The 62,359-nt window shown below is 40.7% G+C and overlaps 2 protein-coding genes across 2 annotated transcripts; both read right to left on the reverse strand.

Moving 5' to 3' along the window:
• Positions 1–17,628: 17,628 nt before the first annotated feature.
• On the reverse strand, positions 17,629–18,846 carry RBMXL2 (RBMX like 2; the record flags this gene model as incomplete). The annotated part of the gene is made up of 1 exon (XM_079787571.1): positions 17,629–18,846. The coding sequence occupies exon 1, from the start codon at positions 18,838–18,840 to the stop codon at positions 17,629–17,631; it is 1,212 nt and encodes a 403-aa protein (XP_079643697.1). The 5' UTR covers positions 18,841–18,846.
• Positions 18,847–22,699: 3,853 nt separating this feature from the next.
• Positions 22,700–52,075, reverse strand: NLRP14 (NLR family pyrin domain containing 14; the record flags this gene model as incomplete). The annotated part of the gene is given in 12 exon segments (XM_079787546.1): positions 22,700–22,835; positions 23,503–23,673; positions 30,062–30,232; positions 32,964–33,134; positions 34,584–34,754; positions 35,168–35,338; positions 39,346–39,513; positions 42,494–42,649; positions 45,882–45,884; positions 45,886–47,467; positions 50,700–50,771; positions 51,784–52,075. Coding segments are annotated over 12 exon segments (3,264 nt in total).
• Between the last annotated feature and the right edge of the window lie 10,284 nt (positions 52,076–62,359).

Below are 62,359 nucleotides of genomic sequence, written 5' to 3' on the forward strand. Positions count from 1 at the left end.
ATCTACCAACCACATTTCCATCCTTAAAAGCTATTCCAGATTCTACTTTAGCTGACCACACATAAATTTAAATTTGCAAAAAAACTTAATAAAAGGGAAGATGGTATAAAAACTGGCAGTAACTATTAAAAACAAACAAAATGTATACTACATAATTTTTAAATATCCTAGGTCCTAGGAGAAATGAAATCCTCACTAATTATTTTTGACAGAAGTGCTACAAAAACAAATTATAAAAATCTAAAATCCCAATGATTTCATTCCAAACTGCAATAAGTGATAGGCAGAAAACTAGAGAGTAGAAACATTCTGATTTTTCTCTTCTTGAAAAATGTGGGGGAGAGGCTCAAAAATAGTTTCAGTCTCAACACGGAAAATATTGCTCCTCCCTCATTTGTAAACAGTTAAGTGTAAATAATAATGTTATCAGCTCCTATTTCACCTCCTTATTTAGTTCTTTTTAATTCACTTTTTTTCCCCCACAGGCTGACATTCTAGACCAGAGGTAGCCAACCTTTCGGAACTCATGGACCACCAATGGCGCGCGGACCACCGGCTGGTGATCACTGCTCCAAAGGTTTCCTAGCTACACCAATATAGAATAATTGTGATGGCAATATCCCCATCTTATTTCTTGCTTCTTCAGCTTTCTCTATTTTAGTATTAAGAATGCTGTCAGCTGGTATCTTGGAAAACATTTATCATGTTATGTTTTTGGTTTACTAAGTGTTTGTATCCAAAATGGATACTGAATTTTAATTAATGCTTCATTGGAAATTATGGAGGCACCTGCGACCTCTTTTTCTTTTGGTCTATTGTAGAAAAATTATATTAATAGACTTTATAAAACTGCATTCTTATTTGTCATGGTGTATTTAAATGTTGTGTGGCTCAATTTACCATTATTGAGAATATGTTTTTATATACATTTACGGGTGAAAGGTGCTAACAATTTTCATATTTTTGTCAGGTTTTGGTAGCAAAGTTACACTGGCTTATAAAATGAACTTAGATATTGTCCATCTTTAAAAAGGTTCTCGAACTTAATTTGTTCCAGAAGGCTGTTCAAGAAGTGATTTGTTCAAAAATCAAATCATTTTTTTCCCATTAAAAGTAATGTAAATTGAATTAATCCATTCCAGACCCCCAAATGATTCCTTTTAAGCTTTCTTATATATAGTACATGTCTAATGTATTGTTTAATCTAGAAATAAAGAAGTATTTTCTTGCCAAGGCCGGTTTGGCTCAGTGGATAGAGCGTCAGCCTGTGGACTGAAAGGTCCCAGGTTCGATTCCGGTCAAGGGCATGTACCTTGGTTGCGGGCACATCCCCAGTGGGGAGTGTGCAGGAGGCAGCTGATCGATGCTTCTCTCTCATCGATGTTTCTAGCTTTCTATCCCTCTCCCTTCCTCTCTGTAAAAAATCAATAAAATATATTTTTTAAAAAAAAGAAGTATTTTCTTAAATTTATCGAACCACCTCCTACTAGTCTTAAACGAATCACTTTCAGCACTCGTCCCAGGGGTGTCTTTCAGTTCAGCATGCAGCATCCTTGCTTGTTCTCATATCACTGCCTCTGAAATGGCTGTCACTGGCTCACTGCTTTTTGTTTATCCAAATCAACAACAGTTGGAAAATATTACGCTCAGCGAAATAAGCCAGTCAGAGAAAGACAAGTATCACATGATCTCACTCATATGTAGAATTGAATGAATAAAATAAACTGATGAACAAAATAGATCCAGAGACATAGAAGCATGGAACAAACTGTAGAATCTCAGAGGGAAGGTGAGGGTAGGTGGGTGGGTGAGAAGAGATCAACCAAATAACGTGTATGCACATATGCATAACCCATGGACACAGACAATAGGGTGGGGAAGGCCTGGGATAGGGGGCAGGTACTGGGGGGAAACATATGTAATACTTTAAAACAGAAGAGGGCAATGGGGAAAAACAGGGGACATATGTAACACTTTCAACAATAAAGATTTTAAAATACATACATATATACTAGAGGCCCGGTGCACAAAATTCGTGCATGGGCACGGTCCCTAGGCCTGGCTGGCAATCGAAGTGAGAGCATCTAGCGTGGAAGGGCAGGTCCCAGCTGACCTCTGGGCCCTGGGCAGCACCTGTGCTCCCGGGCCCCCATGCACACCCCCTGGGCCTGAGTCACGGTGCCCGAGTCCCCACCCAAAGATGCAGTGAGTACAGCCAGACGCCGCGGGCCGGGGCACAGAGCGGGCCTCTGGGCCACTCAGTAGTGCTGCACAGAAGCCGAGTGGGCAGCACACTCTCTCCTGGCCAATGCCCGCCATGTTCAGCACTGCCTCCTGGTGGTCAGCACACGTCATAGTGAGTGGTTGAACTCCTGGTCGAATGACCACCCGAGGAGACAACTTACATATTAGGCTTTTATTACATAGGAGATATATATATATATATATATATGTATATATATATATATATATATATATATATATATATATATATATATACTAAATTTAAAAAACAAATCAACAACAATTTTTCTACCTCTTCAATTATTTGTGATCATTTTCTTTCACACCCTTGGCAACATTAGCACTCTTGATGGCCTTTTTATGTTTTACAATTGTGGTAAATGCTGAGTTTGTCAGCAACAAAAGCATTCTCTCCTTTGTTGCCTGAGAGATGCTTTTTGTCATGCTGAGGTATTAGCTTGAAAGGGTTGTCAGTTTGAAAACCGAAATTTGGTTCCACAACCAAGACATTTTTTCTGTGAACAACTTGGTCAAGAACTGAACTGTTTGGAAGGGAGATGTTTGAGAAACGACGTTTGACTATACTTTTTAATGATTTATATAGCATGGGAATTATTTCTTTAAAATATGAACAAAACAAGAGTGCTTTGAGAGCTCATTCTTTCATAGATTCTAAATTGCTTCCATGGTGCACAAAATTTGTGCACTTGGAGGGGGGAGTCCCTCAGCCCAGCCTGCAGCCTCTCACAGTCCGAGAGCCCTTGGGAGCAGGCCTAAGCTGGCAGTTGGACATCCTTAGCACTGCCGCGAAGGCAGGAGAGGCTCCCGCCATTGGCACTGTGCTTGCGAGCCATGAGCCAGGCTTCTGGCTGAGCAGTGATCCCCCTGTGGAAGCGCACTGACCACCAGGGGGCAGCTCCTGCATTGAGTGTCTTCCCCCTGGTGGTCAGTGTGCATCATAGTGACGGGTCATTTGCATATTAGCTCTTTATTATATAGGATTCTACGTATTCTGAATCTATTTCTGTACTTCACATTTTTCTATTAAGATGCCTATTTTACTGAGAGCAGGGAGGGAGAATCCAGGCAAAGCCTGGCCTTAACTAAGAAGCCCTTAGTTGAGGATACAGAGACAAGAGTCCAGAGCGGGGAACAAGGCCACTCCATATGCATGGCAGAGCAGCACAAGTGTGTGACACAGAGAAAAGAACTCTGGGCACCTGCAAAGGGTCCACCTGGAACAGTGGTCGGCAAACTCATTAGTCAACAGAGCCAAATATCAACAGTACAACAATTGAAATTTCTTCTGAGAGCCAAACTTTTTAAACTTAAACTATATAGGTAGGTACATTGTTATTAACTTAATTAGGGTACTCCTATGCTGGCCTTTGCTAAAAACTCAAGGGGCCAAAGAGCCGCATGTGGCTCGCGAGCCGCAGTTTGCTGACCACTAACCTGGAACATCCAGCCAAGTACTAATCAGTGCCTGTGTGTAAAGAAACTATCTGAGGCTGGGGAAGCACCACCTGTGAGGATGAGGAAGGAGCAGTACCTGCCCTCACGCCAGGCCAGGAATAGTGCCTGTGGATTAGCCCTCGACTGAGTACTACCCCACTGTTGTTCTTACTTTTGTAGTTATTGCTCTGGTTAGCCACCAGTTACACCCTAGGGAGCTGAGTTCTGGTTAGTTCATCCCTCCTGGGTATCATTTTGAGTTTATGAACATGGTTGTTTAGAAACATGTATAAAATCAGATGTTTCAAAAAAGCATATTCCTCCCCCAAAGTTAAAAAATCTAGCTTTGTTACTAATCCTTCCCAAAATAAATGAAGCACAGAGGAGTTAATCCAAATACATTAGTTACATGTAGAGTGTTTTCTCTACTGAAAATAGTGAAAATAAAGCAGTGTTATTACTGAGGCCATAAAACCCATTTGGTGAGAACTAATCTTCTTACTTTGCTATTTTTGTATCACCAAAATGTTCATAATATTTATGACTTCCTTATATCAGAGAAATGGCATTTCTTCAAAGCAATTTTTAAATTCACTGTTATGATGTATTTTTGGAGTTCTGCTGTTAAAAATATTTCACTGGACATAAAAGAGGAAATACATAATGGCTTTATCTAGACCCTACTTCACTTCAGCCTTTTATTTAGGTTCATTTCTGGTCTTCAATTACTCTTCTGTTCAGAAGCAAAAAGCTTGTTTTCCACTGCTAGTGTGAAGTATTCTCATTTTGTACTCTACATGTGGATAGGTTGCAATTTCTGCTTTGTGTTTTTCTCCTCCATGGGACTGAGAGATAAATAATCAAAGACAGAGACCATGACCTGTGACACACAGTAACATTCCCACCTTTCAGAAACAAGCCTGGCCAGGAGTAAGTGTTGAGTTCATCTGTACCAAATGAGTGACAGGAATGCTGAGGACACCACAGTGCATAGGACAGTGATAGGCAACCTTTTGAGCTTGGTGTGTCAAACTTCGCCAAAAAACTGAGCATAACTCGGGTAGTGTGTCACTTTGAGGAAAAAACTAACTCCAAGACTCTAGTCGCAAATGTTTCATCCTCAGGAGCAGCAAATGTTTCATCCTCGGCCTGCGGCGCGTGTCATCAGAAATGGCTACGCGTGTCAGTGCTGACACGCGTGTCATAGGTTCGCCATCACTGGCATAGGGGCTCCCTTTCACTGGCCCCGTGCCCTTCATTCCTGTCCAGTGGTTTGGACATTTCCTTGGAAACCACTGAGCATCTGAAAAGCGGAATTGCATTTTCAGGCTGTTTCAATGCCCAGAATTATTACTATTCCAAGTTAACCACCCTCCATAATTAAATATCATACAAATGGTTCTTTTCCCAAAGTCTCTAATTTCGGTGGGAACACCTATCATAATCCAACTATAGAAGATAGGCTCACCCAAACACAGAATGAGTTCTGGACAAAAAGGCCTATGACAAATTTCTAGACAAAAAGGAAAGCTAACACCATACACTGCTACCATCAATACCTCAATAATAAAAATAAAACACAGATGAAAACAAAAACATTGTAATGGAACAAATTCAAGACTGGAGAGAGAATCCTATTATGTATCTTGATGTAATTGCAAAAACAGAAGCAGACAGTATCATAATGTAATGGGGGAAATTAGGCCATCTATGAGTTTACAATGAGCTGCTGCCTCTGAGGTAGTAGGGGGATTTGGGTGAGGGCATGCTTGAGGTAAGGAATCGAATACCGAGAAGGATTTATCTCAAGTTACATCCAGATAACTGCCACCAAAAAGCAGTCAATATGAAGGCAGTGTGTGCCCCAAGATTCTGACAAAGCTGCACTTGACTCTGGATTTGATACAAAAATAACTATAGGGTTTTTAAAAACATACATTATCAATTCTAATTCAATATTCATTGTGAAATTTCTTAGTTCAAAATAGCTGTCATGATTGAGGGATGTTTCTAATTAGTAAAGACATTAATGATTAAAAGTAATTAAGAATAGAAAGTAGAAAGCAGAATGCCTCAGCAGCCAACCAAGATGTCTTTCTGTTCTGTCCTTGTTTTCCATGAAGGAAGTATGATGCGTGAGTTACAAAATGATAGATACTCTGGGTTAGACTAGGGATTGAATGGGGCCATCTTTGTTAAGTAATCTACATACTAATTTTTAATATATTTCTCATTAAATACGTTCTATCATTCTGAAATATGAATGCTTATTCAGAAGCAACAGCTTGTTTTCCACAGATTTTAAATGGTTATTATCCTATTTATATATTCTATGTATTCTGAATCATAGAATATGTAACATTCCCCATTTTAATTTTTCCTGAAACTTCAAGGTGAGAACTGAGCCCCTTGGATGGACATCAGAGACTTGGGCTCTTATGCTATGGCATGCTTGGCAAAGGTGACTTTTTTCAGGCAGTATAAGCTAGTAAATAAAGGCAACTTAATTGGATTAAAACATTATTCCATCAGATTTCTATTTCTGTAACCTTTGGCAAATTTCTTACCTACTCTAAGGCCTCACTTTCTTCATCTGTAATCCTATATAATAAAAGGGTAATATGCAAATCGACTGGACAGCAGAATGACTGGTCGTTATGACACTCACTGACCACCGGAGGCAGATGCTCAACGCAGGAGCTGCCTCCTGGTGGTCAGTGCGCTCCCACAGGGGAGCGCCACTCAGCCAGAAGCCGGTCTCCATGGCAGCACTAAGGATGTCCGACTGATGGCCTGGGAGAGGGTATAGGCCAGGTTGAGGGAACCCCCAACAAGTGCATGAATTTCATGCACCGGGCCTCTAATATGAGTATAAAAAAGGAATATACTACTTCATAGGGTCATTGTGAAACTAAATGAGGAAAATTAATTCAATGCCTGCTCACAGGAATCCCTTAAAAATATTAATTATTTCTGTTACTATCATTAGAACCATGAAGAAAACTTAAGAGAGCATATAGATCAAATTATCTTAACCTCTGCCAACCACTTATTTTTAATTTGAAGACTATTAGGCTAAACAAACTGTTTACATAATTTCTACCAATATTATATTTTCCCTAAGTATAATAAAACAATTTTAACTGTATTGTTTCTTTATAGCTATAAGTTCCAAATAAATAAAATGCAATTATAGTCTAATATATTACTTAACAAAGCCCCACAAACCCCTATTTTCATCCAATTTTTACTATCTTCTTAAAATTCATATTTCATGTTTCCTCCACATGATAAACATACATGAGGGGTAACCTTGATTTTGTTTTATTATGTGGCAAAGGTGACGGGATGTCCCCTCCATGATTATGAATATGCTACATAGATGCTATGTAAGACTAACATTCTGTTCATTGGTTATAAAAGAGTCTGCTCAAGCAGACTGGAGAGACTCTCTTGCAGGCTTTGAAAAAATAAGCTGCCATGAGATGAAAGCGCCTCTGAGAGGTCATATGGCAAGGAATTGGGGGGTGTAGTCCCTGCCTGAGAGCCAGAAAGGACCTCAGTGGCATAGTTCTCTAACCATATGAAAATGAATTCTTCCAAGAGAATAAATATATGTGTATATAAATATATGTGATAAATTAGTGAACGTATTTACCTAAATAGAAACAAAGTTTTTGTCTTTGTGTGATCAAATGAATCAATATAGAACTTCTGATACTTTTGCTGCTGGGCGTAGAAAAATCTTTTTAAAAAAATATATATTTTATTGATATTTCACAGAGAGGAAGGGAGGAGGATAGAGAGTTAGAAACATCAATCAGCTGCCTCCTGCACACCCCCAACTGGGGATGTGTCCGCAACCAAGGCACATGCCCTTGACCGGAATCGAACCGGAGACCCTTCAGTCCGCAGGCCGACGCTCTATCCACTGAGCCAAACCAGTCAGGGCTAGAAAAATCTTAACAAACTCAAAATTATATAAATAAACACACCTATGTCTTCTTCTAAGCTATTTGCAGTTTCTAATTTTTACATTTAAAAAGTCAGGCCACCATTTAACAAGATGAAAAGAGTTCTGCGAATAGATGGTGATGATGGTAGGACAATGGTGTGAATGTACTTAATGACACTAAACTGTACACTTAAAAATGGGTAACATGATAAATCTTAAAATTGTATTTACCACAATTTTTAAAAGTTTTTAAAAACCTTATCTAAAAATGGAATATATTTAGAAATGTAATGATAAGACTATATATTGTATATGTACATGTATATATATTAGATTCCTATAATAATAAAAGCTTAATATGCTAATTAGACCCGATGTCCTTCTGGACAATCTTCCGGAGGAAGCTGGGGCTGCGAGGGAAGCCCGGATCCCGGGTGCCTGCTGGCGGCCGGAGGGAAGCCCGGATCCCGGGTGCCGGAGGGAAATCAGTGGCCGGCAGCCGGAGGAAGGAAGGCCTACTCTTGCACGAGTCTCGTGCATCAGGTCTCTACTGTGTGTGTGTGTGTGTGTGTGTGTGTGTGTGTGTGTGTACTCGCAGCTGCGGTGGCTGCCTGGCCCTGGCAGCCCGGGCTTTGTCTGAAAGGTTGTCCAGAAGGACGTCCAGAAGGTCGTTCAGCTGTCCAGTCTAATTAGCATATTATGCTTTTATTATTATAGATATCCACATATAGATTTTTTTCTCAAAGTACTTAGCCAATTGAATCAACATTACTTATTAAATTATCCATCTTTTCCTACCAATTTGAATACTTGTACACACTTGGGTATACTTATAGTCTTTCTAAATATACACAATCCTCAGTATCTGATTATGTGGAGATTTCCACTTGCCTCTATTTCGTTTTCATCATATGCTGAAGAAATAGCACAAGCACCACCCAGTCTTAAAACTCTGGTCCTGGAGCTTAAGATCTAGGTGGCAGGTGAATGGAACCATGGAAACCACAATCCTTAAACTTTTGGTGCCATCTAGTGGACATTTTCAGGAGTTAACCGCCTCTGTTCCAAGACGAGATACTTTCCTCCATCCAGCTTCTTAACTCACTAGGGCAATTTTGAATGTAAAAAATGTAAGCCTTATCATGTATAGGATGGCCCTCTACCTCCAATCTTTCTCTGCAGTCCATATTTTAGATGCCAGGGATATAATAGTCAAGATCAGCTCAGATCACCACACCTATCTTCAGAAGTTCCAATTGTTTCCAATGGAATATAGTACAGGTAAACTTAACAGAGAGGGAAATAAAATCAACAAAGATGAGGACAATCCTAAAATTAACTACAAATATAAACACAAGACCTATCTGTATTAAAATGGGTAGCATACACACACTAAAAAGGAGCTTCCTTGTCTCAGGGAAAACCTTGAAATTCACATCCTCTGGAAAGCCATCCTCTAATCAGAATTCATTTGTTCTCTTAGCACACTGCCCATGCCTCTCTCATAGTACTTATCTCTCCCTGTTTTGCATTCTAGCCTGATGCAGAACAATCTGCCACCCACACTAGGTTTTGAATGCCTTGAGGATAAAGAAAGCATCTGGTTAATTTCAGGTTCAAATATCCTGGACACCTTTAAGAAGAGTGACTTTCTCGGTAAAGGTGACTCTGAAACTTTAAAGGGAGTAAGAACATTAATCTAGACCAGCGGTTCTCAACCTGTGGGTCGCGATCCCTTTGGGGGTCAAATAACCCTTTCACAGGGGTTGCCTAAGACCATCGGAAAACACAGATATTTACATTATGATTCATAACAGTAGCAAAATTACAGTTATGAAGTAACAACGAAAATAATTTTATGGTTGGGGGTCACCACAACATGAGGAACTGTATTGAAGGGTTGTGGCATTAGGAAGGTTGAGAACCACTGATCTAGACAATCCATACCTATTTCCCGGTTTCTAAATTTTACCTATTTTAATTTTTATTACTTTGACCCCAAACTGATTTTGTATTTCCTGCCTTTCTTATTTTATTGATTCACATGTTGTTGTTTCTCATTATTACTCTCCTGATAATCAATCTCAGGGTATGCCTCCTTAAATTAATATGTTGATGATTCATCTGTGTTCCTTCACCCTTTTCTATATAGCTTAAACTTCCAGCAAAAAACTATCTTGATGTCAAAAAAGAATAGCAATAAAAACCACAGCCTCTATTTACTGAGCTTACTATGTGCTATATGCTTTAATATATTGTCTCATTTAATTTTCAACAGCAATCAGTTCTTACAAATTCTTCACATCTTAATTCAATCATCACTTCCTTAAAAATGCATTCTATGATGTCCTAAACTACACCAAACCTTTTGATAGTATCTTACAGCTCACTATGCAACTCTTTCATGCTTGTAATAGCTAAAATTTCATATTTTCAATCAAAAGCTAGCTTCCCTTTTGAAAACTGATCCCTTTCAGGATTAACAATGCCTACTTTTGTGCATCATAGTGTCTCCAATGCTTAACTAAGAGATAAGAATTATCTTGTCCAAAACCAATCCCCAGTGGAATAAGTTCCAAAATTCAGTGGAAACTGGCTAAGGCCCTGTTTTTAAGGCCATCAATTGTGGCCAGCTGCACAGCCTGGACCACAGCTGCCCCTACAACTATGATGTCAGAATAGGGCTAGTGCATCCCCAATCATGAATGCTGATGCAATAAATCCTGCCATTAATTGCTGTCACTGGGCTTCAACGACAAGACTTCGATCCCAGCCACCACAACATCTTAAAAGATGTGTTAGTCACAGAAGCATCTCCACCAGCCCCATTTATATGCTACTGTCTCTGCTTTCTACAGTTCTTGACAGTTGGGCTGGCCAAAAACCGCCACCAAGGAGTCTCAGTGTCCCATTTTTGACAAGTCTGAAGTAAGACGGATTTCACTATCAATGCCTTAACCACTTCAAATCCCAATCATGAGCACTGAGTCACAAGAGGGTTCTGCCATGACACAGCACTATTATATCCTAATCCCCAATTATTCCAGGCTTTGGCTGGCACTTCCTGTATCAAAAGCCTGAGCTCAGATGTAGGAACTCTCTCCCAAAGCTGATGTTCAATCCCGCATCTCTGTGCATCCCCCTAGAATGCATCCGGGCAGCCACCAACTGCTACTGCTCTGTCTCTAAATGTGTCTTTAAAAACATGAATACAGCAGCCAAGTATATGTGCTACTTTGCTGTGTGCCTTGCTGGCATGGCGTTAGCACAGTGCTTGACATATTGTGGGTACTACATAAATATCTGTTCAACATTGGCTTTAAAATTAATAAACAGATGGACAAACCACCACACCAGATAAGCATCCTTGTCTCTATTTTATAAGTAAGGGAAACAAATAGAGTGATTAAGTAACCTGACCAAGACCACGCAGTTAGTGAATTGGTGCATTTAAGATTTGAATTCAGGTCTACCAGGTCCCATACAGCTCATTCCAGATCACTACACTCTACTGTAACTCAGGGACTTCCCTAGGTGTACCGGATCCTGGCTCAATTGTAAATAACAACAACAATAACAACAGTAATAGCCACACTTTTAAAAATCCAGGCACTTTACTAAGTACTTTATTTATGGGGTAAAGTGAAGTCTAAGCCAATTATGCCAGGGAGCAAATTCCAAACCCTACAAGATTTGAAGGACTCAAGGTCTTGATAACATCTTATCTACCTCACTTCAGACTGGTTAGAAAAGGGGCTCTGAGCCTGCTGGTGGAAATTTTGGGTCACTCTAGTTGTCAAGGAGAGAAGGCAGCAATAGCAGAATATAAATGAGGGCTGTAAAGAGTCAAATATATCTCCAAGATTTCAAGCTGGGTGACTATAGCTTGAATAAATGCAATAAAACTCTCAAGTCGAACTTTTCTGAAGACTTCCAGTACATAAGCAATTTTACTGGTAAGTGGGAAAGATAAATTCCAAAGGAAAGTCTGGGCTATTGCTGTGTGTAGCATGCTGTGGTACTATCATTTAATAAACCCCATTGCAGTCCAGGTACTGTGCTGCTTGCTTCATATGCATTATCTTATTGTAAACTTTCAAAAATTTTAAGAGATAACTGTCATCACCATTTGCACATGAAAAAAAATAATAAAGGTCAAATTTTTAAGAATATTGCCCAAGCCACATAAATAACAGAATAAGAATTCAAACACACGACTGAAAGATTACCTTTCCACTATAATAAGCAGCCTCCAAATATTAAGGGGAAGACTCAATAGTTTTCCCTAAAAATTTCTTAACAGATACTTGCATTTTTTATTCTCTTGGAGCATTTTAATAAATGATAGTGAAATACATTCAATAAGATCATCATTGCTCTGTAGTTCCACTAGAATTAGCTTCTTTTTTGCCCTTGATACTCATGTTCGATGTCAATCATAAAATATTTAGACTCAGAATCATTTTGAAAGAGTTCAATGTGCTACACTACAAGAAAAATGACCTTGAGAAGAAATGTCACCACAAACAGAACTTAGAAATTAGAAAAGAAATTCCCACTACCACTGGATTTCATGCGTGCACAGCAAAAGCAATAGTCAGATTCTGCTTGGCAAGTTCTTAAATATGCCCCAAAGAGGAAAACATAGCAACTGTCCCCCAAAAGGAAATTTCTGTGGAGGAAGAGGAGAATCACATCACCTTTAAGGTAAAGGCTAAAAAAGAGAGGCACATAGACCCCATGTAAACTAAAGGCTGAGAAATTAGGCTCCAGGTAAGGGGAATGCAGGCAGAAAGTCTTCCCGTATTACCTGGCCTGATGCAAAGGAAAAGGGGGAAACAGAGAGGGGGAAAGAAGTCTACCTCCAGCTCTCAAGAGAGCCCAGGACCCACAGTAGGATTCAGGTTACAATCAGAGATGGAAGATGCTCAGACCTCACCTGGTGGGAAAATATTCATTAATGCTGTCAGTTGCTCCATGGACAGTGTGGATGCTCCTGGAACCGTTTTGGACAGAAGGAATGTGAAGATGGGGTCTCAAGCATAAGCTGAGTAGGCAAGCTCAAGATAGAGAACATAAAGGTTTTGGTTATGAGATGTACATTTCTTAAATTATACTCAGTGGATAAATCCTGCAAAACACCTGACTTGTTTCCCACCCCTCTTGCTCATAGTTATGAAACCAATTATAAACAAGAGTTCTCAATTGACTAGATCTTTCATATTTTCCTATAAAGATAGTTTTAATACATTAATATTCAGTAAAAAAATATTGGGGCTTTTATATATGTATATGAGAAACAGCCTTTTATGCTATGATCTTTTGAACTCATCTAAGCTCTGGGCAAGTCTTTATTTCCAAATGTTTACACCTCAGTTAAAAAAATTAAGAATTTTACATCTACACAATGGAATACTATGCCGCTGTAAAAAGGAACTCCTACCATTTGCAACAGCATGGATGAAGCTGGAGAGCATTATGCTAAGCGAAATAAGCCAGTCAGAGAAAGATAAATATCACATGATCTCATGCATTTGTGGATTATAATGAACTACATAAACTGATGAACAAGAACAGATCCAGAGACAGAGAAGCATCGATTAGATGCTCAAACCTCAGAGGGTGGGGGTAATGGGGAGAGATCAACCAAAGGACTTGTATGCATGCATATAAGCCTAACCAATGGACACAGACACCAGGGGAGTGAGGGCATGAGTTTGTGTGTGTGTGTGGGGGGGGGGGGGGGGCGGTGAGGGGCCAATGGGGGAATGAGGACACACATGTAATACCTTAATCAATTAAGAAAAAAAATTAAGAGTTTTAATATTTAGATTACTCTCCAGAAATAACTATTCTGTTAATTGGAAAAAGTTTTTTGTCACTATTATGCTTCAAAAATAATGTCAAAGAGAAAAAGTACACTTTTCTAAGATTTGTTTTTCAGATTTGCAATTTCTACCCTTGAGGTTATGCTGAGCTAGCTATGAGGACTGTCTGGGATAGGAAGGTTCTCTTTACTGAGTCAAACAGAATATGGCATCACCCATATTGATAAAAGAATAAAGCTGGGAGAATCATTGTCAAGAACAGATTCGCAATTGAGACAATTTCTGAATAACATTTTTTGAGTAGCCATTATATGTTGGTGGTGGGTTAAGCTCTTTTTTACATATTAAAATTTGTGTTATTAAGTATTTTAAAATTATAGAGTAACAGCGAGATACCAATGTATATACCACAGAAATTTAAGGTGGTAATGTTGTCATTTTTGCTAAAAATCGTCCTTTTTAAAAAATTATTTTTATTGTTGAGCGTATAATAGATGTCCTCCATTTCCCCCCTTTGTGCCCCTCCACCTGGCTCTTAACCCACTCCAGGCCTTTGTCACACTATTTTCCGTGTCCATGGGTGATACATTTATGCATACAAGTTATGTGACTAACCCCTTCCCACCCACCCCCTTCCCTCTGAGATCTGAGTCTATTCCATGCTTCCCAAGTCTCTGGACTTATTTTGTCCATCAGTTTATTTTGTTCATTAGATTCCACATATAAGTGAGATCATGTAATATTTATCTTTGTCTGACTGGTTTATTCTGCTTAGCATAATCCATGCTGTCTCAAAATATGTTATCCTTCTTTTTTACAGCTGCATAGTATTCCATTGTGTAAATGTACTACAGCCTTTTTATCCATTCATCTGCCATCAATTAATCAACAAACAAGTGCTGGTGAGGATGTGGAGAAAAGGGAACCCTAGTACACTGCTGGTAGGAATGCAGACTGGTACAGCCACTGTGAAAATCAGTATGGAGATTTCTCAAAAAATTAAAATGGAACTGCCATTTGACCCAGTGATCCCACTTCTGGGAATATATCCTAAGAAACTAGAAACACCAATCAGAAAGAATATATGCACCCCTATGTTCATAACAGCATTATTTACAAAGGCTAAGATCTGGAAAAAGCACCTTTTAAGAAATAAAACATTATAGGATTCAGTTAAAACCGACTATTCATCCCATCTTTCTTTCCTTCTCAATGTAATATCCTGACTTTTTGTGTATCACTCCAATGATATCTGTTTTTTTATTAATTATACCTATGCAACTTTCCTTTTCCCCCCAAACAAATATTTTTTATACTTACCTGTGTTGATGCATGTGGGTGAAGTTGATTAACATTAGCTTCTACATTGAACTTCATTATAATAAACCTCAGTTGATCCTCTCCAGGTAGGCTGTTGCTACTTTTAAACATTCAAAGAATGCTGTAAGACCCACTCTTGTGTATAGCTCCTTGTGTACATGTGAAAATCTCTCTAGATCCTCTCCTTGAAGTGAAATTTCTGGATCATAGGGTATGCACCCTCCAACATTACTAGACATTGCCAAAATATTTTTTCTTGCTTTTTTTCTTAAATCATTTCTAAGCATTCTCTTAGAAGTTATTTCAATGCAAATAAATTCTTTCAATCTATGGTTTTATATTTCTCTTTAACAGTGTTTTATCATAAAAATACCTTAATAATGTGGAAAATCACACCAACATTTTTCTTCTAAGTTTGTGCTTTTTGTGTCTTAAAAAGGAATTCTCTACCCCAGTGTCACACATTTCTTCTTCATTTTCTTCTAAGTATTTAAAAAATTTCCTCTTCACATTTACATCTTCAAACCATCTAGGATACATTTTTGTGTATGCTGTAAGTTAGGAAATCTCATTTTATTTTTTTGCAAAGAAATAGGCATAAAAAATCCATCCTTTCTTTTAACACTATCTCTGTCATATATCATGTTTTAATATACAAGTGGGCCTGTTTCTAGGCTACTTTGGTTCACTGGTCAATCTTTGTTCATAACACATGCTTAAATTACCAAAACTGTAATAAGTCATAGGGTATGCATACTCCAACATTACTAAGCATTGCTAAAATTATTTTTCCATTTTTTTTAATTAAATTGATTTCTAAGCATTGTTTTGGAAGAATGAGTAAGTAGAGTGAGTCCTTTCTAATTGCTTTGGCTCTTCTTGATCCTTATTTCACCATCAAAGTTTTAGGATTACCTAAATCTCCTGTAAGTGGCATTTTTAAAAAACCTGTTTCTTAATAATTTGTCGATAGTGAAATTAAGCTATCGATTTTTTTTTTCATTTTTGTGCTTGGCCAAAATCTTTTATTTGGTTGGCCAAATCTTTTATTTAGTATTCCATCGTTGATCAATACAAATAAATGGTGTTACCAGGAAAGAGGGGAGGGGAGCTGTGTGGAAAAAAATCATGTAATTTCATTTGAAGTTGTATTGATTTTCCAATTTAATTTGGTGAGGCTGAGATAAAGTGTTAATGACCATTTCATGATATGACTCCATTTATTTAGTCTTCTGCTATGTCCTTTAATAAAGATTAATAATTTTTCCATAAAGGTCTTACCCATTTTTACTAGGTTAATTCCTGGATTTTTAAATTTTCTTTTTTAGCTATTCCTTACATTTGGTCTTCTGGGCCACTAACGCAGCTTTTCCTGAAATTCATCTACTTTAATATTTTGTAAAAAAAAAAAAAAATCATGTTTTTAAGAGTTGTGTATGTCAATGTGTTGCATTCAGATCTCTTTAAGTACTTTGTTGTTCAGGTGTAGGTCTGTTTCCTCCAGTACTTATTACGTTGAATATGATCCTAATATTTTAACCTAATCCTTTCTCGCTAGAGTCCCTTGACTGTACAATTACTTTCTCTCAGATAAATAGGGCAATTCCACAGGTGTTGAGTGGAAAAGGTGTTTCTTGCCCTGAGCTTGAGGTAAAAAAGGACACTGTGATATCCCTCCTGAGTCACCTTGGAGGAAGCTTCTCTAAACTTGGCTGCGTGGCGCCCCTTTCCCCACCTTAAGGTACGGTACATTCAACCCATCCCCTTGCCTTTATGGACAGGAAGACCCAAGTCTCTTACACCAGGTTGAGATCCTCAGATGTCCAATTGCCAAGCTCCCTCGGGGATTCTGAGATTCTGATGCTGCTCGCATGTAATTCCTCCACCCTTAGGGGAATAAACCCAGTTCTTTCCACAGGAGCCAGCGGCTGGCTCTAGAGCCAAAGGCAAGTAGCTTGGAGATAGGAATGGAAGCCATTAAGATCCCCAAATCCACCACTGGTATATTTTCTACCTGTTTCTTAATAATTTGGTGGTAGTGAAAATGCTATTAACTGAAGTTTTCTGGTTTTAGTTTTGCAGTTTTATGGTTGGTTGGCCAAATCTTTAATTTAGCATTCCATCCTTGCCCAACACATATGAATGGTATTTTGGGGGGCAAGGGGACAAGAGATTCTGTAGATGCCCAAAGAAAAGGCAAAGAGCAAAAAATGGCCAGCATTATCCACTTGCTTTTTTTGATTTATGAACAGAACTTGCTTTACATTAGCATCTGATTTAAGTGGTTTTTGTTGTTGCTGTTCGTTTGCTTTTCAATTCTGGGAACACTGAGATTCAGTTTCAAAGACCCCACCCCCCCTGAAATCTTAAAAGTGTGGCATACACCAATCCCTCCCACTCTCCCCCCCAAAAAAATCTAGTTGATTTGAATCGACAGCATGATCCATTTTTCCATTTTAAGTGGGTGGATATTTGTAAAATAAAAAATGGTATGCCTCATTTACCAGGAGAAAATGAGAAGGGAGCAAGCCTTTGGCTGAATTTCTACTTGAAAATATAAGACCAGTACGCAGATTCAAGTCATGCTTTAAAACTGAGCTTGTTGCAAGAAACGTTTAACAATTCCAAAACGAAATTAAACGACTTTTAACTTTTTCCTCTCAAAAGAACCAAACTTATGGGCGAGGAAGTTAACAGGGAATTCTCAAAAGGTGAACACAACTCTTCCTTGGATCAGTCCTTGGGTAGTTACCAGAAAACAGGGTCTTCTTTTCGGTGGTTTCTCTGAAGACGGACTTCGGGTTTTGGTCCCAAGTCTGTTCCAACTTAGTACCTGCTCCGGCCTCCCCCTCTCTCCGGGCGGCCTCCTAGGCGGCCTCCACCTCTGGGGGCCCGGCGGCCCGACCGGCTGTAAGAATCGCGCGGCGGCGGGCACCCCCTTTCCAGGGACGCGGGAAGCCCGCGGTCGGCTCGGTCGACCCGGTCGCGGCCCCTGGAGTAGCGGTCGCTCCTGCCGCCGCCGCCGCCGCCGTAACTGTCGCGGCCGCTGTAGGCGTCGGGCGAGCAGCCTCGGTACTCGTCGTAGCGGCCTCGGCCGCCGTACGAGGGCGGGGGCCCCCGCGTGGGGTTGCCGCTGCGCGGGTCCCCGTAGCTCTCGAAGGGATCGCGGTAGGAGCCTCCGCTCGGGTGATCGGCATAATCACGGCTGCGGCCCCCGTAGCCGTCTCGGTCGCCGTAGCCCCTGGACGGAAAGTCGTCCCGGGCACTGGAGTGGCCGTAGTCGCGGTAGGTGTACTCGCGGGGCGAGGGGGCGAAATCGCGGGAGTCGCGGGCGCTCGCGTAGTCTCGGCTCGAGTAGCTGTCCCGGGGCGAGTAGCCCTCCTCCCAGGGGCCCAGGTAGGGGTCCCGGCGCGGGGGCGGCTCTCGGCGCGGCGGCCCCGCGTAGCCATCTCGCCCGCGCGCGGCCGGGGCCCGCCCGCGCATCCCTCCGCCGCCGCCGCCGCCGCTGCCGCCGCTGCGGGGCAGGCCCGACGGCGCGGCCCGCTTTGGGGGCGGCCCGGCCCTGCGCGGCGGCGGCGGCGGGCCGCGCTTCATGGGCATCGGGGCCCTGGAGGAGCGCAGGTCGAAATCCCCCGAGTAGCCGCCGTCGTCGGCGGACCCGCCCCGGGACGGGGAGCGCCGCGGCCCGACACCGCCCCCGCGGGCCCCGCGCAGGCCCCTCGGGCGCCCGCGGCTGCGGGACGGCGGCAGCGGGCCCCGGCGGCCGCTCTCGAACGCCGGCTTGGTGGCCTGGGCCACTTTGATGGCCTTACCATCCAGGGACTTGCCGTTCATGTCTCGGACGGCGGCCTTGGCGTCGGCGGGGCTTTCGAAGGTGACGAACGCGAAGCCCCTGGACTTGCTGGTTTCTCGGTCCTTCATCAAGAGCACCTCGATGACGCGGCCATACTTGCCGAACTCGGCCTCGAGGGTTTTCTCGTCGATTTCGGGGCTGAGCCCGCCGATGAAGAGCTTCCCGGGGCGGTCCGCTTCCACCATGTCTGCGGGTCGAGCGGCCAGTGGCGGCGGGCGGCGAGGAGGCGGCAGCCCTCGTGGCCTCAGAGCCGGCTGGCCGCGGGCGGCTCCTACCGGTCGGGTGGCGCGTCGCGGGAAGCCGCCAACTCAGCCGGCGGCCCCACTGCGCAGGCCGAACGTCCGTGCGGATGGCGCCGCCGGCGCACGTTCCGCAGCCCGGCCGGCTCCGGCCGCGGCGATTGGCTGGTTGGTTGTCCAGGTCGCAGGTCCCGCCCTCGGGGAAGGGTGGCCGTTTGGCGATTTCCTTCCCCCCCATCGCCTAACTTCACCTTGTTCACCCGGCCCCGGTTTTAAGGTGTTTAAGGCCTTCCCTTCAAGTTCGGCTGTGACATGAAAACTATTCGATTAAAAATAATGTTTTTCCCCATTACTCTTAATGAGAACTGTAATGCATTACAATCAAAGTTACCGAAACCATTTTTTTAAACAGAAATAAGTTCATTGAAAAATGAAATAACAGCACTTTACACGTTTAAGAATGTAGTTTATACGCAGATCGTATTTGATTTTTTTGCGAAAGGGGAAGAGATGACTGGATAGTGGGCAGTTGGTTGTTGGGATAGGAAAGAGAGGGCATCGTTCTTTGGGCACACTGGGTTTTTTGGTTTTTTTGTTTTCCGTTTTCCACCTTCAAAGGGCTCGGATAGGTAGCATTGAAACCGCCCTTTCAAATGAAGGTATTATTGGTCAGAAAGTCACATTAGGACAAAATAAAGGCAAAACATGAGGACACTTGGACACGCGTCAAAGGAGCAGTTGAGCAAGCAGCCAACTAAAGGTTCCACCTCTCCGTCTTCAATGAGGAACTCCTCAGAAAAAAATGATTTTGGGTTTATTCAAATAAATTACACAATGCAAATTTATTCCTTACAATGTTTTCCAAAGTGAATAATAACTTGGTGGATGTATCTTTGCCTGAGGCTTTAACATTTAAAAAACACTTAAAAAAAACCCCAAGTATATTCAGTGTCACTTGGGGCTGTTGTTTAAAACGTAGTATAAGTTGTTCAAAGGTTGCTTTGGTGAAGTTAATAGACGTGAGAAGTCTTTAAGTGTACCCGCAGATATGTACGTGTTATGTTAGTTTATTGCAATAGCTATACAATGATGAGACAGTGAAAGTAGGCATTTTGTGATTTTTTTTTTACTTAAATGGGGATGATTTTAAGGTTTCAATATTTTTTATCATGCATGAACGGCAATTAAAGCTAAGTCATCACATCAGTTCATTTGATGAATTGCAGTAATAGATTTTTATTATAAAATCATTGTTATTTCTAGGATATTTGAGATGTTATTGATTTTTAAATATAGTGGTTATTTTTGTTTGCTCATACTTAGAAATGTTTTCATTTGAGCATAAAGGATATTGGCGTATGTAGGATTTTCTCCCTCATATTGAGCTGGGGAGATTTTTGCCTAAATTTCTTTTAGTTTTAAGTCTATTCCAATTTTTAAAATTTTCTCTTTGGATTTGATTTTTGTATGATATACTTTTCTAGAATTATCTATTTTTAACTTGAAATTTTATTTTAAGGACAGCTATTTTGCTCTTTTTTTATGATCATCTTGTCAGAAATTTATTTTTTCAAAGAACCATCTTTATTATTTGCTGATCCTCTGTTTTGATTTTATTTGCTGCTATTGCCTTCCTTCTTTCTACATCCTTTGGAGTAACAATTTGATTATTTTGTTCTAAATTTTTAAGTAAGACACAGTGCACTGAGTTTTTTAAAGGTTTTGTTCTCATTTTTGTATCTAAGTTTAAAATTTATTCTCTTTGGACTAGTTAGCAGCATGGCCTGAGGTGGCATACATAGTGGGTTTTTATTTTCTTCAGTTTTAACTTTAACTTTATTTAGTAAATAGACAAGGCTTTATTTTGAATTGGTTCCATTTTAATTCAGTTTAGCTATACACAAATCCAGAAATTAATATGTAGCTTTGAAGATAAACAACTTAGTGTGTTCTGTTCTAATTTTTTAAAAGTAATATCTCAGTTTAAATTCCTAGTTGTAACAAGACTTTTCTTCAGTCCACGTAGTTTCAGGTGTACAACATAGTGGTTAGACTTTTATATAATTTATGTTATGAAGTGATCCTCCTGATAAGTCTAGTACCCACCTGGCACCATACATAGTTATAAAAATATTATAAGCTAGGTTCCCTATGCTGTACTTTACATCCCCCTATTTTGTAACTGCCAATTTGTACTTCTAAATACCTTCACCTTTTTCACCCACCTGCAACTCTCCAACCCTCTAGCAACCATCAGTCTGTTCCCTGTATTCATAAGTCTATTTCTGCTTTGTCTATATTATTCTTTAGAGTCCACATATAAGTGAATTCATATGGTATTTGTCTTGCCCTAATTTATTTCACTTAGTATAATACCCTGTAGGCCTATCTATGCTGTTGCAAATGGTAAGATTTCATTCTTTCTTACGGCCAAGTAATATTCCATTGTGTATATATACACAGCTTTTTTATTTAATCATCTATTGATGGGCACTTGGGTTGCTTCCATATCTTGGCTATTATTAATAACACTGCAATGAACATCGGGGTGCATATATCTTTTTAAATTAGTGTTTTTGATTTCTTTGGATAAATACTCAGAAGTGAAATTGTGGATCATAAGGCAGTACCATCCTCTCCAAGGCACTAAACATGTGACTAAAGTCATCTTGGGACAACCTGGCTGTCAGGTGAATAGCACCAAGGGACTCAGGGGATGTTCATGCAGAGCATGAGAAATGCTTAGCTGAGCCCTTTCTGAATTCTAATCCACCAAGTCATGACATATAATGAAGTGGTTACTATTTGAAGCCATTAAGTTGTGGGGCTGTCTGTTACACATGCCAATAAATTACCCAGAAAATTTTACTGTGCTTCCTTTCTAGCAAACGGAGGAACCTGTTTTTCGCTCTAACCCCAATATATCTTTCTGTCTCCTTTTATCTTCACAACAGGTGGATGTATCTCTTTTTTTTCCAATTCTACCTCTCTGTACAATGTTCACTGCAGAAGTGGACTCCCATTTCTGTTGACTCTAGTAGCTTCTCAAATATTAACGTCCCAAAGATTTTCCTGGGAAATATTTCAAAGGCCAGTTCCTAGAACCCTTGCCCAGATACTCTGATTCAGTAAACATAGTATGGGACTCAGGAATCTAAATTTTAAGAAACACCCAAGTGATTCTGACACGAGTGGTCCCAAGAACATACACAGGAAAACATTCAATAAATCACACCAGAAACGGCGAGGCTTCAAACTGAGCCACTGCAGTGGGCACGGAGAGAAAGGAAACCAAGGTGCTCTTCCCTGGCGCCACCCTCCAAGCTCATCTCTAGGCTTCTCACATCTGGATTCTTAAGCTCTGCATCCAATTAAAAACATCACGTTGCCTGGCCAACATGGCTCAGTGGTTGAGCATCAACCTATGAACAAGGAGGTCGCGGTTCGATTCCCAATCAGGGCACATGCCTGGGTTGCGGGCTTCATTTCCAGGAGGCAGTCGATCAATGATTCTTTCTCATCATTGATGTTTCTCTCCCTCTCCCTTCATCTCTAAAAGTCAATAAAAACGTATTTCTTTTAAAAAACCATCAGGGTACACTTTTCACAGAGCATTATGTTTTTATTTTAGCCTCTCAAACTCCCATGTGAAGTAGAACAACATTTGACAGAGAAGTGGTTAACTATATCTAACAAACATCGAATGCAGTATGTCTGGGCACAGAATATTTAAAGCTCAGAGCCCAAGGCCTTGTCACTCTGAGGTCTTTCTTTTACTTTTTCAAAGAATGTCAAGTTCTTCGTATCAGAAACACTTCCACCAGGAACCACCTTCTTCGTTATGATCACTACAATCCTGCTTAATGACTAGGTGTGGATTGCTAACTCCCACAGCTTCCAGCAGCTTCTGGGCTTCCTCATCAAATGCCTCTGTGCACAACCTGAGAAAACAAGGGGACATCTCTTCTTGCACTCGGTTTTCCCACAGCCCTTTCCTTTCTCATGAAATTTCATTTCAATGGGGTGGGGGACTATTAAAGTAGAGAGAGAATATTAACATGGCTGGGGAATAGAAAAGGGAACTGAGGGATATGCTGGAGGGGATAGTGCAGCTAAAGGAAAATGGAATATAGGAGAGAAATAGATGAAAATTTAAAAGGATCCTCCAAGAGCCCTTTTTTTGTCAAGCAAAATAGTAATACTAATGATGATGATGAAAACAGCTAGCGTATACATTATTTATTACATGCTGGGTACTGTTTTAAAGACCACCTATATTGACTCAGGTGAGTAAGCCTATATGTAGATATTATCATTTCATATTATCATTTTACAGATAAGGTAACTGAAACACAGAGAGATTGGGGACTAGCACAAATTCAAATAAGTGGCAATACTCAGGTAGTCTGGCTCTAGAGTGCGTGGCTCTTAACCACTATGCTACACTGTCTCTCAAAATTCAGTGTTCTATGGGAGAAAAACAAATAAGAGCCTAGAAAATGCCCCTGGATCCACAATCAGGTTGATCTCGAGGTCTGCAATAATGAGTGGCTCCCCCAGTCCCTCATTCCAGAAAACTTTCTCCCTAAGAAGCCAATGAAGACTTACCCTAGAACTTGTAGTTTACATTCAGGAGACCTCAAGGCTTCACATAACTTCTTAATTCCTTCATAACCTAAGGTATTCTTCACCAGGTTCATTTTTATCAGTCTTTGGTTGCTGCTAAGAGTAGAGGAGAGATCCTGACAACAGAGAGAGGTCAAACCACAATATTCCAACCTGCAGGGAAGAGAGACTACAGATAAAATGAACTTTATCTCACGAAAGTCAGTAAGCACAAGGGATCTGGGAATGTAGAATAACTCTCAAAACATAAAAAAAATGAGTATGATTAGGGGAAATTCAAAGACTATAAGTACTTACAATATTCATTATTCTAAAGATTTATAGGCTGAATATATCCCTTTCAATATCATGAATTGGAAATTCATAATTATAATCCAGGGCATAAATAAAATATGGGAGCACACTAAGGAAAACTATAATGCAGTTGAATCCTTGAATGGCATTAAAAATATAACAACATAAGTAGATTTTAGAAATAAGGTATTGTTTAAAAAGCGAGGTATATAATGTCTCTAGCACCATGCCATTTATTCAAATAAAAAAGCATGCACGGAAAAACAATATCACATCTTTTACAAGGATACACACAATTCTATGGCAAATTTCAAACACATTAGGTCAGGTGCCTAGAGGTGGAAAGGAGAGTGGTTAGTAGAGATAAGTAAACTATCAATGACCAATGAGTCCTTACACAAACCACTGATAATGCTATGAACTAAGGAAGTATGTTAAACTCGATCTTCTATAACTGATGATTCCCCGCAACCAACGAATTTATATTTAATGTTCACCTTAATGTTTACCTACTCATTCAACAATTGAGTGCCTAAATAGATACTGAGTATACAAAATGTTTTTCTTAAGTTGCTGTCCACATGGAACACACATTAACGTAGTGGAGCGATAGTCACACCACAAAATATGACACAAGTACACAAATACTACACAAAATAAACCTTACGGTAAAAGGTATAAGACATAAAATATTATCAAGAATTCACCAGGAAACAATCATTCTAAATTTGTAGTCACTAATGACAGTCAAAAAAGCGGTGGTACATTTACCAATGGAATACTATGTGGCCATAAAAAGGAAATCTTATCTTTGCGACACCATGAATGTAGCTGGAGATTATTATGCTAAGCAAAATAATCCAGCCATGGAAAGACAAATACCATATGATCTCACTTATATGTGGAATCTAATGAACAAAATAGAAATAGAGGCTTGGATACATGAAACACAGATTGACAGCTGTGAGAGGGGAAGGGCGTTAGAGGACTGGATGAAAGAAGATGAAGAGATTAGCCAAAAAATATAAATGCATACCACATAGACACAGACAACAAGATGGTGATAGCCAGAGGGAAAGTGGGTGAGGTGCAGGTGGCAAAGGTTGGGGGAAATGGGGACAGAAAGAGACTTTGCTTGGGGCAATGCGTGCATGATGCAGCATGCAGATGACGTTTTGTTGAATTGTACACTGGAAACCTGTATGGTTTTGTGAACCAATGTCACCCCAATAAATTCAATAAAAAATGCAGAAAACAAAAACTAACAACTACAAAATAAAAAACATGTCTACAATTATAAAGGAGATTTTTAACATTTTCACAATAATTAAATTATCTTGAAAAATCATTAAAGACATAGATTTGGACAACAGGATTAATGATATGAAATATTGCAACTAACCAACAGCTCTTCATATTCTTTTCAAGTACGCTATGGAGCACATATAAAAACTGATTATACACTAGGCCATGAAGCAAATGGCATCATACTTCAAAGAACTGAAACCATGTATGTTCTCAGACTGCAATGCTAGAGAGTAAATATAAAAAGATAACAAAAAACTTCTCCTATGTTTGAAAATCAAGGAATACACTTCAAAATAACTCATAGATTGAAGAAAAAAATCCTAAGGGCATTTAAATATTTTAGACTAAAAAAATAGCAACATTCACATAATATCAAAACTTGTAGGATGAAGTTAATGCAATGATTTAAAGGAAAATCATAACTTTGAGTCTGTGTTGGAAAAGAAGAAACATTCATAAGCTAAGCATCCAACTCAAGAATTTAGAACAAAGAATGGTAAAATAAACTCAACCAAAGTAGAAGAAAATAAGATAGAAACAATGAATGAAACATGACTAGATATCTAAATCACTAGAGATGATTCAGAAATTAAGAAAATAATAATATTAGATACTTGCCAATAAGTTTTAAAATTCAGATGAATAGGTAAAAGCATAGGAATACTATTACTTACCAAGATTATTCAACAAGAAAAACCTATATAAATGTATTTTAAAAATTGAATAAGAATTTAAAAAGTCACACAGAGGAAGCTTCACATCATATAGCTTCACCAGAAATTTCTACAAAGCTCAAAAAAGAAATAATTCCAATCTTGCACAGCCATATACCAAAATGCACACCTGACTGGCTAAAATTTTAAAAAATAAGTCTGACAAAATTGGCAAGAATAGAGAGCAACAGGAACTCTTCTTACACACTGGCAATGGTAGAATAAATTGGTATAATCCTTTTGATAATGTCTGATAAATCTGAAGACATATATTCCCCCATGATATAACATGTCCACTCCTAAATATTTACTCTAGATAAATGCTTATGCATGTGCTTCAGAATTTATGCATTAAAATATTTATAGCATCACTAAGTCATAAAAGAAATAAAAATAACCCCACCTACAACAGAATGGTTATTACAGTTTTTGGTGTGGTCATTCATTGAAATCTTTTACAGCAATAAAAATGAATTAACTACAGCTACATGAAGCAACTGAATGACTCTTACAATCATAATATTAAGCAAAAAATTCATTAATACCGAAGAATATATAAAATATGATTCCATGCATATAAAGTACAAAATCAGGCATAATTCAACTATAGTAATGGTTTAAAATTACATATACTCATGGTTCACTGTAGAGGAAAACAAATAATTGACTGCCATAAAGTCAGGACAATGGCTGCTTATTGGGGAGAAGGGAAGAAGTTGTGATTTCAAAGGGAAGACTGAGGAGAATTTAGCTTGCTGGGGAAATTCAATTTCCTGACCTGGGTGTGGTTAGATACATTTATTATTTTTTTAATATTAGTTTTATTCACTTTTCTGTATTTATCTTATATTTCATCATGGAAATGTTTAAAATATGATCTGAGCTTAAACATAACAGAAAATAAAAATTATAGAATGAAAGTCACATTAGAAGTGGACAAGTGTATTTTCACAACTGCTGAATGACTTGAATGACTGCTTGGCTGTGTTCATAGTTTTTCTTCGTCATCCTTCCTCTGGGAGTTTCCCAGAGAGTCTTCTGCCTGCTGGCACTGAAACTGGTTGCAGAAAAGTCTGAAACCAGTGGATTCTTCACCTTCAGTTTCCTTATTTGTTAAAGATACTTTATCTTTAGACCTGTATGCCAATCATTTGTCCTGTGTTGACTTGTCTTTATTAGTACTATTCTGGGGAAATGGTGTGCCATTTTAATCTATAGATTGTGCTTTTGGGGGGTAAGGTTTCCTATCTTTAATTTTTATCTATTTGTCAATTTTTTTTCAGGATCACTAATATGTTGGATTTATTCTATTGGTTTTCCTTATCTATAATTTTCTTTAATCTTTTGAAACTTATTCTGAGAAAATGCTGAAAATAATTTTTAATAAATAATTGAAGGGGACACTGAAGGGGAAGAATATGCTGGTTTTAGACTTTTCTACAACTAGTTTCAATGCCAGCCAGCAGTGAACTCTCTGGAAAACTCTCAGAGGAAGGATGATCAAAATACTATGAACACAGCCAACCAGTCATTCAAGTTCACGTAAATCGGAGACATTTTCAGATATGCAAACAATCAAGGAGTATAGCACCCTGTCCTCTATTTCGAGGGAACAATGGATCAATAGTCAAAGTATTCAATGAACATTCCATAAGTCTCTGGTATTGCTGAGCACTGGAATGACCTCACAAAATTAAATAAAAAGATTTTTTTATTCTACCTCTCTTGCCAACTCCAGGGCAGTTTTATCACTAAATGCAGCTTCTCCTGAAACGATTCACCTCTTTTTGGCCCCTCCTGGGTAATGATTAGGTTGCAAGCAATATACTTCCATCCTAAGTTATACAGAACAACTTAGGAATTTCAGGATTGCATCCTGACCATTCCTGGGCATGGTACTTTTCTTTCCCTGACAGTAACTCCAGGCCAGCCTGCCTCCGGGTGGCAGGCCAGCAAGAAGGGACCTGTGATGTTCAAGCTTATTCATTTCAGACAGCTGGATTCTCGTTTGGATTGACTAGGCCCCAGGTCATGAGGATAATGATCCTTTGGTTGAGTACAGTGCTAGAAAAGAGCCAAGGTGTGGGGTATAATGGCTTTCAGTAAATACTATAAAACTGCCTTTGTCCCTCTTCCACATGATCCCTCTGGACTGAAGGTACAAGTGGGGGAATAGTGAAGGGACACACTGACTTCATTGCTGGGGGGAAGAGTAGCAACACCAATACCTGGGAAGGAACACCTTAGAACCTGAGCGGTACAGGGACTGGGGAGAACAAGGAAGACTCTCTTTTTCCAACAATGGATCCAACAATGCCACCTGGCAAAAGAGTTACATGGTCTGCTTTAGTCAAGCAGCAGCTGTGGCTGGCAAACTGACCCATGACCCAGTTGTCATGCTGGCCGCACATGCTATGAGAAGAGAAAATCTCATGTACACATGGCAGGACTTAACTATTCTGCTGTGCCCGAGACCATCAATGGCAGCCCCCGAATGTGGACCCCTCTCATAGGTTTACAAATACAACCACAGGTACTACCTCTTTTCAGTCTGACCAATACAAATTCACAAGCTTCCCGATGCCAGAAAAGCCTGGGTTAGGCCATGTATGGCAAACGAAGCAGCTGTAACTATTCAGTGACACTGCCCATATGATAAACCAAATCAATAGAATGGTGACCCAAGTCAAATACAACACATATACCACACTGCAGTGACAGGTGCTATATGCTATATGTTTGCAATTGGGCAAGTGTGGTCTGATGAATGTCTCTTTATTGGGGATGAGAATGCTTGTGACCCATTTTCCCCCCTTTATTTATTGCCAATGACACTAAGATTGGCAGGTCATTCTCAACTCCCTTTTATGAGTTGTAACGGATAATAAGACCTATTGTTCCTCCCTGGGTCTAACTCAATTGGCTGAGTCCAGGACCCTGGGCACATAGTTGAAATTGGTACTGAAATCTGGCCCCATCCTGTACTTGGATACCTGTTGGTAGTGGCGTTAATGAAGTGGTGCATGAGACAAATGGAACAAATTCGGTCCCAGCCTCTGCTGGTCAGATTAATTAGAATGCCCAATGGAGTGGCACTTCCTTGTGAAAATACACCAGAAGCCAAGACTGAACTGTGTAGAAAAAAGAGTAGATATTGTTGGGAGACATTCTTCTGTGGATCTTTTGTCCTTCTACATTTTTGCTGATAACTCTTTACCTAGGCCATTTCCTAGGATGCATGTGCAATGAGCAACCTTGTTGGATGAGGTAACGTGTCCCTCTCCAGGACAAAGAGCAGGCTTACTCCCTGCATGCTATAAAATGGTGAGTCCCCAAACTCAATGTTCCTCTCTTGGGATGTAACCTACTGCATGTGCAGACATCCATTGGGCTCCTCCACAACAATCCTATAGGACTTACGGCTCAAGGGAAACTGATACAAACATGCCTAATGCTTGTGTGGTTATGCATAAAGTCCTCTGTCTCTGATAGGATTCTATGTCTCCTGTCAGCATCCATGAGACAGCAGTAAGCTATCTTATTAGGTGATAAAATTAAATTTCAGACCCAACAGTTATAATATCGTCATTGCTGTGATAAAAACATATACACAGTCAATAGAATATGAAAAAGCAACACAGCCTTGTAAGATTCAGAGAGACATATCATAGTGCCTGGGCTTCCCACATGTAAAGCAAAATTTTTGTCCCAGAAGTCAATAATTCATGCTGCATGAGTGAAAATGTACTCTCCAATCTTACTTCAAAATTTAAAAAAGAAAATAAAAATCTAAGCAATATCTAAACATAAGTATACAGAACACAGAATAAAATTTTGTTAGGTTGCAAGCTCCTTGAGAGCATCAATAGCATTTTTCTAGAAAGAAGATGATTAGTAAAATTACAACTTAAAAAAAAATAATACAAAACCAGATGGGATATCTGAAGGACAAGGACGATAGAATGTGTAAGACCTAAATTAAATCCCATTTACTTAATGCATACCCTGTCCAAGGTACTGAGAAGGATGTAAGATGTGAAATATAGCTTCTATACTAACAACATACAATACACATTGACCCATATATTCGAAATTCAGATTCTCACTTCTGAGAGTAACTTACCTTGTAACCCCATCCGTTTTCCATCCTCTCTTCATATACTAAATTTCTCCTACCTATACCAGCCCCAAATAGCTTTCATTCTCCTAATGGAAATTGAACTCACCCGAGCCTCTGAATATTACAGTTTGGATGCCTCAAAGCTTCACACAGAATTTTGACTCCATCATCCTGCAAGTCATTGTTCCCAAGGTCCAGGCTCCGCAGGTTTGGGTTGTTCAGAATAGCAGAAGCCAGGTCCAGACAACAGGCACTAGTGAGAACACAACCCATCAGCCTGTAAGAAATACAAAAGAAAAGTGAGACCTTTAGCTGTGAGGCTTAATTAGTTTACTCCTGGGATAGATTCCCAGATATTTGCGCCTTTTTTTCTGACCCTTTTCAGTCTATAATCCAGGATGCACACAAGAAGGTCTAACATTATCAGTAGCAATAGATGGATTTCTTAATAAGCAGAAAATAAAACTGCTTTCTCCTACAAACAGATCATCATCTATCAAGCTTGCCAAATAAAGGTGCCAAATAAACACTTACTCCTATCAATACTAAAAAAGATTATACGCTTTCCCAAAAACCCACTGATGTCTATACTTTCAGTTTCTAATATACTTTTTATATTAAAATGCTTTCTAGGAATCTATCTCAGAGTGTTATCTCCAAAGAATCAAGAAGCTACGTATAAAAAAGATATTTTCTGTCTTTTGCAGGATATCCAAGAGCATTTAAAATATGGCCTCAAATGTTCTCTTTCCTTTTTTGGTCCCCATCCTATTTCCCAACCATACACTCAATTGTTTTCCAAATATACCACATCTGTCCTCATTCCCTTTCTTGTCTCTCTTCTTTCCGTCTGCCTGGAATATCTACACATAACAAAACTCTCTTCATCTTTCAAGCCTAAAGTGACTCATGTCTCCTCCTCTTTCCCATTCCTTGCTCCTTGGACATTTCTGTCATATCTTTATAACAAAATATGAAATATATTAGAGTTGGCAAGTTCTTTTCCTACTATCAGCATTTTGTGAATTACTCGGGGATAAGAGCATCACCTTAATAATAACCTTTAGTCCTCTCATCATCTAGCTCAGTGGTCGGCAAACTCATTAGTCAACAGAGCCAAGTATCAACAGTACAATGATTGAAATTTCTTTTGAGGGCCAAATTTTTTAAAATTAAACTTCTTCTAATGCTACTTCTTCAAAATAGACTCGCCCAGGCTGTGGTATTTTGTGGAAGAGCCACACTCAAGGGGCCAAAGAGCCGCATGTGGCTCACGAGCCGCAGTTTGCCGACCATGGATCTAGCTCATATTTGTTGTAAATGTTGGTTGAGAGAACTGGCATGGTCTACAGAGACTATAAAGGCAGCTGAGAAAGCACCAGCAATGCAAAGGAAAGAAACTGGGCTAAGCAAATATCCTGTGGGTATAGATAGGTCACTTAGCAATTATATCTCCATAGCTGAAATGAAGGCATTGGCTGTAATGATAATTTCCATTGAGTAAAATTTTGTTTTCCAATTGAATAATAATCAAGGAAATTTCAGAGAATCACATTGTAACCCATATCATAGAGTTCAGTCACTTCCGTGTTTACAGATGTGACGACCAACTATTAAACTCATTTGGAAATTTGGTTATCATGAGCCAGTCCAGTCAAGACAAACACCTCTGGGCATACCAACAATCTTGAATTTATAGTTCTAAAAAACAATGACTCATCCAGGCTACGGGTCAGTCCCATGGGAGGCCCTAGTGGGAAATTGAGCTGAGACTGCTAAGTGACATCTATATCTTGCTTCACTCTAGCTACAACATTTATATAATGCAATGATAAATCTTGTGCAGCCATTCAAAAATCAATATGATGGTCCTATATATCAGTGATGGTGAACCTATGACACGCGTGTCAGCACTGACACACGTTGATGACACTCGGCCGCATGCCGAGGATGAAGTATTTGCTGCTCCTGAGGATGAAACATTTGCGACTAGAGTCTTGGAGTTAGTTTTTTCCTCAAAGTGACACACTACCCTAGTTATGCTCAGTTTTTTGGCGAAGTTTGACACACCAAGCTCAAAAGGTTGCCCATCACTGCTATATATTAAAAGGCACAGCTGAAGGATTAGTTGCTATGACACACACTGACCACCAGGGGGTAGACACTCAACACAGGAGCTGCCCCCTGGTGGCCAGTGCGCTCCCACAGGGGGAGCACTGCTCAGCCAGAAGCCCTAAGCCAGGCTCATGGCTGGCGCTGGTGAGCGCAGCAGCGGTGGCGGGAGCCTCTCCCACCTCCACGGCAGCGTTAAGGATTTCCGACTGACAGCTTAGGCCCACTCCCTGAGGGCTCCTGGACTGCAAGAGGGTGCAGGCTGGGCTGAGGGACACCCCCTCCTCCAAATGCACAAATGTTGTGCACCAGGCCTCCAGTTGTATATAAGTATTAAAATGTGTTTATGAATTACTCTTGCGTAAAAATTAAACTCAAAGTCACATCTATACAGTAATCACAATTACACATCCATGTATCATGCATAGATATGTATACCTATTCACAAAGTAAGAGAGAACATAAGAATAAACACAATTATTGTTAAAGAATGATTGGATTGTTGGATAGTTTTTAAAATTCCCTTCCCAGGTTCTTTAAAAGTTTTCCCAATTTTAGGAAAGAAAAACCAGTAGAGCACAATTTCAGCTTCATGGAGGTACGGTGAAGGACACAGTAGGGGCACTGGGGCACAACCAAGGGAAAAATAAAGTTCAGCCTGATGGCTCTGGTCCTCTTTACCTGAGGAAAGTTGACTGTAATTAATGTATTAATTGGTGTGTGTTTTTTTTTTGTTTTTTTTTAAAAAGGCCGATGGACAGACTTTCTCAGGAAAAATGAGAGAGAGGGAATATATTCTTTCCTCCGACAGATACTCAGCTCTCAGTCTTTCTTTCCATACCTCCCCTGTGCTCACAGTAGTTAAGGCTACACAAACCAACGTCACAGAAACCTACTCCAGGTCCTGAAGATTGCAGCCTGGATGCCGAAAGACATCACACAGCAGCTTTACTCCATCATCTTGTAGCTGGTTTGATGCCAGATCCAGATGTGTCAGACTCTTGTTGCTTCGGAGAGAAGATGACAGGTGCTCACTGCTACCTGAAGTGAAATGGCAACGCCGCAGCCTACAGGAAGGACAATGTGAGGAAAATGGAATAATTGCTCCAGTGCCAGAGATTTATATCCTTGAAAAGATTTCATGTTACGCTCTCTATCTACATCTCATCAAACAGCCTCTTCCCTCATTGCCTCTTTGGCTATCTCACTTTGGAAACATAGGTTTGCACCAAATTGGGCTACAGACTGGATTCGTGTTCTTCAGAATTTTTATTATTATAAATAAAACTGGATATAAATATAGTATCCTATTGCAGAAATAGCTACATGGAGCCAAGAAGCAGTCCTATGGAGTAGAATGGGAGTAATCACAATAAAATAAGTACTTTTTATACATAATAAAGTGGCATTTCCAATCAGTAGGGAAAAGATATATTACACCATAAATCATTTCAGGACAACAGACTTGACATGGGGGGAAATAAGTTTAAGCCTTATAACAAATTTAACTTCGAGTACTTTAACATTTAAATGTTAAAAATTAATTCATAAAGAGTATGAAAAAGATGTCATAAGTGGATTTTTTTAAAGAAAGGTATTTCCAACTATGAAAAAACTTCTGAAAGTCATGAGGGGGAAGAAAACTAGACTTCAGAAAAATTTTAAGCTTCTATATTCTAAGATTGACCATAAAGAAAACTAGAAATACAGCAACATGCTAGGTAAATTATTTGTAATACATAAAATATAATAGTAATAGTGTATTTGTTATATCAGTAACCATAATATATAACATAGATACAGAAAACACCCAGAAGAAAACTGAGCCTATGAAGAGATAATCCCTAGCATATTAAGGGCCAAAAAACATTGAAAAGATGCTCAACATCAAATCCTTTTTAACATTATTTTCAATGAAGTAATTAACACTGATAAAAAAGACTGTAGATCCTCAGTGAGGATATCAAAATACAGGCCCCTAGACTGTTGAGGGTATATAAACAATCTATCTGGAGGCAATTTAACCATATCTGACAAAACTAAAATTTTGGCTCATCAATTCCATGTCTATGAAATTACCTAATAACAGAATAACCCAGTGTGATCCAGTCATACCAAAGAATGCTATATTTCTGTTTAATGGCATTCCTACATGTCTACCTATTCTGAGCCCAGAATATGGTGCTGAATCCGTCATTTTGTTGTGAGCATTAGGCAAGTTGCATAATCTTTCTAAGCCTCACATTCCTCACCTGTACAATGAGGCACTTAGAACTCAGGTTGCCAATTTGACCCAAACAGGAACTTCTGTACAGGTTTAAAAATTTTAGCACAAATCCCAGTACACAGTAAGGACACAATAAATGGCCATTATTAATATCATCATCATCATCATTATCACTAAGGCCAACAGTAGAAAGAAAGCAAGGGAGAGAATGTGTTCATATTACTTTCTCATTTTAAATATATTTCAAACTGTTTATTATATTGAAGGCTGAAAACTAGTAGACACTTACACAAGGCTCTGTAGAGTGCACTGTGGATGCTTCAAGACATCACTCATAATCTTTACTCCATCATCTCCCAAGATGTTGTCTGCCAAGCACAAATGTGTCAGCCCTTTATTGCTGATGAGAGCCAAAGAGAGATCCTTGCAACCAGCTACTGTGAGGCCACAGCTTTCTAAGCTGAAGGAGAAACACAAATGGGAAGAGATCAGTCAAATCCCAAAGTTCATGCTTCTCTTCTCCTTCAAATGGAAGTTAGCTGGTACTTACAACCCCTACACCTCAACTATAGACTCAACTTCATCAAAGCTACTTAAACTATGGATTCCATTTCAGCTATGCACAGTGTGTCCTGAAACAAAAAAATAGGGAAGAGGAAAAGCCTGGGAAAAAATGAAAAGTAACAAGTTAATCATGAAGAAAAGTGTGTAAAAGTTACGTAAAAGAGGAAGGGCAGTAGAGGAGGAGCTGATCCATAATTAAAAGTGAACCAACTGGTGTCAAGACCCCGGCAGATTGCCCATTCAGTTCATAACTAATCTGTCCAAGGCTGAACAAAATGGCTCTACAGAAAACAAAGCAAAAAGACTCACGACAGTCTCTCTAGGTGACAGTTTGGATGTCTTAAGGCCTCACACAACAGCTCCACTCCGTCATCCAATATATTATTGGTCGACAGATTCAGAAATATCAGGCTGTGGCTTCTGATGAGAATCTTGGAGATATTCAGACAACAAAGTGTAGTTAGGCTGCAGGATTCCAGGCTGGGGAAAAAAAATACAGAAACATAGAAATGACTCCTCCTTGGAGAAGAATTATAAGCAATGCTCACCCAGCCAGAGCATTTGGTCACCGGATCTATTTGGGTCTTTGGGACCTTTTCTGATAACCCAGCTTAACTCTAGAATAAGAATGATTTAATTCCATCACAAGGTTCTGATAGAGAGTTAGAAGGGGGGGGGGGTCTTTTCCATTCCCACATCCCCAATTCCCTCTGAAAATACGTTATGAAAACATTAAACATATTTTAAATATATTTTTATTAATTTTAGAGAGGAAGGGAGAGGGAGAGAGAGATAGAAACATCAATGACGTGAGAGAATCATCAATCAGCTGCCTCCTACATGCCCTGATCGAGCTGCAACCCCGGCATGTATCCCGACTGGGAATCAAACCTTGACCTCCTGATTCATAGGTCAACACTCAATCACTGAGTTACACCAGTAAGGCTAAAAATATTTTTAAATGATCATGTTTTAATCTGGGAGGAATGTCCTCTACATGGATGGAGGTGGACTGGAAAAGAGCTGCATCCTTGCACTCTGATTTATGAAAAAGACTAGAGGCCCGATGCATGAAATTTGTGCACAGGGGAGGGTGTGTCCCTCAGCCCAGCTTGCACCCTCTCCAATCTGGGACCCCTTGAGGGATGTCCTACTGCCCGTTTAGGCCTGATCCCGGTGGGCAGTCGGACATCCCTCTCACAATCCAAGACAGCTGGCTCCCAACAGTTCGCCTGCATGCCTGCCTGATTGCCCCTAACCGCTTCTGCCTGCCAGCCTAATCACCCCCTAACCACTCCCCTGCCAGCCTGATTGACGCCTAACAGCCCTCCCCTGATGGCCTGGTCATCCCTAACTGCCCTCCCCTGCTGGCCTGGTAGCCCCTAACTGCCCTCCCCTGCCAACCTGGTTGCCCCTAACTGTCCTCCCCTGCAGGCCTGGTCGCTCCCAACTTCCCTTCCCTGCAGGCCTGGTCATTCCCAACTGCCCTCCCCTGCAGGCCTGGTCCCCCCCAACTGCCCTCCCCTGCAGGCCTGGTCCCACCCAACTGCCCTCCCCTGTAGCTTGGTCCCCCCCCAATTGCCCTCCCCTGCATGCCATCTTGTGGCGGCCATCTTGTGTCCACATGGGGGCAGCCATCTTGTGTATTGGAGTGCCTGTCAATTTGCACATTACTCTTTTATTAGATAGGATGGGCAGGAAATCAGGAGCAAAAGCTGCCACTCCCACTACTGCCTGCCAAGAGCTTACTTACAAGTGCAAGTCAACCTACGCTTTCTGAGGAAACTAGTCCTTACCACTGAAAACAAGAAGTAAATAAGTAAAATGTTTCTAAAAATAAAGTTTAAAAAAGGGCAGCAGTAGAAGAAGAAAATACCTTATTTTCTGGCATATAAGATGACTTTTTAACCCAGGAAAATCCTTCTCAAAAGTCAGGGGTCTTATATGCCAGAAAATGTCCCCCCCTCCCCCCTCCCTCCCTCCCCCTCCCCCCCACAAGCAGCTGTCCCAGTGCTGGAGCTGAGCGAGAGTACCATATTTGTGAGTACCGTATTTTCCGGCATATAAGACCCCCGACTTTTGAGAAGATTTTCCTGGGTTAAAAAGTCGTCTTATATGCTGGAAAATACGGTAAGTGTATATAGAGCCCCTATTTTTAGAGACTCATACTTAGAGACCACCTGTACTTTGGGCGTGGCTGGACCTGATACCAGCAGCTATTTATAGTCCAGTGGCAGCAATGTTCCTGGAACGTGGAGTTGTTTTGATTATTTCTTTTAATCAAGGACTTATTAACTTGAGTCCCCAGAAATTGATTCTCTTCATCAAAATCAGGGCATACAGAGGTAGGAACAGGATTAGACCTCAATGGATGACCCAGAACATGGCCTAAGGTTGAAAACCTCAACTTGCCCTGAAAAGGTGTTATGGACTGAATAGTGCTCCCCCAAATTCATGTTAAAGCCCTAATTCCCAGTGTGACTGCATCTGGAGACAGGGCTTTTAAAGAGGTAATTAGGTTAAATGAGGTCACAAGAGTGAACCCCTAACTCAATAGGACTGGACAAGACATCAGCAATGTACAAACACAAAAAAGGCCATAATATATGAGAAGGCAGCTGTCCGCAAGCCAAGGAAAGAAGCCTCACCAGAAACTAACCCTGCCAGCCCCCGGATTTAGAACTTCCATCCTCCACAACTGAGAAATAAACCTCTGTTGTTTAAGCTACTTTGTCTGTGTTATTTTGTTATGGCAGCAGGAGTAGACTAATACTAAAGGGCATTATATCAGCAGCCAAGCAGGCAGTTAGGGAAATGAAGGCAATCTCATACATTATGTTTGGAGAGAGATCTTCTAGACAGAAAAAGAGTACTATGGATTAATTCTTAAAGTTTTAACAACAAGAACACATTATCTAAAGAAACAGGAAATAAGCACATGTATAAATGGCCAGCCAACTGTCCATAGCTCTTATAACAGGAGGTCTAAAACAATCATAAGACTAGAAACTTTCCCACATGAAATGACAATAGGAGGTCTACAGGACTCTTGATTACTCCTCAGTGGCCACCCACAATGGGACAACTTCCAACCCTACATGATGTAGTGTTTTATTATTACAAAGCTCTGATGACTTCTGCCACGAAACACTCTATTCACTTGTGTAAGGAGCCCTACTAGTTGACCCAGTGAGATGGTTTCCTGTCTATAAGCCTAGTAAGCGAGCCCACATCAAGGCTTGTCAAATCTCAACTGATGAAAGAGATCTTATCAAGTCCTGCTGCTCTGTTAGGTGCCAAGGCATCTTGTTTTGGATCCACAGCTCCCACTGTAAGAAAATACCTTTCCCTCCACTTAACAGCTTTTTGCCACTAACATGTTTTACTTTTAGAAAGAGACACCAATGACCTACTTCTCATTTGAGTTCCAGAACCAGAGGCTACAGGTTATAGAAAATTCTTCAAAATGTACTAGAACTACTTCCTAGATGGTAAAACCAATACCCTAACCTGTCCTGCTGACAACTAAAGTCAACACGTTCAATAATGATGCAACAAATTTTCAGACATGCTATGAGAGAATTTCATCCTGTAAAATAGTAAAACCTAAAAATAAATTCCCAATAGTAACAGAATTCATATGCCCATTGTCAAAAAAGAAGGTCTTGTGGCAAATTTTACTTGTTTTCTATACACAAGTTATCATTTGTTTCCCACAAATACAGACCTACGTTGGCCTTTCATGTATCAAGGTTCATTCCTACCCCCCAACCCCAAATGAATCCAGGGATTACAAAAACCTCTAAGGTAAAACTTAATACAATGATTTGTTATTTTGCTTCTGTTTGTTTTTTTGGTTTTACTTGCCATAAACTGAATTTAATATCTTTCAGTGGAAAATGAGATCTTTCTTGAAACCTGCCACACAATGTGCAGACCAAGTATGACTGCTAGACCCCTCACTTTCATAGAGAAAGAAAATCAGGCCCACCATTAGGATCAATAGTGGGTGACAGTGAGAGAGCAGTTGCTACACTGTTCTTCCTCAATTTTCTATATTGATCAGTGAGTTGCAATTATAAGGTGAGGGCGATTCACTATCAAAAATTAAGTAAAACTGAGCCTGCCCCAGTACTGCCCCCAGCTACCATTAGTGCATTCTTTTCTGAGCATTCAAAAATACAAGGAATAAACACATGCTTGCATTTAAATATGAAAAAAATTAAATCTTATATATTCTGGATCTGCTTTTTGTGTGTGTGCTTATTTTTTAGATTTAGGTGACTGAACAATGAGGGGTCTTCAGTTGGGGGATGGGAGGAGTTAGAAGTCCTACCTGGAGGAAATCAGCCTGAATCTACTGATCCCCCCTTTCCATATCATGAAAGTAGATGTAACCTAGTCCCATGAACAGCAATTCCAGGCTGGAAGGCTCTTTCTGGACGGATACAATACTCAATTGTAATACCAAAAAAATCACGACTTACCTCAGATTCTGCAGTTTGCAGTCTGGGTGTCTCAAGGCTTCACATAATGACTTCACTCCACCATCCCCTATATCACTTCCTTTCAGGTCGAGATGCAGCAGATTCTGGTTGTGAGTCAAACAACTGGCGAAATTCTGGCAACCATCAGCGAAAGAAAAAAATCTCAACCTTCAAAAGAAAAATATGCAGGAGGGATTACAAAATCATCTCTTTTGTCTTTTCAAGCCCAAATCTTGAATATTATCTAAATATTCCTGCCACCTCTTATCCTACTCTGGGTTTCTCATGTTCCAGGTCAGGTCATAAATCCAAGTTTCACTTGCTGCTTAGAAAAACAACTGGGTTACAACTTAGATGTCCATGATATCCTGACAACTGATACTCTCAACTTTATTTGAACTTGAAAGAAAGGAAGGTAATATCAGGAAAAAGAAAGAGGAGTTTTTGAACCCTTAACCCCAGGAATGGCTATCCAAAAATATTGGGACTATTCCAAACACTGCAATTACAGTATTAATTCATAATATTTAATCCTTTAAATATCCTGAGGTGAGTTCACTGTCAATATCAACTTTTTAATGTGTATCATTAGCAAAACATCCTTGCAAAATATGCCCTACCATCTCATGGACAGCCCAAAGCAAAATAAGAAGAACACTAAATCCCCTATTTTTCTTCCGATTTCCAATCTCCTAACTTGGTCTCTGTTAGCTATATCTAATCCTTCTGTAGTGCCTCTGCGGGCCCCACATGCCCAACAGGTTCACACTGCTGACTGTTCAAAACCTCTCTTCATAATACCACCTGCCCTCCCTTCTGCCCTCTACTTACCCATTACTTTCACATCCCTTCCAGCCAAGCACAAGAAAATAAAGCATTTACCCATTTGAGCACTAACCACCATCATCTAATAAAAGTGCCTAAAGCACTCATTAAACATAAATTGAAAAGTACAGCCTCACTTGTTAGGGAAATGGGACTTAAGTAAAGCCACACCAAGGTGTAAAACACGTGTGTCACTCCCCTCCACCCTCAACCCGAGGGACTTTTGAATTCTAAAAGAGGAAACTATCTAACCCAAAAGATGGCATTAACAATTATAGGATTTAGGTTAGTGACATTCAGTGAAGGGACAAACTGGGAAGACATTTGGGGGTGAGGAAAAAGGACTTCTAAGAACTCCTTCATAGTAACATATATGCAGTTTCCTGCCACATCTATATGCAAGTCCAGACCTAATCTAATTATTTGAAATCTAAGGTCTGATCTCACTAAAAACACCAAGGTTCTAAGGAAAATATTTAAGGGGAAGCCTGTCTTCTCACCCACCCCACCCCAAAAAAAAATCTTTGGTGCTAATGGAAAAAAAAAATCTATAATTTGTTCAGCATTCAGTACATATTACTGAGCACAAATTAGGCCTTGAGTGCACTGAACACAGAAGACAAAAGGATCAGTTCCAGCTCCTAGGAGAGCCCATGGACAAGAGGGAGACATTAAACAAGCAAACGTAAAAAAAAGAAATGACCTTAGCTGGTTTGGCTCAGTGGATAGAGCGTCGGCCTGTGGATTGAAGGGTCCCAGGTTCGATTCCAGTCAAGGGCACATGCCCAGGTTGCGAGCTCTATCCCCAGTGTGGGGTATGCAGGAGGCAGCCAATCAATGATTCTCTCTCATCATTGATGTTCCTATCTCTCTCTCCCTCTCCCTTCCTCTCTGCAATCAATAAAATATATTTTTAAAAAATGATAGAGTATCTAGAATAAAATTATGAGATAAACTAAAAACTGCAATAGAAAATGTTGGCAAGGATGAGGAACAGCTGGGACTTTCACATGTTGCTGGTGGGACTGTGAAATGGTACGACTCTGAAGAACTGGCTGGCAATTTCTTTTTTTTCCTTATATTTTATTGATTTATTACAGTGAGGAAGAGAGAGGGATAGAGAGTTAGAAACATCAATGAGAGAGAAACATCGACCAGAAACATCAATGAGAGAGAAACATCGACCAGCTGCCTCTTGTACACCCCCTACTGGGGATGTGCCCGCAACCAAGGTACATGCCCTGACCGGAATCGAACCTGGGACCTTTCAGTCCGCAGGCCGACGCTCTATCCATTGAGCCAAACCGGTTTCGGCTGGCAATTTCTTAAAAAGCCAAATATCCTCCAATGAACTAGCAGTTCCATTCCTGGGTATTAACCCAAGAGATAAAAATATATGTCACAAAAATAAAAGGTGCAGATAAATATTCATAGCAGCAGCCTTATTCATAATGGCCAAAAAATTGGAAACAACCTCAGGTTCTATTCACAAAAGAATGAATAAGCAAGTTGTATTCTATCATACAATGAAATGCTAATCAGCGATAAAAGAAAACTACTAAAACATGCAACAACATGGAAACACATTTTGTTGAGCAAAAGATAAACACAAAACATATATACTCGCCCTAACTGGTTTTGCTCAGTGGATAGAGCGTTGGCCTGCGGACTGAAAGGTCCCAGGTTCGATTCCGGTCAAGGATGTGTACCTTGGTTGTGGGCACATCCCCAGTGGGGGGTGTGCAGGAGGCAGCTGATGGATGTCTCTCTCATTGATATTTCTAACTCTCTATCCCTCTCCCTTCCTCTCTGTAAAAAATCAATAAAATATATTTAAAAAAACAAACAAACATATATACTCTATAAATCTTCCTAAATGATTCCCAAGAACAGAAAAGCTAATCAATAGAGATAGAGATTAGAAAGTGGGACTGAACAGGGTGAGAAGAATGATAGAAAGTGGTACAAGAAAGGTCTCTGAAGTGAGGGAATAATTTTGTCTTGTTTTTGGTATTGTTTTCATAGGATGTTCCAGAACTTATCTTGGAAAATGCTTTGTTGACCTGCCTAGAATGCCTTACACCTTTGCATTCTTCCTCATCTAGAAAATTCCTAATCAAGCCCCAAAACCCATGTCAACAGTTACCATTCTCTGTGCAATAGTTCCTAGAACAGGTTAGTTATGCCTCCGTGTTCCCAGAGGTTTCCACTGTTCACGTTTTAAGAGTATTTTACACTGTTGGTCTCCCCTAAGTAGGAGTGGGAGGTGGGGCACAGAAAGAAACTAGAACAACTCTATTAAGTTTTCTCATGTCAGACTTACAACAGCTTTTGTAGTTTACATTTTGGGTGACTTAGTTCTTTATAAAAAATCTTCTTTGCCAGTTCATTAAGGTTGCTATGATATAGTTCCAATTCTCTCAAGTGTTCATTTGTATGAAGCACAGAACAAAGATCTTGCCAGCAGTAATAGGTATCCCTATTAACAAGAGAAAAACGTACAAATTTTATGTGCATAAAAGATACACAGGGGAGAAATTCTAAGTAAATCAAAGGGGCGGTTAGAATTTGGGGTCTACATACCTATGTTAGTAGGGGAAAGGCAAAGGGAGAAAGGGTACTTATGGAAAAACAAATGACTTTTCTGAAAGATAAGTGGGCCCTTAGGACACTAGATGGAGACATGACAGATTATGACAAGTTCTGTCTAGTTGTAGGGCCAACTTCTGTCTCCAAGAAGAGATAAATGTTGCTCCTGGGGGGAGTTTATGACAGTTAAGTCCTTTTGGGAAGCTCTGCTTTTAGGCAGATAAGGGATTTTAGGGACTCAAACACCTTCAGCTCAAAACATCCTTATGCCAAAGCTGCACCTGTTGCAGTGGCACATTCTGATCCCCTTCACTGTTCAATAAACACTGGTTCCCACAATACCTTACTTAAATTGGAATGAGTGACATTGCAGAGTGGTGGCCTCTACATCACCTGAAGTCTTAAATCTGCAAAAACTAGGCAATAAATTCATTCAAAACATGCATGTGCTTACTATCTACACTAATAAAAGAGTAAGATGCAAATTGACCATACCTTTGCGAAACACACCAGCCAATCAGGAGTATGCAAATTAACCCAACAAAGATGGCGGGTTAATTTGCATATGGAGGTGCTGAGCAGCCAGGGGCAGGATGCTTGTGTTCTGCACTGCCCCAGCCGTTCCGGGCCTCTGGGCAGCATGGGAAAGTGGAAAGGCAGCTCCGGGACGGAGCAAAAAGGTGGCTCTGGCCAGAGTGAAGGCGGTGCCGGCAGGCAGGGGAAGGAAGGCCCATTCTTGCATGAATCTTCATGCATCGGGCCTCTAGTTACAAATATTATGGATAAAATGGTGAACAAGATAGGAATCCTGTTCTTAAGTTTACAGTGTAGTTAGGTTGTAGCAGAGACTGAAGTCACCCATAATGTCCCTTTTAAAACACTGGGTTCTCAGACTCCTTTTTTATTTTAGTAATAATACCAACTCTAGAATTAGACAACACTACAACAGAGGGGAGGGGAGAGGAGTGGAGCATGAAGACTGGCTATATGGTAGCCAGAATGCCTTCCTAATATTTATTACTAGAGGTCCAGTGCACAAAATTCATGCACTGGCAGGGAGTGGGGTTCCTCAGCCCGACCTGCACCCTCTCACAGTCCAGGAGCCCTCGGAGGATGTCCGAGTGGACCTAAGTCATCAGTCAGATATCCTTAGCACTACTGCGGAGGTGGGAGAGGCTCCCGCCACCACCGCTACACTCGCCAGTCATGAGCCCAGCTCAGAGCTTCTGGCTGAGCAGCGCTCCCCCTGTGGGAGCACACTGACCACCAGGGAGCAGCTCCTGCATTGAGTGTCTGTCCCCTGGTGGTCAGTGCATGTCATAGCAACCAGTCATTCGCCTGTTCAGCAATTTGCATATTAGCCTTTATAATATAGGATTAGGCTTAATATACATTCTAATGCCCTGGGTTCAATCATGTCTCCTGTAAATAGAACTATGAAATCAGAATCAAGAAAACTGACTGAAGGAGATTACTTACAACTTCCCAAGGACAGAAAAGTGAGAGTCATAGCATTCCAGCCTTCAATTCCTGCTCCCACAGTTCAGAGAGAAATGAAATGTATTCTTATAAAAGGGATGCTGAAATTGTATGCAACAGCAATGAGACAGCTTGGGTAAAGTTGGAAAACCAAGGATTTATCATCAGATGTGACCTCTTTCAAGTTACACACACCCACTTGGTGTTTTTTAAATACATTTTTTAATAAGTAAAAAGGAACTTGGATTTTTAGGAGACTAAATGAGTCGGGACTTAGAAGACTATCAGGTATGTGTGAAGCAAATGTTCGCTATTATTTGATGGTTGAATCAATGATTATACACTTACTTTTTAGGTGAACTTCCCTGAATCTCAGTTTTATAATCTTAAAAATAAATTGAAATGTGGTTTTGACCAGCCTGTAATTGGATATGTTCAATATCCTGTACACTCTATATACCACATAGTAAGCCCTCAATTAATTTTAGTTAAATCTAGAACTAATCCCATAGTTCAACTCTTCCCTCATACTTAGATGGGTAGAGTCAGAAAAGGCAACTTCAGGAAGGAGAGAGGCTATAATAATCCTATGTAATAAAAGCCTAGTATGCAAATTGACCAAACAGCAGAACAACTGGTAACTATGATGCACACTGACCACCATGGGGCAGATGCTCAACACAGGAGCTGCTTCCTGGTGGTCAGTGCGCTTCCATAGGGGGAGCACCACTCAGCCAGAAGCTGGACTCACAGCTGGCAAACGCAGCAGTGGTGGTAGGAGCCTCTCTTGCCACCAAGGTAGCCCTAAGGAGCAGGGAGCCGAGCAGTAAGGAGCAGCAAGAGGTGGGTGGTAAGGAGCGAGGGGTCCTGGACTGTGAGAGGGATGTCTGACTGCCGGCTTAGGCCCGCATGGGGAGCAGGCAGTCGGATATCCCCCAAGGGGTCCCGGACTGCGATAGGGCACAGACCGGGCTGAGGGACCCTCACCCCACCCCAGTGCACGAATTTTGTGCACCAGGCCTCTAATAATAAGCAAAAAATGCTGAAGGTTCATTTAGTCTTTCAAAACACTCATTCAGCACCTACTATTTCTTACCTGCATCTGACTCCATCCAGTTAAGTGTTAAAGAGCTTAGACCTTTCATACAAAGGCCGATCTGTGTGTAGGCAATGAGGAAGGTGAGCTAGGTCAGTAGAGTACAGTGGAGCATAGCCCAGAGAGATGACCTACGTACACTTGGTCCAGGACGAAATTCCTGGTCCCTATTCTTCTGGAGGGCATTGCTTTTACAAGTTAATAGAAGTAGAATAGTGGATGTAAGTGCCACATCCTTCAGGACTGAGGCACCCATTCCCTAGTTGTTGGGAGTGTTCACAGTTGACAGCTCTCAGCCAAGGTCCTCTCTTGGGATTACCCTCAAGTGAAGAGAGCCACTTCAGGCAAGTTTCTGCCTATTCTTTACCAAGATCCGTGGCTGTTCAATAGGGGCTTCAGTGCCTGGCCTCCATTTCTCAAGGTGAGACAACTCTGAACATTTTTCCAGGCTCTGGGACCTCAGCTAAACAACTCCTCCCCTACCCCTGACAAAATAGACTTCCTTCACTCCCCTACAGGGCACTTCCAGGGAACTGACCTAAGACACTTACCAAGTTTCAACTGGGAAGCTTGATTTTACCATCTTCTCAAATACCACAGTTACAGACAGTTTAATGGTCCGTAAGCACTGGCAATGCTTAAGGCAGAATGAAGACACAAGCAAATGGAATTTCTCGCAAATATTAATGACAACCTTTTGGAAATATCTCATTGCCTGGATTATAAATGCTTCATCTTGAGTCTCATACAGACAGTGAAACAACTCCAGACATCCCAGCTGGATGAAAGAGTCACTGTTTCCTAATATTTCCATCCCCTGAAGTATCTTCCCTTTTATCTCCAATGACATGTTACAGTTAAGAGTTTCCTCCAGTTGTTTTACTCGGTCTTCATTCAAAAGTCCAAACAGAAAGCATTTCATCTGCGTCAAATGGGGGTGTTCACAATTGGTGCTTTCAAGTAACAGCTTCAAGTCTGCAAAAGACTGAGAGGAATGGTTCCCGAGTTTCGAGCTGTCTGCCAACATATAGAACATAGCTGCAAAAAACTCCTGAATGTGTAGGTGGGTGAACTCATAGCAGTTTTCATAATCTGTGTCCTTCTGAAGAATATTCATGTCCAGGAAACTAGAGACATCAGATTTCGTTAATTCATGCTTTCGGAAATTTGCCCTGTAAAACACGTGTGTCATAGTCCATACTCCTTTGGCAGCCAAGTGGCACAAATTCCTCAGCTGGGCTTGTTCGGGACTTCTTCCATTGACCTGTGTGAACAAGCTGGAGATATAGCAGGTAAACAGAGCCGTGGTGGATTTGCAGGTCAATGCGATGTCACCACCCTTCTCCATTTGCTGCTCCAGACTATTACAAATGACCCAGCACACTAGGGGGACATTGCACATGCTAAAAAGCATCTCATTGTTTCTCAGTAAACTCAATACTAGCAAGGCCCACTTCTTGTCTTCAAAAAACCCATAAACATATTCCTCTCTTGCATCTTCTGACATACCGAGTAGCTCTACGGAACGCTGATTCTTCAGCAAGAGCTTTAGCTTCTCATAAGTTGTGAGCCTAGTTGTCACCAATAAGAAAGACTCAGGCAGCATCACTCTCCTCAGCAAACTACTCATGAGGAAGGACACGGGGTGTACCTGGGTCCAGTCTTCGCACAGCATAAACTCGGGTTCCTCAAAGGCAAAGTTCAGCTCATCAAAACTGTCAATAATAAAAAGGAGACTACTTGGCTGGGACATAATATTTTCAATGGGGCCTTCTGTGCTGGGCCAGTCCGTTGATATCATTTCAACAAAGCTTCTTTCTTTCCACTGGTTAATTTCTCTCGCATTGAGATAAAAAATATAGGTAAATTTCTCCTGATAGAGAGTGCCCTGAGCCCAATCTAACATGGCCTTTCTCACCAGGGTGGTTTTCCCGACTCCAGCAGCCCCTTGCAGCACCACTGTCTGTGGCTGCTCACCGGTGTTGACATCCACATCAAACAAATGTTCTAGCAGTTCTCTACCTTCCTCAGCAATCTCATGATGGAAATCTTTAGGTTCTCCAAGCCAACACTTCTCATCCGGCACAAAGGAAAACTTTTCCTGTATTTGAATCCTATATTTTGTTCCATCACCTGAATCAGAATGGATCAAGAACAAAACCAAGATATACATGATCAAAACAAATTCTATGATGTGTAAGAATACTGGACCTGGACTTCGGAACAGGAAGAGATATAGGCTGAAATAAAAAATCAGCTGGTTTAACTAAGAAAAAAATACAAACAAAATAAAGAATATTCCTGTAGATTTAAAACATACATCAGAAACTGAAAAAAAATAGAACTGGCAATGCGTAAAAATAAATTTGTGATGGAAAATAAAAATTAAATCTGTTCTAGAAATATTTTCTCTTAATACTTTTCCTCCATAGAGGAAAAAAAAGATGATATATGTGTAGAACAGTTATATCCAGATTAAAAAGGAACACAGGTGCCCTGGCAGGTGTGGTTCAGTTAGCTAGGTATTGTCCCGTGCACAGAAAGGTTGCTGGTTTGATTCCCAGTCAGGGTACATGCCCAGGTTGCAGGATGGATCCCCAGTAGGGGACTTGCAGAAGGCAACCCATTGATGTTTCACTCTTTTCTCTTTCTTCTCTCTCTCTCTCTCTCTCTCTCTCTCTCTCTCTCTCTCTCTCTCTCTCGCCCCCTTCCTCTTTCTCTGAGAAATCAATTCTTTTTTTTTATAAAAAGGTAAATAGGTAACAATTAACAATAATAGCCAGAGAGGAACTGAAGCTACAAATCTGAAGCTATAGATCAAAATAATCCACTTTATACAGGTAAGAAATTAATAGAAATGAACATGGAAACATACCCTAAAGAATATTTTTTCATTTCGTTTTATTTATTTATTATTGAATTTATTGGGGTGACACTGGTTAACATAATTATACAAACAAAAGAAAAAAATTCCCAGATGTCCAAATAGAATGAAAATATAGTTTCATCTTTACCTAGTTAAGCCCGATTCCATCTTTAGATCTCAATTAAATGTCACTCTCTCAGGAGGAAAGCCTTCTCTGAACTGTAATGCTAGGATAGGTCTCTCTTTCACACATTCTCAAAACACAGTATATTTTTCATTCATAGCACATATCACATGCTGTAATTATTTAATTTTTTAAAGTAAACACGGTTGACCATTGAACAACAGAGGTTTGAACTGCACGGGTCCATTTATACATGGATTTTTTTTCAATAAATACACAGCTGGCCCTCCAAATCCCTGGGTTTTGTATCCAGAGAGTCAACCAACCACAGATTGAAAATACTATTTTGATGTGTGGTCGGAATCTGTGGATGGGGTGGTCTGACTGTTCTATGCTATCCTATCTAATAAAGAGAGAATATGCTAATTGACCCTCACACTGTCACAAAGATGGTGGCGCCCACAGCCAATAAGGCGGGAATATGCTAATTGACTGTCACACCCTCAAAGATGGCGGTGGCCACAGCTACAAGATGGTGGTGCCCAGTCCTCTCAGCCCCATCAGCGCACCTGCCTCCGGAGTCCCCCAGTTCCCTCAGCCCCACAGCTGCCCAGGGCCGGGCTGAGGTGCAGGCAAGCCTCAGATGGCAGCTGCTCAGCCACCCAGGGCCGCCCGAGGCTCAGGTAACCAGGGCTGGCCGAGGCTTGTGCTGCCAGCAGTGCAGCAGCAGAGGTATGATGGGGGTGCCACCTTCCCCTGATCACAGGGTTGCCTCCTGCCCCTGAGGGCTCCCAGACTGTGAGAGGGGGCAAGCTGGGCTGAGGGACCCCCCGTCCAGTGCATGAATTTTCATGCAATGGGCCTCTAGTTTTATATAAGTGACTTGAGCATCCATAAATTTTGGTGCCTGAAGGGGGTCCTGGAACCAATTCCTCTTGGATACAGGACTGTAATTGTTTTCTCTGTTCTACTAGGGCATTCGGTACAAATATCTAACATACTTGCTCTAGATGGTTTGGCTCAGTGGATAGAGCATCGGCCTGCGGACTGAAGGGTCCCAGGTTTGATTCTGGTCAAGAGCACATGGCCGGGTTTCAGGCTCAATCCCCAGTAGGGGGGTGTGCAGAAGGCTGCTAATCAATGACTCTCTTTCACCACTGATGTTTCTATCTCTCTCTCCCTCTCCCTTCCTCTCTGAAATCAATAACACACACACACACACACACACACACACAAAACCATACAAATATCTAACATACTTAATATCACATTAAATTATGCTTAATTCTCCTCCAAGAAAAGTTATGGTATTAGAATATAGGTATTCTTTATGGTATAATATCTAGTTCAGTACGGTACTTAAAAAGAAAATTGAGATTATAAGGATGATTTTTAATTTTTGTTTACTTTTATCTGTCTTCCAAATTTTCTGACAGTAAATTTCTATGGAAATAAAAACCTGGTTTCTTAAACTTATACCATAAAAACAGATGTCCTTATATTGAATCAGAAATTAAGGTCAAAGCAGGAAGTCATCTCAAGATCATTTAAAGAAATCAGCAATTTTTATTTATTAGTCCTTAAAATGAAGTAGGTTCTCAATTATTTCTCTTTTTTAAATGTTATTTATTGATTTTTTTTTTAGGGAGGCAGAGGAAGGGAGAGAGAGAAAGAGAAACATTGATTTGTTATTCCACTTACTCATGCTTTCATTGGTTGCATCTTGTATGTGTACCGACCAGGGATTGAACCCACAACCTTGGCATATTGGGATGACACTCTAACCACTTAGATACCTGACCAGGGCCTCAATTACTTCTTGAATGGAATAGTGTGGCCTCTTAGAAACCAGCATGGCTGAGTTATGAATAAAAGCTTTCTCACCTGCTCAAGTTTTCTTTGTACTGTAATTCCGTTTACATAAACTGAAATTCAAGTAAACAGAATTCAAAACAAAGTAGGGGAAATGGGATTGAACTAGAAATTACACTTTATGTGGACCAGTCAATCAATACTGTGGAAACTTAATTACAGCATCACTTCTAAAGGAAGGGAATACACGTGACAGGCTAAATAGTCCCTGCCAACTCAGAGACTCTTAGCCCATAACACACAAACATGAACATACCTTTGTTTATTAGACTTCCACCTTTGATTGGGCATTCCCAAATACCATTCTCTTAAGGCCCTGAATCAACATGGCCCTGATTCTGACTTTGGCCAGAAAGCCAGTTTTGTTGACTCTTGGAATGATAATCAGTGAACAGGTAGGAATTAGAAGTTAGCAAGAGTTGAACAAAAGTGCCTTCACAGACCCCATCAATGCTTTCAAAGCTCAACCTCCTCCCAAATCTAACAAAAACCTATCTACTTACACAGAACTGCCTCCTGGTCACCTTGCGCCTCTCCAGCCATGGTGTCCTCTGGTTCCATGGTCTGGGCTGTCCCTACAACAGGTTCCAACAGGATCACAAGATTACCAAAAACAAGGAGAGCTTGGGTAATGGCCAGAATTTTCCTCAGTAGTCCAATTCCATGACCATCCAGGTTTAAGAAACTAGAGCCAACAGAGCCCCAGACTGCACCAGTTTACCTGAGGGAAGAGTGATGAAGTAGGAGACCTCTTGCCATGCCCCCAGCCTGTAACAGGGCAAGCGGTCTAGCCTAAGCCTCAGTGTCCTTATCTGTACTGACCTCACATGGATATGGTGAGGCTCAAAGGATATGTGAGTAAGGAATTTTATTAATTTTTTATTTTTTTAAATATATTTCTTTATTGATTTCAGAGAGGAAGGGAGAGAGAGAGAGAAACATCAATGATGAGAGAGAATCATTGATTGGCTGCCTCCACCATGCCCTCCAGCATGCCCTCCACTGGGGATCAAGCCCACAACCCAGGCATGTGCCCTTGGCCGGAATCAAAACTGGGACCCTTCAGTCTGCAGGCCAACGTTCTATCCACTGAGCCAAACTAGCTAGGGCGTGAGTAAGGAATTTTAGACGTCTACAATATATCATACTTGGGAATGACTAAAAATACTAACTTGGCTTATGTGCCTTAATAATTTTTTTTGCCCAGTCCTCATATTTCAGCAAAGATTTTAAGCCATATTTGAGATTCCTTAAAATTTAGGCTAACATATGAGCTTATCTGTAGTTTAGGCAAAGGTATACTAGATGGGATAACTCTTATTATTCAGTTGCTTTAATCATGCTAACTGCTACCAAATGGATTAATTACCCCTAATTAATGGGCCAGGCTGTAACAGTTCTCAAAACTTTCCTGCCTCTTTGTTGTTTCTCAAATGATCCAACAAGTTCCCAATATATGTGGCCTCCAATGAGTTTGTGAACCACTGAATAGTTTAATCCCCAAATCCCTTTCATAGAATCATCCCAGTAGCTTCCAGGAAGCACTTCCTTCTCCCTCCCCCCAGGTATGTCCCTAGCATCACTCACAACTTATCTCAGCTTTTGCTCTCTCACACAGATCCTTCAGGTTCATCTTGCCAAAGATTTTCAGAGCCACATCCCAGGCTTGCTCCCCTGGATAATGCTTGTGCATCAACTTAGCCAGATCCTCCCGATTGGCCTTCTTCACTTCAGTCCAGGGTATCAGGCAGTTCCCGGGTCCTGTGGTCTCATTCTTTAGGAATGACTTGAATTTACTTAATTCATTTTTGTTTAACTCCTCCAAGTACAGTAGCAGCCCAAAATCAGAAAAGAAGGAAGACAACGAAGAATCTGTCATCTTGTCTGTGGGTCAATGTTCAGTAGAGGAAAATGAAATAAATGGGACCTATGGAAGAGATTAGAAAATAAAATACCTATAAAATATATATTAATTCAACAAAAATGTGTTGGGATTTTCTATCGTGAAAACATTCCTCTAATACAGATCATTACATATTTCTTTCACCTTCCCAAGAGTTACTCCCAATCCCACCACATATAAGAAGTAAGAAATAAAGACAATTCATGTCTCTGAGCCTCAGTTAACTACTCTGCAAAGTGTTGATATCAGAGGCAACCTCAGAGGTATGTGGTACAAATTAAATCAGGTAGAGTGCATGTATCACCTGGCACCAAACAGGATCCTACTAAGTATTTGCAACTTTCCTCATCCCTTCTCTCTCCCACCAACACCCAACGTGTATAACTCAGCCTATAAAGCATTGTTATTGTACCCCAACCAAAGACATCATTACTCCTGAAGCACATGCAACTGGAATATGCCACCATCTACCTCTTCTTGTCCTGTCAAATCTGGTCATGAACTGATATGCAGTCACTGAGGGTCTGTGTTCCTAGCTCACAAGCTCCTTTCCCTTCCACTCCCCTTCACAATTAGCCCACCCAAAACATTAGTATTTCACATCCTTAACCTTAACTCCCCTGACCTTATTTCACTCCAGCATTTCACTCTGAAGCTATCACTCCAGACTGTATCAGCAACAATTACTCAAACTATTAAACTCCAAAGTCCCATAGCCCGTTCTCTGCTAATATCTTCCAGTTTACTGAGCAGTTTCATGCCCTCACTCCCACTGGGACAGTTCCACTATCAAATCGTAAGTCTTTTGATCCCTGTGTTTTCCTCTTACTTAGCAGCCATCTTAAGAACCTTATTCAATTTTGTATTCAGCATGGGTGCTCCAGTTAATCACTTAAACCAGTGGTCAGCAAACTGCGGCGCGCGAGCCACATGCGGCTCTTTGGCCCCTTGAGTGTGGCTCTTCCACAAAATACCACGGCCTGGGCGAGTCTATTTTGAAGAAGAGGCGTTAGAAGAAGTTTAAGTTTAAAAAATTTGGCTCTCAAAAGAAATTTCAATTGTTGTACTGTTGATATTTGGCTCTGTTGACGAATGAGTTTGCCGACCACTGACTTAACCCATATCTTCAAGTTTCTCATCTCCTTTGCAGTGATTGCCTCAAGAGACAGAGCTAGTAAGTGGTACCACCAGAACTTCACAAAGATCTTTCTCTAAACCGCCTCCCTTGCCAGTCTTCATAATACCTCCCTCTATGCTCGCCAATGAGGTTAGAAAAGTTGGGTGGGGAAATAAAAAAACATAGCAAAGGGAGACTTTACTTCTTAAACAGAAGGTGAATTACCTCAAAATTATACAGAAAGTTAGGATTCTATCCTACAGTAATTGTTGAATTATCAGCTGGGTGTTTTTTTTTTTTTTCTTGTGTGGGGGGGTGGTGGTAGTGATGGTTTGGTTTGATTTTTGTTTTAACTTCACTGCAGAAATATTCTGGATTACAGACTAGGACCTAATCAAACCAGGTTTCACAGTAATTTTTTTAAAAGAAGCAAAAGGAATAAATATGAGGACACTTCAAAGGAACACTGAAATTTCTCCAAGACATACAAACTATGGTAAGTGAGGGAAAATGAGGTATAGAACACAACACCCTCAACTTCCTACCTAGAAATTTACAGATATCACTGTGTAGGGGCCTTTTTCTTCTTCTTTCCTGTAACAAAGGAAGGGGGCTCCCTCCCCTCTGATATAGCTGATCCCTCCACCTGTGATCTGAATCCCATCAAGATCCATTATTAAGTGACTTAATCCATTAATGATCTCTCTTCTCTGTCTTCAACTTCTCCCTGTCCTGTAAATTCTCATTAACATTTAAATTTCCAAGTCTACTTTAGTCTTATAAGTGTACCATTTACTCAACATCCCCTTCATCTTCACAAACTTCAGAGTTTTCTATACTTTACCAATTATACCTCCTCAATCCACTGCAATCTAACTTTCAGGACCAAATTTTCACTGAGATAACTCATACGTGGATTACCACCTGTTGCAAAACACAATAGGCATTCTAGGATTCAATTTTCATAACTGTAAGAAGGGGCAAATCTTATGTTAAGGATTAGAAGCTAATGTACACACCTAATCTACAAGGTTCCATATGTACAATACTATTTTAGCCTTAATTCTTGTATTCCCTCTCTCCTTGACTCTCAAAATCCCCTGCTTTCTTCATTTGCCTCCTGCCTTTTAGGGTGTCTCTGAGCCAATATATCTATATGGTTCTGAATCTTATTGGGTTAGTTCTATATGATAGCTACAATTCTGATAGGGCAGTATACTCTGGCCTTCTTCTCAAAGGTTTTATGCTGAACTTGAGAGAATTTGGGGTGGGGGTTCTTTTATTTATTTATTTTGTGGCTTTCCTTTGTTTATATTTTTAGGAAGAGGATAACAAATGTCTAGTATTGCTCCATTTATGTGAAGATATTCATAAATTCCAGAATGTCCTAAACTAAAATGGGAACCCATGGTCTAAAAGGATGAATTTCAATTTGCAGGTTTATTGATGTGAATTTTTATCACCTATAATAATTAAAGCATATTTGTTCAAAATAATTCATCCAGCACATGTTAATAATCCTAGCTAATAAAGAGGGAATATACTAACTGACCCTCACACTGTCACAAAGATGGTGGCACCCACAGCCAATAAGGAGGGAATAGGCTAATTGACTGTCACACCCTCAAAATGGCAGTGCCCACAGCCAATACGGAGGGAATATGCTAATTGACTGTCATGCCCTCAAAGATGGCAGCACCCACAGCCACAAGATGGTGGTGCCGAGTCCCCTCAGCCCCGCCCAGGGCAGCACGTGCAGGGCCCCACCCATAGGCAGGCTTGGCTGCTCCGCACGCCTGCCTGCAGAGTCTCCCAGTCCCCTCAGCCCCCCAGCTTCCCAGGGCCAGCCCGAGGCTCAGGTAACCAGGGCCGGCCAAGGCTTGTGCTGCTGGCAGTGGCAGCAGCAGAGATGAGATGGGGGCATCGCCTTCTCCTGACCCCCAGGTCGCCTCCCACCTCTGAGGGCTCCCAGACTGTGAGAGGGGACAGTCCAGGCTGAGGGACCCCTCCTCCAGTGAATGAATTTTCATGCACCGGGCCTCAAGTCCTATATAATAAAAGCCTAATATGCAAATTGACAAACAGCAGAATGACGGATTGCTATAATGTGCACTGACCACCAGGGGGCAGATGCTCAATGCAGGAGTTGCCCCCAGGCACTAGGCCAGCCAAGGCGGGTGCCAGCAGGGGCCCCAAGATTGTCCTGCTGGTCATCCCACAGATCACCCCTGATTGCCCGCCAGGCCCAGGGACCTTACCTGTGCAAGAATTTCATGCACCAGGCCTCTAGTAACTATATATATTTCTTTAAGTGAAATGTTAACATCTTTTCTTTCTTTTTTTTTTTAAATATATTTTATTGATTTTTTTTACAGAGAGAAAGGGAGAGGGATAGAGCCAGAAACTTTTGAAGTAATGGAACTTAGGGATAAAAACCACAATATCTGCAGTGAAAACAACAGAAAGTAGAGGAAAAAGAAAGGATAAATGTTTTCCAGTTAACAGATGTTTGAATAAACTGCCTTATCATCATGGTCAGTGACAAGCCCTAGTTCCAATTAATTGCTTTTCAGTCTTTCTGTATGTTCCAGTTACCTAGAAGTCCTCTTTAATTTTTTAAAAAATATATTTTATTGATTTTTTTACAGAGAGGAAGGGAGAGGGATAGAGAGTCAGAAACATCGATGAGAAAGAAACATGGATCAGCTGCCTCCTGCACACTCCCTACTGGGGATGTGCCCTCAACCAAGGTACATGCCCTTGACCAGAATCGAACCTGGGACCCTGGAGTCCGCAGGCCGACGCTCTATCCACTGAGCCAAACCGGTTTCGGCGTCTTTAATTTTTGATAAAACTTAAGGAAGGCAGCTCTAGCTGGTTTGGCTCGGTGGATAGAGTGTTGGCTTGCAGACTGAAAGGTTCCAGGTTCGATTCTGGTTAAAGGCACATGCCAGGGGTCAAGGGCACATGCCAGGGTTGTGGCTTGGTCCCCAGTAGTGGGCATGCAGGAGGCAACCAATCAATGATTCTCTCTCATCATTGATGCTTCTATCTCTCTCTCCCTCTCCCTTCTTCTCTGAAATCAATAAAAAAATATATTAAAAATTAAAAAAATATGTTAAGGCAGAAATCTACATTTGAAGTCAATAGAAGGAGCTATTTTCAGATTTATGTAGCTGTATTTTTATACCATGTTTCATAACATTCTACCCATCATTGTCACCATCAAATAAAAGTATTTCCAAAGTGAAGACTTCAGAACATGGGTTTGAGTAGCAATTTGAATTTATAAGATGAGTAGTTACAAAAATTAACTCAACATTGGAAGTGCTAATATACTAGTTGATAGTGTTTTTTACTTAACGTGTAGAATATTTTTCAAACAAGGCAACTTTTAATGGCAAAATAAGTAAACTAATTTTTACTACACAAAATAGGCTGTGTTAAAATACATCATTTTATTGTCAAAAACTCATATGCATTTGTAACCTATAGTTTTGGGATTTATGGACAATTAAAACACAATGTATAAATGAAGAAGTAATTTCATAATAAACTGGTGTAAGGAAAAGAAAGGAACCACTGCTAAGAAATATGATAAAATGTCACAATGAGTATATTTTGGCCTTAGAAAAAATTAAGTATCCATGAGTCCATACTAACATAGATAATCACTAAATAAATAAATAAGTTGGGGGAGGGGAGACAAATCTCTCTTACAGAAGAATTACAAATACTTTAGGTAGCTAGTTCCTCCTCCAGGAAGTAGATCATTACCCCCACCCACCAGTGCAGACAGTGCTTAATGATTCCTTAAGTGGAGAAACTTGATAATAAACATTGCCTGGGCCTGATGGCCAGGTTAGTATCAGTCAGTAGTCATTGTTGACAATATGCACTATTGATACCTATTGATACGCTGTGCTTCGAATGGCATGTCAGCACTGTGATATCCCTCTCTGAAATCCACAATCCCAGTCTAACCATGAGGAAAGCATCAAACAAACCCAAAATGAATACCTGACTAGTACTTCTCAAAGTCATCAAGGTCATCATAAACAGTGAAAGAGGGAAACTGTCACAGACCAGAGGAAGGAGAAAAGACTAAATGTAGTATGTATTCTAGAAAGGACCTGAGCACAGGCATACCTCAGAGATACTGTGGATCTGGTTCCAGACCACCACAATCAAGTACCACAATAAACTGAGTTGTACTCTTTGTGCTGGTGGAATCTTGCCTTCAATTTAAAAAATAATAATAAGCAGCATTTGTGAAATGCAATAAAGTGAGATTTGCCTGTACAGAAAATGAACCAGGATAAAACTAGTGATAACTGAAATGTGACTTAATTGTTCTTAATTGCTTTAGTTGTTACAAATATACCATAGTAACACAGATGATAAAAATTAGGAAAATTTGGGGAAGGTTTTATGGGGACTCTTTCTGTAAATCTAAAACTATTTTAAAAGAAAATGGTTATTTTTTTAAACTGAAGATTTGCATACCTTATGGCCTAGCAATTACACTTTTTAGAATATACCCAACAGAAGTATATGTGTGCAGGCACACCAACAGACAGACAAGAATAGTCACAGCAGCATGGTTTGTCATGTCTAAGCACTGGAAGAGATCCGAGTTCACCTCGCACCATGGTCGGCAAACTGCGGCTCGCGAGCCACATGCGGCTCTTTGGCCCCTTGAGTGTGGCTCTTCCACAAAATACCACGGCCTGGGCGAGTCTATTTTGAAGAAGTGGCGTTAGAAGAAGTTTAAGTTTAAAAAATTGGCTCTCAAAAGAAATTTCAATCGCAGTATTATTGATATTTGGCTCTGTTTACTAATGAGTTTGCCGACTACTGACCTAGCAGAATCCATATATAAACTGTGCTAAATTCATACAACGAAGTCCTACACAGCAATGAAAATAATGATCTGCCGCTACATGTCACTAGAAAGTATCTCAAAAACATCAGTGAAAGAAGTAAAGCCCAAAAGGAAGAATTACCATTTATAAAAAAAGACCAAAACTGAAAATCAGAAAACTAAACTATTCTGTTTATAGATGCATGTACAGTGGTCAACGCCATATTTTTTTAAATGGGCTAGGGGTAAGGCAGTAACTACTGTGAACGCTGGTTTAATGTTACCTCTGCAGGGAAGGAGGCATTGGACGCTGGTAATGTTCTGTTCCTTGACCTGGTGATGGTTTACATGGATGATCAGTTGGTAATAGCCTCTAAGCTGCACACTGATGTTTAATGCACTCTTCTATGTGAATCATAATCACACTAAAATATGGTTTTAAAAAGTTTACTATGACAGAAAGACATAACACAGAGATAAGGAAAACATTAAAAGCAAATTCTTGCAAATAACCTATTCGTAGAGAAAAAAAGGCTAACAAGTATTTCAGAAAAAGTTCAAACTTGAGCAGATATTAAAAACTAGTAAAACCAGGCGATACCACTTCACAAGAATCAAAATGGCAAAAATAAGCTTAAAAAATAATTCCATATGAGGATGAGAATGGTGTGGAGCAGATACTGTTAGTATGAAGGTTAACTGCTATACCCTTGGAAAGCTGCATGTCCACTACTATGGAGAGCCCTAACACTATGCATGACTTTCAGCCAGTAACCTCTTCTTTGCTAAATTATCCAATGGAATGTATCCCAAATACAGGGGGGGAAAAGTTTTGTGCATCGGAGTTTATTTAGAATAGTAAATAATTGTCAAGGAATTAAAATTGAATTATGACTAATGAAATATATGCATACAAATATAGCACACTTGAATTTTTTGTCATTAAAATGACCTCTCCATGCAACAATATGCAACACGTGCAGGGAAGAGCATATGGTGGGACTATGAGGATTACAACCACGGAATTAAAACCAAACTTCTCCATAAAAAAAAACCGGCACAAAAATATTTCAAAATAGTAACCATGGCTGTGTTTGGGGTTTAGAACAATTTGCGCCAACTTTCTTTAATGGCAATACATTCCTTAAATAAGGGGAACACTATAAAGGTGAAAGGACGGCGCTGGCAATTTGTCAAATCCCAAAGCGACCTAGAAATAAATGCCTGCCAACTGCACTCGAATTCGGCGGGTGGGAGCGCATTCGTAACCTCTGCGGAGAAACCAGTTTTTAGGCCACTGCTAGGGGAGAGGGTGAGGGTGATAAAGCCTCACTATTATGAGGAGAGGGTGACTCCACGCAGGGAGCAAGCGAGAGCTGTTCTTTCTACAACTTTGCAAGGAAGGAGGGGAGGAACTGGTGACGCTGAGCACAATGCTGTCAAATTTGGGGGCGGCTCTGTTTTCAAGGAGAGGAGCTTGGGGGAGGCACCGCGCGGAGGAATCACCACGAAGCACAGGTGGAGGGAATCTCAAACAGAAGGACCAGCACCTGCTTTGGGGCCCAGCGAGGCGTTCCTGAATGTATCCGGACTGGGGAAAGTGGGGATAATCATAACACTGGGTCCCCACCCGAAGTGGACTCCTTATACTCGTCCTCACCCCAGTCCCGGGCTCCCCGCCTCAACAGGTGAGCGCGGCATCGCAGCGGAAAGGGGTCTCTCCCTCCCGGTCTCCGCCCGCGCCCACACCCGCAAGCCGCTGGCGTTCTCCACTCCGGGGGGGTGGGGGGGGGGGGTCCTGGCAGCTCCTCTCGGGCCTTGGGCCCGGGGTCCGCATCCCCTTCCTTGTCTCCCACACGTGATGTGCGCGCTCAAAGACTGAAGCTAGACTGAATCTAACTTCCTATCTGGGAGCGGGCAAAACAGCCCCGGAGAAGAGGAGAGTCATTCCGTACCTGGGCTCACAATGGGCGTCGGCGCCGAAGGTTAAATCCCAGCACTGGAAGCCAGGAACCAAAAAGGGAAAGAAAAAGAGTGAAAGGAGCTGCTCAACTGGCCCCTGCGGGCGATGCCAAAGGAGCAACTGGCTCTTTGGCCCTTCCCGGCCGACCTCCCTCCGCCGCCGCGCAGCGCTGATTAAAGGCGCAAGGAGCTGTGCGTGGGCCGCGGGTGCGGTGGGCCCCCCGGGCCGGCCCAGAGCGCCTGTCTTCCCATTGGCTGGCCGGGCCAGGGGCTGCTCCAGTGCCCTAGGTCCGGCCTGCGGGGCGGACTCCTCTACCAGGCGCAGCTTCTGGAAGAAGATACATTGTTCAATCTAGGACCCTAGGAGTGCAACACAGCTGGGGACGCACAGCCTTCTTCATTTCCAGTAACATGTGGGGACGAGGGCGTCTCAGAGTTGGACCCTAGCTTCAGATGGCCTTTCTCAGACCGGCTGATTCGCAAAAAAAAAAAAAAAAAAAAAAAAAAAAGCAGCATTTCTTTATTCATTCATCCAAATATCCTACTTGGTGCCTGGCAGTTTTCTGGGCCCCCTCTTGCAAGGAACAAAACATCCAAAGTTTTGCTTTCCGGCTCCCCCATCCACCTCCCATGGAGCTTACATTGTATTGAATGACCTCAGATAATGAATAATGAACGGTAGTATGCCAGATGATCATCTCTGTGCAGAAAAACAGAGTGGGCTAAGGGACTTTGCAGGGGTTGGGGGCCAGGAAGTGGATCCTACTTCTCTTTGGGTGGAAAGGGAACACAATAAGGCTTAAAGCTCTCTATGAAGACTCCAGCTCGAGAAATGCTAACTTTATAAGTAATAAAATGGAAAATGCAAGTCTTTTTACATTTAGAGTTCCTAGCAAAAAGGTATCAGAAAAAAATTAAAAGAGGTCTCTTCATAAAGCTAAACTAATAGGGTACAAAGTTAATAAGCGCAATTAAAATCACATTCATCAGATGAGGATTGGGATCATGCTCAACCAACTGAGCCACACCGGTCAGGGGCAGAACTGTATTTTTTTTAAATCAAGTTCTCAAATTTATACATTTTTGCTTTATGTATTTAGCAGGTTTTATGCTATTATGCTTCTTCATAAATTTTTTTTATCAATTTATAGTCCATCTCTTTCTTGACTCTTAAATTAACTTTCAATTTGTTTTCTGCAGCATTCAGTTTCTGCTGTTTTGCTTTGCCTGGCAGCTTTCAGACCAGCCTCACAGGTATTTCTTGTAAACAGCGTACGGCTGGATTTTATTGCTTGGCCCTGTCTCTGCCTTTAAATAAGAAAATTCAGTCTATTCACCTTTAGTGCAATGACTGATAATTTATTGCATTCTTTATATGTTACTTTGTTTCTTACTTATTTTACATCATGGGTTCCTCTGTTTCCTTTCCCATAATTTTCCTCAGTTATTTCTGTTTTTAGTTTATTTGTTATTTGTTTAGAGTCCTTTCTTGAATTGTTCCTTCAGATTGGGGAGACCTAAATTATGCACACTGAATTCTTGCAAATCCTCAAATATTTATTTCCCCAGGACAGGTGACTACATTTTGGCTGATGGTTTAAGCCTTTTTATTTTAGTAGTCTGTGGCTGTTATTTAACTATTTTCTAGCTTCCAACATTACAAATGAAAAGTCTAATGTTATTTATCTTTTTAGTTTTCTTGTCCTTTCTGCTTGTAAGTTTATGAGTTTTCTCTTCATCCTTAATATATAGGAATTATATCTGTATATGTGCACTGTGAGTCTTTACTCACTAATCTAGACTGAAATGTTATTCTTTAGATCTGTAGATTCAGGTCTTTTAAAACATTTTCAACATTACCTTGGCTAGGGTGACTCAGTTGAGTATTGTCCTGTGCACTGAAGGGTTACCTGTTTGATTCCATCAGGGCATATGCCTGGGTTGCTGGCTCAATTCCCAGTGGGGTACATGTAGGGGGTAGTCCATCAATGTGCAGGAGACAGGAGGCAGCAGATCATGTTTCAATTTCTCTCTCTCTCTCTCTCTCTCTCTCTCTCCCTTCATCTCTCCCTAAAAATCAGTTTTAAAATATTTTTAAAAATTTTTTAACTCTAGAGAAAGTTCTATTACTTTATTTTTCATTTTATTTCTTCACTCCTTTCTTTTTTTTCCTTCTGGAACTTTTGTGTTTGTATATTGTAGTCTTATAGATCTATCCTTAAAGTCTATTATCTTTTTTCTTCATTATTTCCATCTCCATCTTTTTTCCTCTGTGCTTTGGGGTATTTCTTTAAGCCATCTAGTTCTTGAGTCTCAA

Source organism: Cnephaeus nilssonii (genome assembly GCF_951640355.1).
Source record: "Cnephaeus nilssonii genome assembly, chromosome: 13".
Classification (NCBI taxonomy): domain Eukaryota; kingdom Metazoa; phylum Chordata; class Mammalia; order Chiroptera; family Vespertilionidae; genus Cnephaeus; species Cnephaeus nilssonii.